The 71421-nt window shown below is 36.1% G+C and overlaps 1 protein-coding gene across 7 annotated transcripts; it reads right to left on the bottom strand.

The window, feature by feature from the left end:
- Positions 1-411: 411 nt before the first annotated feature.
- LOC148673475 (solute carrier organic anion transporter family member 4C1-like) lies at positions 412-24610 on the bottom strand. Of its 7 annotated transcripts, none has more exons than XM_088629976.1 (14): positions 24245-24380; positions 23508-23572; positions 21475-21738; positions 20705-20899; positions 20028-20124; positions 19581-19702; positions 18326-18441; positions 18041-18185; positions 9364-9559; positions 7176-7329; positions 6008-6189; positions 4975-5039; positions 2193-2330; positions 412-882 (listed from the first exon to the last, which is right to left on the bottom strand). In XM_088629976.1, the coding sequence occupies exons 3-14, from the start codon at positions 21569-21571 to the stop codon at positions 770-772; spliced, it is 1620 nt and encodes a 539-aa protein (XP_088486102.1). In that variant the 5' UTR covers positions 21572-21738; positions 23508-23572; positions 24245-24380; the 3' UTR covers positions 412-769. The 7 variants fall into 7 exon arrangements, with proteins under 7 accessions (XP_088486102.1, XP_088486100.1, XP_088486101.1 ...); XM_088629974.1 differs by lacking the exon at positions 23508-23572 and adding an exon at positions 23050-23112 and having other exon boundaries at positions 24245-24377; XM_088629975.1 differs by having other exon boundaries at positions 23508-23638; positions 24245-24371.
- Positions 24611-71421: the final 46811 nt, after the last annotated feature.

The raw sequence follows: 71421 nt of genomic DNA on the forward strand, positions 1-71421 counted from the left end.
TTTTTTAACTAATTTTAACGAAAGAATCAGTACCAGCAATTAATTTGCTCATAACAAAGACCATTAAACACAAAAAATATATTTTAATTTAGTAGCTCATTTTATATTAATATCCTGTTAAGTGATATTTATATTAATATTAAAAGATATCATGTCAAATGGACTGGTAAACTACATTGTGTGAATGAGTAATTCAACAGAACCTTAGGAAAGCTGTGCTTTGAGAGAAAGCAAGACAATTAAGAAGTTAAACATTTCAGTGTCATTGCTCGATAGGGATACTGATCACTGTAGTTTTGCTGAAAAGCTCATTTGCCTATTTAAAAGGCATAATTATATTCTTAACATAATATGGTGCAAAATATAATTCTGTACAATACAGTATTCCATGAAATCAGGTGGAAGGAGACATCCAGTATAATATTTTTTTTTCTGAGTCACTAGAATTAAAATGCTTAAAACACTGTACAGTATATACTGCAGTTTCATTTGTTGAATGGTGAATTTGTACTGTATATTCAGAACGCTTTATATGTTTATATTGCAGTATTTAATAATAATGTGCAGTCAGTCTATGAATTTTACATACCTTAGTTGTTTGGAATATTTCCTTGAAAGTGTCCTTTACATTCATAGTCTTCATAAAAAGATTCAATCAACATCAGTCTTATCATATTTCTGGATAGAAATACTGATGCCTAGAACTAGATAGCATACTTTGCATCGCTGACTACGTTGCTTATTTACATCTAGCCAGACCAGTTGTAAGTCAAGATAAAGCCGTCTCCTCCATTTGTGTTAAAGCAACTTTTTCCTTTGGAGGCTTGTAGAGGTATAATGCCACTGAGTTAAAAATAATAGTCATCGACTTGCACACTGCACCTAGAAAAGAAAAGAAACTTCATTAGAATCACTACTAGGGGGCAGTATATTTACATGTTATTCCTTTTGAATAATGACCACATAAATTAAAATTAACCATAGATGTCTAAAACGTTTACAGCATTTCACAATATGTACTGATATGGACTCAAGTATGTATTGAAATAACATATTTAGGAGGTCTCTTTTTGCATTGAAGAGCGAAGAAACAGGTAGCGATTGCAAGTACAATTTTTTAAATGCAGCAGACCAATATCATTCCTTTGCACCCACCAGACCTTTGGCACCACTTTCTAATTCTTCGTGGCCCAGATGATCAGGCGACACTCTCTGCCATCCTGACTATCTCTACACTGTTTGTCCCTTGAGCCAGAAGAATCCAGAAGGAAACCTAATACCATATGTAAAAGCACACAAACCTTTTCAAGAAGTTATTCCATGACTTGTGAGAAGCATATCTACAATAACTCCAGTCACAGTGGGCAACAGGAGGACTTATGGCTTGATGTCCCACTAAGTGACCATTTAATTAAATGGTCAAAGTTATTTTGGAAAAATAAATCCAACCCTGAAATGGTTATATCTCTTGTTCATTGAGTGTGTCTTTCCAATGGCTAACTTTAAAAGACCTTGAAGCAACTCAAATAATACGTGAACCAACAGCCCACTGGTTATGTGTGCAGAAAAATATCTACAGAATGTTAATATGGAATAAACCCAGAAAACTGATGGCCCTTTAAGAACTGTGCTCGACATCTTATAATATACCCTTGTTTTTCATAGCTATTACTGTATAAACTACAGTATGAAGTGCAGGGTCCTTGAGTCTATCAGATATGTGAAGTTACTTTAACCTTATGAGCTATTTTTTTTTTGCCAAAGACATGGGTTCATTTAGTGTGGGGAGTGTATAAACAATTTCTTTGTTATTGGTTAAATTACAAGTACCACATTGTATCAAGCTATTCAGCCATCCATCAATTTTTTGACCACTTTATCCACTGAAAGGTCGCAGGGGACCTGGAGCCGATCCCGGCAAACAAGGGGTACAAGGTAGTATACACCTTGGATGAGACATCAGTCCATCACAGGGCACCAGGGCCACTTAACTCAAGGATACCCACGCGATCATGGGGAGGATATACAAAGTCCATGCATATACTGTAGGACTATACTACTCAGTGTAATAATGCTATATAGTGTGGTAATACTATAATCAAATACAGTACTACACAGGCAAGTACAAGTCTAACATTCTCTTCAGTGAAATGCTATTATTATTTTTGAGGAATTACATAGAAACTACTCACACATTAATGTAAAGGAATAAGCTATTTTGCTGTTGTCATAGATCCAGCATGCACCTTTAGTTCCACAAGAGTTTACATCCCATTGGGTACAAGAATAGTCCATGGCAGCACCTAAAATCACAGGTCCGGGGATTGTACCTACAGTATGGCATGATAAGAACATGTTATCAATCAAAAAAACAAAACACTAAATGACTAATTGCTGTTATTATTTTAAACAGTAATTATTTAAATGTGGCTGATAAATGGCTTCATAATCCCTTCATAACTACTTCACAAGACATTATAATCACATGCATAATGCTTTACTGTATAGGGACATGTACAAATGACATAATGTGTGCATCAGAGATAATGACATTTTAGCAGAATTTATAGCAGTTGGTATCTTATGATAGGGTTAAATAGGGTTTATTACAAAAATATAGTGCATGAATATGATTATTGCAGAAATATGTTTTCAATAATTCTTTATCAAAAGCAGAATGCAATGTATACAGCAGATTTGCTTGAGTACATCAGTGTGATGATTTACAGTCGAAATGCTTTGAAAATTTGAATGAAAGAAATGAAATGTGCTGGACACAACATTTTCTTCCTCCCAAAAATCAAACTTTGAAATGGGCAGTACTTCTTTCACGATGATCCTTTTTTATCATTTCATATGTCAGAAGAATTTTGAAAAAGTTGCAAAACTCAATGCATCTCAGAAACAGCGGCTTTCCACTTCCTGAGGCGTCACATACAATATTTACACAATAATCAGAACATCAGTAAACACCACATTTTTATCATTTATAAATGTAATCTACTGGGAGGTAAAAAAACTCCACTTGTTAATGAAACTATTTTATGACCCCATGAACTTCATATTTTAAATTTATGTGCTTGGTTCTACCTGGCAAGCAGAGCAAATGCCCAGAATTTTAAATGGTATTATTTACTCAGTGATGCAATAGCTGTTGTGAAACATGAAGGGGTCATTGTTGCCTAGTAACAGGTGTGACCATCTTGTGAGAGAAAGAGGTCAATTTGTTTTACAGCAGCAGACAATACAGTATAAAGGAAATCTACAAACAATACACATACAGTATACATGGACAAAAGACTGATAAAACGTGATAAACAACAGGTTATCAACCTTAAAATGTTTAAGCTTCCATAAGAAAACAGATTCTGTTGCCTGAGTCAATGTTTACCTCAAAATGTAACTTGCAGTCCAAAATAGTCACCAAATACTTGTCTATCTACCATCTACACTGATTGACCCCTGAAGAGTGGGGTTGTGAGGGTTCTTCCTGAAATCAATTGCCATGTCTTTAGTCTCAGACACTTTCAACTTCAAAACCTTTTGTTCCCACCAAGTGGCAAACTTATCTACAACTGGTCCATAGCTCCACTCATGTTTTTGCAACAGCCTAATAACAGAACCATCTGCAAATGTAATAATGTGTCTTTAGTAGTGATGTCTGACAATCATTCGTGTACAGAACGAACAAAAAGCAACAGTGACAACCCTGGAGGGAACCTGTGGAAGAACACAGACAAAGCATTGCTGACTTTCACCCTCTGAGTCCTATCTGTAAGTAAGCTCATGCCTGACGATTATGAGGAACCAACCAACAAAGACACCTCACATATAGTTGTGAGAGATCTGTACAGTGAGGCTGTATGGATTGCAACAATTGTGGTTATGTTTTAGGGTGTTGATATGGTTTGTTAATTTAGATTGATATAATCATATTATAGATTCTCCATTCAAAATCAATTAAATACTGGGATTTCTGTCTGTAGAGTATGACCACTGTTTGTTAGTTTCCTTAGATGACAAAATATGATGCATTTACTTCTGCATTTCAGACTCATAAAGGGACAGGATCTCTGGGCAAGAGCAAGAAAGGTAGCTATTATGAAAAAAAATCATACATTACTAAGAAATTGGAGTGGCTACTCTACAAACATGGGCACCAGCTACTAATGACATGACAGAGGAAGTCTATGAATTAAAGAAAGAATTAGTGCCAGACTCACAATCCTAGATACTCTCCAGCAATTGTCCTGGAGTGCCCCAATCCATTTATTTTCAAAGGTCATCCTTAATCAAATTTGTATAATTTAGGAAATTCTTTAAAAAATTGACCAATTAAGCACGTCAAGCAAAAATTATTTTAGTGCATAATTTAGTATTATCTAATTCTGGAGGTTCCACAGTGACATGGTTCCACAGTGGTTAGCATTGCCACCTTACGCTCCTGAGGTGCTGTCTGGGTTGACTTTGTATTGTCTCCCCGTGTTTGTGTGGGTTTCCTCTCACAGTCTAAAGACATTCTGGTAGGTTAATGACTTTCTGGGAGAGCTGGCTCTGATGTACAGTAAGTGTGTGCTTGTCTGTGTCTGTGTGTGTCCTGTGATGAACTGGCATCCCATTGAGGGTGTATCCTGCCTTGCACCTGTTGTTTGCCAGGAAAAGCTCCAGCTCCCCTACAACATTGTATTGGAACTATTTTTGCAAATGGATGAATTGTTATGTTGATTTAAGTTGTGTTTTTTCTGTACTTTTCACTCTTGTTTTTGTGCATTACATGGACGCTACTGATGCTATTGCACAGCACTTTGAGTTTCTTGAAAAGTACCCATGAACATGAAAATTTCAGTTATTATTTGTAGTGAACAGTACATACACTTACTGTATATGATAATTGAGGGAATTACAAAATTCCTGTAGAAATCTTTAGGTTACTTTTGAATTTTAATTTTAAAAACTAACATGTGTTGTACTCACCACATATCCTCAAAAGGACTGACTGAATTCCCAGAGCAAAAGGACGCTGTGTTGGTGGCACACATCTAAATGTTCAAAATCAAACATTTTTTTATCTTTTTTTATTACAAATTTTGATTTTATTACACATAATTTGACATTAACACTTTACAGACAGCTCAACAGAATTGATAATGTATCCATTTAAAAGGGAATGTGTTTGAATTAGCAATACAGTGTTAATTTATGTATATAACAATTATTTGATTGTTGATTTATTGAAATTAATTTTGAATCTTGATGAGTTACCATTGAAGTGTCACCAAGAGGAACTATTTCTTTTAAAATTATTAATTATAAATTGATGATAAAATTTAGGTGTATTAATACTCCTTTTTAGAACATTTTCTTTATTTCATTTTACTTAGATGGCACAGTGGTCAGCATTGCTGCCTTGCAGCACCGGAGGCCTGTGTTCAATTCCAGACCTGGGGTGTTATCTGTGTGGAATTTGTATGTTCTCCCCAAAGACATGCTGGAAGGTCTTCTGGGAAAATTGGGATGTATGTGTGTGTCTGCCCTATGATGGGTTGGCATTCCAATCTAGGGTGTATCCCGCCTTGTGTTTGCTGCTTTACAACTCAGAATTGAACGAAGCAGCTAAAAACTGGATGGACAGATTTTTCTTGGGCTAAATGACAAAAGTTTCACAAGGGAATTTATTTAATGTCTATATTTAGTAATACTGTATAATACTGCATTGTAGATACCATATGTATATATGTATGTATAATCTACCATAGGATATTGTACAAATCCCTGGTATTAGAGTCACTCTTCAAGTACATAGTAAAGCATTCCTTCTTATTTGCTTAAAAAACAAGTGTTGTACCACTGTTTGCTCTATTTGTATCTGAATGTTATGTATTAGTACTTTCAAAGCAAGTTACATTTAGAGCCCCAGAAGACATGCAAAGCAAATAGAACAAAAACAAGACAATTAAGTAAATAACACAGTATTTATATTTAACATTAAGCAGGTGATAGACCATACCTCAAGGTAGCTGTAGTAATGGGAGTTGATCCAAAGAAGGTGAAAATAGCAAAAAGCAGGCTTAGTCCAATAAAAACAGGCTTGGAGCTGCACTTTGTTTCACACTTCCCTCCATATGCTTTGGCATAATTTCCAGAGATGGAAGTATTTGTAAATCCAATGCAAGTGCAGTTATAATAAACCTTATGGGAAGAGAAAAAAAACATTGTAATTATGTTAATGGCTTTTCTGATAAATAGCTGAAGAACAGGGGAAGGAAATTATTCTGTGTTGGATGAATTATGAATTTTTAATTTAATACCAAATATATTTAGTCTAATACTGAGCATTAGCTTATTTGGTCTGTTTATATACTATACAGTCTGTACATGCCAAAATCATGGTATAATAGCATTAATATCTCTAAAATGTACAGAGGTCAGAAGGTTTTATTATTTTAGCATGTATTTACCAGCGATGAGAGATGAGAAAAATCATGCACTCTAAATAAGAATTGAAATTCATTCACAACTGATACTCATACACAGGTGAAATTCCTTTCTGTATACAACAAGATAAATTACCAAGTTAAGACTGTCAATGAGATGTTGTCTCTAAGGTAGTGCTGCTCAGACGTATTGTGTGTCCCAAAATGTGTACCCTATGATGTATTTTAGACACATTTGACAATGTATCAAATGTGAAGTAGTTGCATATAACCACTTCTGAAGTGTATTGTCCATACATTTAAAATTGAATACCCAGATTACATACTGTATGTTAAATATACTTGTTATTTCTGTGAGGGCAAAGAGGGGACAGTACATGGTTTAGATAAGGTGTTAAAAGACTACCGGACATTGTTGATCTGAAAGGCATGGATTCTATTAAAAAATAATTTTGAATAATTAGTTATTTTCAGTTTGTACTCTGCCCTTTTAATTTGGACTCAACAATTGCGTATTTACAGTACTTCTTGTCACAATGACTAATCCTGCACAGGGAGAAATAATAAAGGCTCAAGGGCTCTTCCATCCCACACATCCATCCATTTTCTAACTGCTTCTTCCAATACAGGGGAGCCACAGGTGCAGGGCAGGACACACCCTGGATGGGTCACCAGTCTCTACAGGGCACGTAGTTCATACGTAGTTCAGAAGATTAACGTTTTATTAGACTGACAGAGTACCTTGGAACTCCCTTGAAGAATTTCATCCTTACATCCTGCAAAGCATGCAGAGAAAAACTGCACCCCATTTTCTCCACAGACTGGACTGTAGTTAGAGTTCTCACATCCGCAGAGTGCATTACAAGAGGCTGTCAGGTTTCCTGTCTTTCCAGTGCTGAATAAGAATTGAAAGACATAAAAATAATTAATAATTATTTATTAACTTAATAAAGCAAACTCAATGATTTTTTTTATCTTAAGTGGAAATAATGGTGTCTGACTGCTGCTGAAATTTTTGTATGGTGTGTATCCAAGGAAACACATTTAAAACCACTGGGTTCTTCTCAGTTTGTTGTGCAGATCTTTTTTTTCATATTTTTTCCTTTATTTTTGTTGATCCTACTTTATTACATTATGATAAAATAGAAGACATTATTAAGAATATTGTGAGGTTTGTCATTTCTTTGTTGCTTCATACATTTTTAAAGGAATGAAATAGGTATTTCTCAAACACAGTAAGGAGGTGTAAGGGGACAGTGGTGACTGCTCAAGGGTATTGTTTAACACAAAGACCTCTACACACAGGTTTTGCTGCAGGGCTTGGCAGATAAGAAGACTGGCACTGCTCTCAGAAATGCAAATTAAGTTATGCTAGGGGAAGCCGACATAGTAGAAGTTATCTAGAGCAGGAACTTTTTAATGGCACAAAAGGAACAAAGTGACAGCCTTTTCAGTACATTTTGATACTGGCAAAAGACATGCCAGGAACATTTTCCAAGGTCTTAATGCATGTTATATATTTTTTTTCAGGGTTTAAGTTTGGCCTATTTTATCAACTTTTGACAATGATCAATATTGCTGTGTCAATCAGCATTTCAAGTGCTCACCTATCTTTTTGCATGGATACAGATATTTTCTCTTACACTGAGCTGTTATATATTAATGTCATGTAAACCACCTCAGATTTTAAACAATGGAAAATTACAATGGAATGAGAGACTGAGGACAGCTTTTAAGGGCTCGGATACTTGTAGCATTTAACATTCATTTAAAAACACAATTGATTAACAAATGTGAGGACAACACATTTCCATCTTGTTTGTCTGCAAATAATGTATTTATCCAAGAACACTACCCAGGGTTTGTTCAGGAAACATAGTATTCTTTGGTGGTGTCTCAAGGGGAATGTTAGCACTTATTGAATCCTTTTATGACACAGCACTTTCATAAAGATGGAGAAGAATAAAACATTGCATGAGTTTTAGGATGGAATATCTAGAAATATATGTTTATATGTAATAGGCATTAGTATCAGTATGTAATGTAAAACTTTTATATTGTAGCTGATCATTTTGCACAGCTCAAAAAGATTAGATGAGGTCTCAAACATTGTAGTTGTAATTATTATTATTCAAATTAATTAATAATTATTTTATATGTATTATTATTAGAAAACTTTTAAGAGATCTTTTCTGTGTCTAACAGGAATGAGGATTTAGGTAGGGTAGTATGTCAGTCTATTCACTCACAGTTCAAGGCATGAAATCTAATTGGACATTTAATAGAAAATGTTGCATACTGGTCTGTAGCACTTTGTGTGGTGAATGCACATCGAGTTTTATTCTCAAGGATTTTAATTAACCAACAATGTTTGATATTTTGTTTCAGAGAACCACAAATGCTTGTTTTACAAAGGGTTGTGGGAGTTTGGAACAAGCTATGTAGCCATTTTGTTGAGAATATTTGTTTCGAAACATATTTGGATAAGAACCTTATGTCAATTAGCTACTAGCAACCAAAACAAAAACTATTATTATTATTATTATTATTATTATTATTGACCTTATTATTACACTCTTTGTGTAAAAAAGTGCTTCCTATCTTGAAAAAGACTCCTTTATTTACAGTGTGTCATTAAAATCTGTGAAATACTTACACGTTGTTGTTAGACATTCTATTTCAAGTTTAAATTGGAAGTGATTCCTTTGTCTATACTAATTACCATGACCGTGACAGTGCGTATACTGAAACCGAAAGAGAAAAAGATTTCTGTGTTTTAACATTTTTACTTTCAAACTCTCAGTTTCCAATAGTATTCCCTGTTTTACTTCTCTGTCTCATCACTCTACACAAATGACATCAAACCCTTTCATGAAGATTCTGAAGATTTCCTTACCACTTTCACTATTCCTTCTGTCTAGGTACTTACTCATTATAACCAACTGAAATGCCACCAAACGCAGTGTTTGGGCATTCAGTGCTTATGAAAAGCACTGTCAGCAAGAGTGAAGCAATGGATGTGGCGACTGCAATGCGGATCATGCTTTTGCATTTCAGTTTGAAATGAGAAACCACCAGACCTCCCAGCAGTTGACCAACTGCAGCTCCAGGAATTAGCACACTTCCTGCAAAAGTTTTAAAAAAAGTATATTAATGAAGGAAGAAAGGACTGTCTTTTTTCTGAAGATCATATTTGAGCAAAATCTCTTATTCATTCATGAGGAGGGTCTAGCCTGAGCAGTGTTGTATGATTAGAGATCACTCTTCTCTCAGTGCGGTTATTATGTATAAAGTATTCATTAGAGGATTCAGGGTATGATGCTGGGTGGAAGGTCTCTCCATGAATGTGTGAATGTGAGTGGAATATCTGAAGAAATTCAGTATATTTTTGTGTATATCCTTGCTGAAAGCAGGTTTGGCCAGTAGATTTGATTCATGCCAAGAAAATCTCTTTCCCATACCAGAAAGGGAAAAATCCTCTGGGCTCCTACCAAAATGCCACGACAGAAGTCATTTCAATTTCCCAAAGAAAGCTTTTAATTTTTGGTAGTTTATACCAAAGTCTAATTAATACACAGAGGCAGCTTTAAAGTCTCCTTGGAGAATTAAAAGTTGAAAAACTGGCATTGTTACTACAAAATAGTTATTGGGACATTTAGAAAAATACCTGCAGGATTTAAAATGCTTACGGCCGTTATGTTCTTGATTTCAAGGCAAATGTTTATTTCTTGGCTTAGTTTTCAGGGGTTAAAGAAATCAAAAAAAGTTCAATGGATGCTTTAAGTGCCCATCTTCTGCCTTTTAGTACCATACTGCAGTTGTAAGAATGTGGTCCTCCAAATGAACCCTTTTTACTGAGCCGGCATCTATGAAGTAAAAGTCTGCCAAGTAAAAGATTATTTTTTGCCTACATTTCTAATTACTTGAAACTAGAAGAAAAGCAATGAGGCCTTCAAAGTCTTTCCCCCAAGAGCTGTCTGCGCAGTATCAGGATGAAAGTAGTGGTGTTGCAGAGCTTACATAAGTAATTACACTGTAGGGACAAGTGTAGTTTCTGTTATGGAAATCAGAGCAAGCCTCCTGATGTGCCACACATGTGCACGATACCATTTCAATGTTTTTGAAGCTGTCACTAGCAAATGCAAGAGTTGTAATAACTTGCATAAGCAGAGGGAGACTTAAAGTTCCTTCTCCTGCACTACTGTATTTCTTTTGAAAAAAAAAACCAAAAGAAACTGAGCATACTAAGGAGTATGGAGAGAGATGTATCTTCCAAATACACTGTCTGGAAGGTTAATTATGAGTGCATTTACTTAAGACACAATTATTGAGTCTGGTTAGCTGAAATTTGTTAAAACCTGCAGTACATGAACAATTCTAGCAGAAATCAAAATCTGTTTTCTGGTACTGAATATTTTCGTTGAGGTAATTAACAATAATATATTTAATTGAAAAAAGAGGGCATTTTATATCTTCTATTATTCATCAGTTACCTATTGATTGATGTTCTACAGATATTAATAAAACATATATACAGATGCAGCCATTCAAAATGCGCGGGCGATACCGCATTATTTTGCGGTACGCTGTACGCAGTCTACCGCAAGCTACCGGTAAATATAGGAATTCTCCTATAATACGACAAGCAAAATAATAGTATCCGGAATTTCCGCAAGGTGGAGCTAATAAAGCTCAACCTCTCATGTTTGAGCTGTGGCCATCAAAGTCTTTAACGAAGATATTACTAATAGTATTAATAATGAATGACCTTGGACAAGCTGTAAGTGTAAACTCAAAGTATTGCCCTGGTCAACATTCTTTTTTTCATTGACCGTCTTTGTAAAAGTAACACCACAGCATTTCGCAATCACACATTTGTTTCCAATCATGCAAAGTACAGTAATTTTTGAGAATCGATTCACCATGCCTTTCACATGCTCATAAAAGAGATTGATTTAGGAACATAAACATATTACCGTATGAAAACTGTACTGTATACAGTATGTATATGTATATTTAATGTCTTAACTGTGCCCGTTTAAGTATTGAATATTCATATCTAATTTTACCACTGAAGGGAAATCTTAGTAGCTGAGCATAAAAAGAATAGGAGCATACTGCAACGTGTGTGAAGGCCATAAACGATATTAATTTTGGAACATAAACATGCAGTATATGACTGGTCTCGGTACTTTAAAGAAAACACACACGAAACATGGTTTCATTATGACCAGAATCAGTCTTGAGATATTTTTAACTTGATTTACAGTATTTGAGAGGTATGTCTTAACACCGATACTACAGTGCGTAAATACTGCTCACGTATATGTTTCTAGGTTTATATTATGCATTTCATACGGTCAAATTACTTTTGAGCAACTAATAAGAAGCGCGAAACGGTATGCGTTTTAGTTTTGTTTTGTGCTGGGACTCTGCTTTTAACAATGTGGCCGTGGATTGATTAGAGATATCAAGTACACACAAGTCATTTTTTAAATGTTGTAGTTCGTCTTGTAAAAATGTTACGAGTACATCATCTATCAACAATTACACAGGTTCTGTTTCCATATTGCGGATTTTGGTTACGTAATATTATTTTCTAGATTTCACGTTGTGAATATATGATTTGGGCAAACAGAGCCGCAAAGAAGTACATTATGGGTTGTTGTTTTGTTTTTTTTGCAGTTTTATCTAGAACAAGCGATGCTTAAACCTTTGTCTGATTCTTGTGAAACTATCCACACGACAGTTACAGTACCTAGGAGTTGACTTCAATTATGTTTATATGGTTGTTTTTGTTGGTTGGTTGTTATTATGGTTATTAATAATACGATCTATAGTTGAAATCTGAGCCTAAATAAAAAGAAAAAGCAAGTGATTAGGTTTATGAGCAATCTAATTACTTATTAGTTTAAAACGCTATATAAAATAAAGTTTATTATTAATTTGCTAGACAGAGCGGTGAACATTATTATGCATAAGACAAAGATAACGAAATCTGTGTACGCCGTAAGGTTTTTATTTCTTAAACTTTTAAAATACACGTTTCGAAGAGAAAGAAATCCTTTTCCTGGTACAGTACTGTATGTATAGCAAACCAGCACGTCTTTTTTCTCCAATCAGAGGGGTGTCAGATGGTATCAGCCAATCACCATTCTTAAGCCCTACCATAATCTCTGGTATGGGGAGACCCCAGAATTCTGTCCCATAGTTTAGACAGATGATAGATACTTTTATTGATCCCGTGAGGGAAATAAAGTAAATCATTTTCATTTTAGGAAATTATTAAACGCTCAGTTAAAAGCAAAGGAGATTGTCTGTTATAGTGGACATAAAAACAAGAGTTCGCTGGCATTATATCCTAGAAGACACAGACCAGGAGAAAAAGAAAATGCCAGATGAACTGGGCGTTTGCCCAGCGTAGTTATAGTGGACATAAAAACAAGAGTTCGCTGGCATTATATAATTATACGAATTACACGAATATAATTATATCTTATTAATTTCTTGAGATACGCGATTCTTTTAATACAGTCTTTGCTGTGCTCTAGAGGATCCTTGTGATATTTCGAGCTCTTGGTGAATGATAAGTGTCGCAGTTTTAATCATTTTCGTAGTTAGAAATTATGGAACGCTCTGTTAAAAGCAAGGGAGTTTTTATGTCCGTTGCAGTTCTTTTGAAACTGAACTTGTTTGAATTGACTGAGCTCCGTGCTGTACCACACAATGTCTGTTTTTTTTTTTGTGCTGTCCTACTGTACTTCCTACATTGAAAATACCCGTGAAACCGGTTTAATTCGTCACAGCCAGCCCTCCCGCAGAGAAGGGGGTTGTACTCGTTAATGTCTTAGCACAAAGCAGAAACTTCTTGGAAAGATTACAGATTTTAATCGTCTTTTTTCTGAACCAGGGAAAATCTGATCATGTTTCTCTATAACAATAATAAAAAACTTTATTTTACATATCACCTTTAAAAGTGACATCTCAAAACAATACAGTAGATGTAAACCACAGATTACAAAGTAAATACCCAGACAAAAGCAAACGCGTTTTTAATAAGATGCTTTTATTTGTTCATAATCCGACGATCTCAGGAAGACTAATGGGGGTCTGGCTTTTTTTCTGGAAAACCATAACTCTGGTCTTGTCCTTATTATTGTTATAGAGAAACATGATCAGATTTTCCCCGGTTCAGAAAAAAAGATCTGAAGTACTGTATCGTATACTAGTTTGTCACTCTTCTCATCCCCTCTTTGCTAAATGGCTTTTGAATCGAGTCACATGAAGACAGAGGTGAAACAGCCCTACACAGCCCTGTCGCAGTACACGAATATAATTATATCTTATTAATTTCTTGAGATACGCGATTCTTTTAATACAGTCTTTGCTGTGCTCTAGAGGATTCTTGTGATATTTCGAGCTCTTGGTGAATGATAAGTGTCGCAGTTTAAATCATTTTCGTAGTTAGAAATTATGGAACGCTCTGTTAAAAGCAAGAGAGTTTTTATGTCCGTTGCAGTTCTTTTGCAACATGAATATAATTATATCGTTATTAATTTCTTGAGATACGCGATTCCATATTATATTCCCTTTTAATCAAATTCTAAAAGTATGCTTGTTGACTCCGGTATCACGTTAGTTAAAGACTTCGATGCTTAAAATGTTTAGGGAGAAATGGAATACTGGTGTGTATGTTTTCTTTAAAGTACCGAGACCAGCCATATACTGTATGTTTAAGTTCCAAAATTAATATCGTTTATGGACTTCACACGCGTTGCAGTATGCTCCTATTCTTTTTTCAGAGGTAAAATTCCATATAAATATTAAATACTACAATGGACACAGTAAAGACATTTACTGTAAATCTTTCTACGACAGACCAACGGACCACAAGTGCCCCTGTCGGTCAACCAATCATGTACCCTGCTTCATCTTGCGTCACGATGCGCGACGCCGTAGCCAATTACCTCCGGTACGTGTCTGTACCGCGCACTTTGAATGGCTGCATCTGTAGATGCTGTGGTCACACTATATACTGTATAGTTGTGCTCATACTAACCCTAGGACTATACCAACCCATTTTATATAACTGCTGAATATCAATGGATAACTTATTAACATTAGCTAATGTTTCGCAATGTTTTTATTTTAATAATCAGACTTCAGCAACTTTGGATTAAACACCTTTATTTAGAAAAACATAAGTGTGTTCATACATACTGTATATGAAATTGCCCATTCATATACAGTATGTATGAACACACTTATGTTTTTCTAAATAAAGGTGTTTAATATTAATATTGTTTCTATTGTTAAGATGGATTATTAGTCATTATAAGTGGGGCCTAGTGCACCAAAATGTGCTCCAGCTTGGAAGCTAACATTTCATTTGATATGCAAATGTAGTCAAAAATTTAAAACAAATATAAGCATACAAAACACACTTTATCCAGTAGGAGGATTCCTCTCACAGCAGAAGAATTTATTAAATCACATTTGTAAAACTTTATTTTCCAACAATACAGGCAGTGTACAACTGCACTATGTAGCCCTTCTTAATTTGACGGTGAGGAGCTTTCAATGAAGATCTAAGGGCAACCATTTTTCTCTGTGCTTTCATGCAGCAATTACTTATTTGATTGAGGGCACTGACCTTATCATTAGAGCTTTGGCACGAGGTTATGATCTCTATATAAAAAAGGCCTAGTTCCATTGCTGCAGTGTGTATGTGAGTTTGCTCAATATATACCCCTCCACATAAAAAAAGTAATGCGGTTGGAATGTTTTATTTCAACTACTGTTCGCAGATTTATATGCCATACCACAGTTTGAAAAAATAATATTTCTATTGCTTTATCAAAAAAAAACAACCCAAATGTAACTTTCTCTGAGATCAGTCTGGTAAGCTCAAATAGAATGAAATGATTGTGACATCTGATTGAAGCAATATATATGTTGTGCCCTTTCAGCAGATGAATACTGTGATCTGATCTCTTTGTGATTGCAAAGACGCATAAACGGTCTGGTAGTACCAAAACAAGTACAATTTCACTACTGGCTTAAGCACTGAAGAACGATGGAAAAACTAAGCAAGATTTGAAAACACAAAAAATATTTTTCAGGTAACAAGTATCGAATAGTTACTGCTTTTACTCCTTTTTTTCATTACAGAACCTAATGATAGTACAGTACTTCATTGAAAGCCTAATTGTAGATTATTCCCTGTTGCTGGAAAGCATTTCTTGTTGGGAAAGATATTTTAAAAGCACCAAGTTTGTCTTATCAGCTTCTCGGAATTCTTTGATCTCTCACCTTATCTCGATAGATTGACAGTGTTTATTACACATCCTGGTTTTTCCACATGGCATAAGAGAGATGAGGCCATGTCAGTGGAATCCTTATTCACAAGTTTAGAGAACTGCACTATTGGTTGGCCCTTGTGCTACAGTTTTTATTCTGTTACTCCTGAACCATCTCTGTTTTCCATGGTCTTACAATTAATTTGCAATCAATCTTGAATTGAATCTCCTTTTCAAATTTAGCTTCTCTCACCATCAGCTCAATCAAATGGTTCTGATTCCGTTTGGTTAATTCAGCTGAGTTTAGCCTAGAGCTGGGTTCCATGTAATGCTGAAGGAGGATGATTAACAGCAAGTTGGATTAGCTCAGGGAGATGTCATTGGCCTTTCTTCAGTCCTCATATTTCCCCTTTTCTGCTTCAAGTTAAACTTGTCCGTCTTGCCAATTCTAAAGGTAAGCCCTGATTACCCAGATGTCAACACCTGTCAAAGTTTTTTTTTAAGTGAGTGGCCCTGTCCAATGCAAAAACGTATCATAAGAATCGACTAAATGACACAATAAGTGTGGGCCAAGTAAAAGTGTGTTTTTACTATTCATTAGGAAGAAAAAAATCTTAGTGCGCACTGCACATTTTATAAGAGCATCTACTGTAGACACCACATAAGCTAGCAAAAGCATGTCCCTTCCAATCTAACTCCTTCACTACTGAGACTCTCAAAACAGCATTGTCTGAAATCGAACCATGAAGAAAGAAAGGTGCAATATATAACTAAAAACAATCATACATACTATAGTACTGTCCTCTCAGTTATGAATGTTTTACATCACTGTAAATTGTCTATAAACAATCCAAGCCAAGTATTCTAAAAGTCTAAAAATCACATAAATCTAACACTAAATGCCATGCCGCATATAGTGCATACATTACCCTAGTATCATTGTGTAACTTCCCATCATAAGTATCCTTTTAGAATGTTTTCTCTCACTATTTCCATATCAGCTTTCTCTTAGAAATAGCTCCAGAATAATTCCAATTGATCCATTTAGGTAACACAGCATTCAAGATTTAATATGAGTACAAGCCTCTTATTATATATTCTAAAAATAATAATCCACTTTATTCTTCCTTGTTGCTACAGTATGTGATGCCTCCATTGTGAATCATCTAAACAGGTTATAAAAAAGACACAGCTTTGCACCAATTCAACACATTCTTTTCTTGTCATGTACAGTATAGTAAGCTAAATACAAATAAAATTCTATCTCAGGCATAAATAAATTTCTTGGGGGTGGCTGTTCATTACATTACGTGAGGTAGAACAAAACTACATGCATATCTATGGAATGACTGTCACCAATGGAATTATGGAAAGCAATGAAAATTAAAACAAAGTTTGACTACAAAAATAGGTTTGATCTTCCTCTAATCTATTCTATTACCTTTTAGAAAGTTATTTCAGAAACATTAATTGGAATAACAATTAAGAACCTAGATCCATTAATTGTTACTAACAGTCTGGACGGGTAGAAGCTTCTATTCACTTATCAAATAATATTGTAACCCAAAATTGATTTCTTTCATGGTAAAACTAATCCATTACATTTATCTTTTATTCTGGGCATGGGTAATTCCAGGGGGATCACTGCAATTTTCAGGAAAGGTGCAATGGGAATCCAAATAACACATTCACTGTTACAGCATATTAGGTGTAAAAATAACTGGTAAATTAAACTTTGAAAACAGATCTTTTGCACAGAATTGTTCATTGAACCATGTCTGTAGCATGCAATTTTATCAATGCCATATTGTACCTTTACAAACCGGCAAGAGCTCTGGGAGTTCACATCTTGACACGCAAAGTGTAACAATAGTGACTCAGTCAGGTGATTCAAAGTAACTAGGCTAGTGCAGGTGCTGTCTGGAGCATTTAGTGTCGTTCGACTTTCAGCCTTCAGGTCTGGGTCCAGACTGAATGAAAGCTTTTCTCTTGATTTTAGTGTAGACCTCAATGAGCATTAGATTATTACATATGCAATATGCATAATTTGCATAATTTGACACTATTGGGGGCAGATTGTAAGAAAAGAAGGAAAGGTCTGATGATAATTAAGATTAATGTATCTTTTTAAGTCCCCATTTTCAACCTACAGTACAGGTGGGTCATGCTAGATTAGTCATTTAGAAACCATATGATGTGATATCTGTTAATACTGTATGTGGTGCTGTACAATATTTTGTGTGGAATTTCACTTTCAGTTCTATAGATGTTTTTGTGAGCAGTAACAAAATGCATATGATACTTTACCTCCAAGCATAGCTGCAGAGCTTGATGTTGTTCCATACTGATTCTCAATATATTTAGGCATAAATGTTGCCAGTCCAGTCATAAGAAACCCCTCCATACTGATCGTAATACTTAAACACATGAACACAGGATTCTTCAACAGGAGCTAAAACAAATAGAAACGAAAATAGCATGATTCAACAAACGTTTATAATATACCAGGTGCGTTTACATGCACAGAATTCTTACATACACATTCTTACATGTTGACGTAGAGCAGAATAATGTTGGTCTTTTGACGCTTACCCCTAATGCCAAAGGAAAATCTTTGAATGTTTTGCCAAGATTCTTTTTTACGGCTATGTTCTCACTCCCATCCTGATGAGCCTGAGAAACCTTCTCTCTCTGAATTCTTGCAGTTCCTATCCAAACACAAATAATGCTTATAAATAACCACAGTGTATAAATTAACAACAATTCATTGTAAAACTACTAAGAGAGTATCCATACCACCCACACAGATTATGGCATAACTGGGGGCAATATGCCATAATGGGATCTTAAAAATGTAAGTCTTATTTACAGTACAGGGAAAATGATAGTCAAAACTATAAACAAAAAACAAGCTCTTTTTTTTACTCTGAATGCACTTCTTCTAACCCTCTCCTAAAACAAGAAATATCCCCCAAACTCTCTTCTAATGATTCAGTCAGTGTGCCTGGGCTCATAGGTTGTTGGCTTTCTTCTTTTCTTCATTCTCCATTGGTACAGGCATATAAAAAGGATCTGCTTTCTTTCTCAGAGATCATGGCCCACCCGGAAGCTCCCACTTTCCGTTTTTAACCGTTACCTGACCAGCTGCCTTCCTCTTATTGGTCAGAAGACTGAGGATGGCGGGTCATCTTGTTTCCACCTACTGAACTGCCCTCTTCCAAAACCATAAATAGTTCTAGGTCCTATTGTTAAACAATTCGCTTACAAACACATCAGATTAAGTAAAGGAATAGCAAGCAAAGGATGGTGGAGACAAGATCATGGTTCCGGTATAAATTCATTCCCCAAAAAGCTGTGAGGAATGCCATCCTCAGTCACCTGAGCAATGAGAGGAAGACAGTCTGTAAGTATATTACTGTGTATAGATACAGTATATCTCTATAGGCTCTCTTCTTCTCAATTTCCTACAAGGAAGTATTTACAATATGTGTGCAGGAAGCCCAGTTATCATAAATTACTTTTACAGTTTATAAAAAAACAAGTAGGACTGATCTCCGGCTGGTACTACAGTACTTCCATTAATATCTGAGAATTGGAAATTGTTAATTTTGGAAAATGAAATACTAGGATAGTTTATTTATCTTGTCATAAAATAAACTTTGGTTAGAAAAAAAAATGCTTTAATGCTAAACCTTAAAAATACACTATATATGTTCTTTGCCTCACCTGCAATTAAAAACATTCAGGTGGCTGGAAAATTTAAATTAACTGTGACATCTTTCTTTCTTATATTTTAAACATCTCAAACATAGATTTATACAAATACATAGGAATAGAATGATTTTACCTGGTAGATGTTTAGGAAATCCCAAAAAAGGAAAAACTAGGAGCCAGGATATAGGCCAGGATAGCAAAAATGGAATCCACCAAGCACCTAGCCAGCGGGGATCTTCAGGGGTAAGGTCAACACTAAAAATATGTATAGGCTAAAGCTTACACAATCTTATTTTTATACATATTCTAGTGTCAAATAATGACTGTTTTATTTTTCCACAATGTTCAACTTGGCAGTTTATTCAATATCTGTAGTTAATTACTGATCAAATATTCATTAACATATGATTCATAATTTAGTTAACTTCACTGCTGATATTAAAAAGTCCTTCAAGATCAAGACAGAAGGAACTTTAAAAATGAGTTTAATTCTTCAATAGAGAAGTGAGATGAAACATCATTTTACCAAAGAGAAAAGAGAAATGATTGATGGGTAGAAACGCTTTACACGATAACTTACTTTTGTATTTTATTCACATCAATGTAGATATTCAGGAACTGACCTCCTATAATATAGCCTATAGCAGGACCCAGGACCGCAGTGCCATAGGCTATCCCTTAAAGGGAAATAACAATCAAACATTAACTGAGCATTTTACATTCCCAATTAAAGCAAATTAAATATTTACTTTAAACATAAATCATTTAGAAGGTCCTCTAAGGACCATCAAGGTTTATACAGTATGTGGAATCTAGTACAATAGTAGTAGCAGCAGTATAATAGTAGAAGTACAGAAATAATTCACATTAAACATGTTAGTGACAAAAACTGTAGATATTGTAGAAATATATACATGTAACTCAGGAGCATGTTATGACAGAGGTCCCTCTCTTTTTTAAGGGTAAAATTCCGATGGCAAGGCCAATTCACTTCTCAAAGGTAGGCACAGTATTCTGGTTTTATTTCTAAATTATTGCCTCAAATGCACATATTTAATATTTTTCAAGACAAAAGACACTTTTTTTATTTTACTATACATTAACTATGACATGTTATTGAGTATAGCGATACATTACACCATTATTGAAGGCAAGGCTTGTAGATCCTACAGGGATCTGCATTTTATGTCTGTGCCATAGAATTTGTATACTGTATGAGCCCTGTTTTGTTTTCAACTCAAAATATTGGTTAGTTACCAATGTAAAGTGAGGACTTTTCTGACGGAACACTGTCATCAATGTAAGCAGTTCCCAGTGTGTATATAGCCGTTCCTCCAATGCCCATAAGCAGCTGACCCAATAGAAAGACATACAGATAGTTGTAGAGTGGTGACAGTTCAGAGGTAGTACAGCCCTTCTCGCTGCTGTTGCTTACAGGGTCTGGACATGTATCTTAAAAAAATAAAACAATGAATCCGCTGTTGGTTAAAAGTTTAATCTGATGATTTCACAGTCAAGTTACATAAAAAAGGTTTTGTTAAAACTATTATTCCCACTGTACATCGAAAAATGCAGATAATACTCTTAACAAACAACTTTCTAATGGACCAGTTTCCATGTACTAAAACACAAAATGTCATGATTTCAATAGAAATTCAGAAATTTAAAGAGAGAAAATTAATGTACTGAGTTTAGGTCTAAGGTCAGAAAAACATAAAATGTCATGAAGTGTAATAGCAGATCATTTTCTTTTATATCTCACTAGTGAAATTGAGTCTATTCCATTTATAAATACATCAATTACAACATTCATGTATCAATAAGACAAAAATATAATAGGTGATCATCCAAGGCAGACATTGCTTAAAATAACCTTCACATGCTTAGTCACTAAAAACAGTACAACCACCAATATAAGGGAACAATAATAACCTTATAAGGGAGAGACAAGAACCTTGTTTGAGATTAAATCACACACAATTTGCAATTTTAAATGGAGGCCATTTTCTTTACAAGGGGAATCTCACCTTTTATTTTGGAACCAAACCTATATAAACCACAATTATAATGTGGCAGGGAAAATACGAATGCTCCAAGTCCCATCATAAAGGCAGAGAAAGCCATCCAATGTGGTTTGTGACCTCTTGCTCCATAAAACGACACAAATAAACATAAAATAGCAAGGGCAATGTCGTAGGTTGAGGCAATTACTCCTGTCAGTGTGCTATTCAACTCATAGCGCTTTTCAATTGTAGATATGCTGATATTTACCAAGCCATTAACCAAAAAACCTGTTGAAACACAGAGAACTTTGTTTAGCTTATTTGTATTTTAAACTGCTTAGACACTTAGATATATTGATAATCACAGATTAAACCGATATATAAGATCACTTTATTGACCATATACAATTTCTTGTATTAGGAATTTGTCTTTTCACATACTGTACCCCAATTTGCTCTCCATGAGACACACAGACACACAGACAGGGAGAGAAGCTTGGGGTCAGAGCGCAGGGTCAGCCATTTATACGGCGCCCCTGGAGCAGTTGGGGTTAAGGGCCTTGCTCAGGGGCCCAAAGGGGTCTGCTGGCCGTGGGATTCGAACCGGCAACCTTCCAGTCATAGGCGCAGATCCTTCATTCCCCACATAAAAAGTGGAATGAAACTGTTCTAAACGGTTCTATAAATATTATGAGCTTGTTGCATGCTGGGTGTTGAAGCATATTCAAAACATATTAATAAGTCATGCAAATACATGTGGGAAAACACGCTATCTAACTTTGCATTTAAAATTATGCACCATATTGTTTGTCCTTCACTATCTCAGCAGTTTTTTGTTTGATTCAAGTATAAAAGTCAGCACCAAACACCAAATCCTTTATTTTCTGTGTATTCACATCCCATTCATGCCATCTGCTTTGTCTGGCAGCCTTACTTCTAATGCGGAAGCATCTCCTTATCAGTACATATACAGTACACCATGAATTTCATTCTTGCATTCCAATGAGGCACCATAATGATGGAAATATCACTTTTCTTTATAACCTTGAACATATCAGTACATTTATAAATAACGTGCATAGCTTTGCAGTAAGTCTTTATGGTTCTAAGCTTCTGTGGTACGGTGATAACGATAAGAACATCATACTGTTGCGAATAGGACATAATTAAATGGTTGTAACACTGGTTGTAAACGTCTGCTACCTTCAAACAAATCACTGAGTCTTCTGTTAAATCTTAGGTACAGAATGTCTAAGTGAAGACATCATGGTATCCTCTGTAAATTTATTTTATTGACACACAGTAATGCAACCAACGGCTATTATATTGTATATGATAGTGTATTTTCTGTGTGTGTTCTATAAAAAAGATATTCTTAAAAAATCTTAAAAAGTCACAATTATAAAAGAAGAATTGTATTTTTTTCTATTTAATTTACTAATTTTAAGCTTCAAGATATAAAGTGTTAATAGCATAGTATTTAACAGATGTTTCGTGTTTTTACACAAAACAGCTATCTCTCAATGTTTTATGTTCTGACTTTCTTCAAATCTAGAAATACTAGCAAAGGTAAAAAAATAATTATAAGGTAATTCTTACATCATAATAACAACAATAAGGCAAGGGGGCTGGTTCAGTATTTGAAGTTTAATATCTTCTGGGCTATGTGAACGAGAGATAAAGATAGTCGTCAGAAAATGGATTACTACAACAATAACACTTAAAAGTCCTAATAGTAAATTAGCATCCAAAATGTATGGGGAAAATGATGTTGTTGCCTTAATGACCCAGATTCCCAAAATCGTGACATTCATAGAACAATCATATTTCTATGCAGATTGACATATATATTATTTATATATAGTGATTGTGAATATACACTATATACTGCAATGTACAGTATTTTATAGAGTTTAAAACAGTTGAGATTCTGTATCACATAAATCATATGGTCTCCATGTTACACCTGGTGGTGACATACAGTAGACGGGGTTGGGTTCTAGTTACAAGCTGGGTTTATTAATAGTACTGGGACTGAATTGATCTGTTCTTAGCACCTTTGGGTGGTCATGTCATCTGGATGTCAGACTCCAGGCTTCAAAAGAAGGCTGTCTTCTCCCAGCTAAGCCAAGGCAATTCCACCAGAGGAGGCCAGAAGAAGCATTTCAAAGATATAGTAAAAGCAAACCTGAAGAAATGCAACAGCTATATCACCCGTTGGAAAATCATGGTCCTCCAACCAGACGGAGAAATAGTATTTGCAAAAAAGACCAGCATTTTAAGTAGATATCAGAAGGAGGAAACAAAGCAACAGCGTCAAAGATGTCCTGCTCACTATTACCAGTGTACACTGTATATAACCTGATATCTCCAGAGAGAATATCTCTTCAACCTGTCAAAGAGTGTGCAGAACCCACATTGGCCTTATCATTCACCTTTGCACTGAATTGTGAGGGATAGCCAATAAATGCTTATTCTACTTGCAATAAAGCACTAGAATGATATGGTATTAAACTTGCATTTCTGATAATTATGGTACAGCTATGGTACACTAAGAAAAATTATGTGAAGATGTTGTATTACATGTAGAGAGCGCTCTTTCAAAGAATGCCCTTAACTCTCCGAAAGCAACTTGGCAAAACTTAAAATGTAGATCAACAGAAGTACTGTGATGAAATAGACAAGCACGATTAATAATAGAAATAAGTGGATTGAACTATCAAGTGCAGTGACAACTGCAGAATGAAACCAAAGTTTCTTCTGTAAACATTAGCTATCAGTGAAATATTCTTACCTTGAACAACTGCTAACAGACAATAAAAGACTAGGAATCCTTTGGGGTTGTTGCAGCACTGTAAATAATGTGGAGTAAAGCCACCCCACGAACAAGGACCTTCTATAGGCTCCTCTTCAAAGTCTTCCCTCGGCTCTTCTGGTTTGTGCAGCTCTTCACTGTTGATAAAGGTTGGATTTTCTATACCTTTGCTCATTTTTATAATAGCTCAATGTTCCAGAAAATGCTGCCCTCTCACACAAGTTAACACATATACACCTTTTGGTGCCTTTCTTCTGAAATACTGCTTTACAAAGTGAAAATAAATGTCGTCCCTAGGGTGGAAGCTGGTGTATTGTGGTACAATACTTCTGCAAACCATAGATTTGCATGTGTAACCTGCCTCCTGACTGTTTAGAGCTAAGCTCCTCCTTCTAAAATAGTTTGCCATTCTCTGTCTTCACAGTAGGCTTGGACTGCTTGTGCAATGTACAGTACTGCAGTTTGCAGTTCCATAGTTTCTGAGCTCAGTTTCACATTTCTTTAATCTCCAGCTGGACTGTGCAGCAACTATCGAGACAGGGCACCTAAATGGGGACCTGAAACTGAATCTGTACTATGTCATGAAAAGATACCATTGTACACCACCCACACCATTGTTTAATAACTTCCCTGAGAGCAATGTATTCTTGTACTACAAACATTTCAGTCACCAGCTACGATTCTAAAAACGTAAAACAATTACTTTTTACACCTGCACAAATGCCCTCTATGGGCATATCATGGGTCAGATTTCATACAAAACTTTCTTTCTTTAGTAAAAAATAAAAATCAGAAATACTCTAAGAACTATAGATGCAAAGGAATCAATATTGTAGAAAACTCATATATCTAAGTCAGTTTCATAAGGTCTACTACTGTGCCTGATGCATTTCAAAGGGTTTGTTTTTCAAAGCACATTTGAAATACAAATTGATGGATGAATTGAAATTTACAAATTAAACAGGGCAGTCTCTGAAGCTGCTTGTACCTGCTTTTAATAGCAATTTTCACAAATTTAGACTTAATAATACTAATAATAATACCAATACTATCAATAGCCTAATTTAAATAACTGTAACTAATTCAATACCATGCTTGATAGATTAAACTCTGGTAGAGATTTTGAAATCGCTTTTAAAGTATATAGTATACAGTGCAAATTTGCTTGGTTTGCTCATGATAAATCACATCCCACAAATTCCTGACTTGGCAAATAAGGGATAGGCTTATTGAACTGTATTACTCCTTGTGTCACACTGTCATGACTAGAGACAAAACAGTTCAAGGTTTATTTATCTGGACTCCTTAAGGCATTCTGTTATATTTAAAGATAAGCTTTAGGCTAAGCCCTTTTTTTTTTTTGTTTGGAACTGAACAGTTTTCTCTCCTGAATGCAGATATGCAGAACAAACTATAAGAAGCTGCCAGTGAGAGGTTGTGGGCATGTGACTTGGAGTTGGTCCACAGCTCCTTCTCAAAACTTACTGTAAGTCAGCATGCCTTTCACAAAGGCTGGCACTTGTTCAGCTATAGAGAAAACTGTATTCAGTACAGGATGGTACTGAATGGTTTAAACTTGGCTTGAAAGAAGACAAAACAGCTTCATATTGCACCCACTATTCATTTTGCTGTTGGATTTTTAATTGCTCTGTTTCCAAATGATTAAATGTTATATTATTTTACTTCATTCATCTATTTTCCATCTGCTTTTTTCTGTTCAGGGTCACAAGGCAGGCTACAACCTGGATCGGATACCAGTCCATCACAAGGTAGACAGATGCAAACACAGACAGACAAATGCTCACAGAAACCAGTTAACTTACTAGCATATCTTTGGACTGTTGAAGGAAACTGGAAACATTAAAAATTAAATGATACCACATAGAAACATTTTTTTAAAATATATTTTTAAAACATACATAGTGTGAATGAAATTATATTGAAGTCAATACACCCTCAGTCCAAGTTTAATTTGTTTTTATTATCCTAGTGAAATAAAATGAATGATAGATGTCCTCTTAAACAGTTCTGGCTTTTCAAAAGTCATAGTACTATAAACCAAGTTAAAAAAATTGAAGTATAAAATTGTCTTACTTTGGCAACTTATACTTCTTATTGGTTGTGGCAGGTTTTGAAATTATTGTTTCAAAATTTGATCAGAGTACACTTGAGAATACATACTAAAGGAAGAATAGTGATAACAGAAGATTTAGTTTAGCCTCAGTAATACCATAAAAGAGTGAAGCTATCAATTCAGCATGACAGTTCTTCTGCCTTTTTTGATAACATTGTAGTGGGAATATTGTCCATCCTCAAGCTGGACCATCAGCAGAGCCACCTTCCAGACAAGAAAACTGCCCTTAAGAAAATATGCTGTAGGATTCCTTCAGAAAATCCCTAATACAGGTATTTTGAAGGAGTCCTCCAGGAATTATAATACTCTCGCGTGGGTTCTATACAATACCTGCACACATTGTTTTGACACAATTGTATTCTAGCACTCTATTCAGAGTGGAAAGTAAAGCTTCCACAGGAAATAAACTTAACACACCCTCAGGAACTGGGTCCTAGGAGTCCAGCAGGAATAGAAGCCCTGAAGTCCCACAGGAATGGAAACTCTGCACTCATGCAAGAGTTCCACATGGATTGAAACTCAATAGATCTCTTGGATCTGTTTTCTCTTAATGTGAATCTTGGGATTCTTGATGCTGCAAGATATTTTAGAAAAAATAATCATAGTAAATGTTTGTAAGGGCATGTGTATAAATGGACAAGAAAATGAAACATACCTTTCTCTTACAAACAAGGTACACTACCGAAATGTTATATGAGTCAAGTGGCATGGTTTGGGGGCAAAATATCTATATTTAGTTTTTTATCAATGTATAAATTCATAAAGGCAGCACTGTGCCACAGTGTTTAGCACTGCTGCCTCACAGCTCTGGGGAACTTGTTCAATTCCTCGGGTACTGTCTGTGTGAAGTTTGTTTTTTCTATGAGTGTTTGTATGGGCTTCCTCCCACAGTCAAGCTGGTTAACTGATGTCTGTAAAAACTGGCCCAGGTGCGAGTGTGTGCATGTTTGTGCTGTGTTTGTTTTATGTGACATACTGGCATCCCTTCCAGGATGTATCCCACCTTGCAGCCAATGCATCATGGAATAGACTCCAGGCCACCTTGTCCCTGACATTGAAGTTGATGTGATGATGGTGTGAGAATATTGTATATTATATACAGAATGATCTTGTAAGCATTTGGTTTTTCAATGCTTGTTGCAATTTCCCCTTCTATAAAAGCTACATTATTCAGTTCCTGATGCCTTACACATTAAATTATAACTTTTTTCATAGCACACATGATTGCTACAGTATGAACATGATTATTGACAATGAAAATGGTTATATGGTTGAAGTACTTGGGGAACTCACCAGTGGTGAACAGTTGTGGCTTCCTAGCTTTTCCAAAGAACCACTAAGGCAAAGACTGAGTACATAATGTTAGATTACTCAAGCAAGCCTACTTCACTGAAAGAAAAGAGAAGGCACCAACCACAGGGGTTGCTCCCTGCTCCCAAGGATAAGGACTAAGCATTAAATTACTGCTCCCAATAGGCCAGTCACGAGTGTGATGTCCTATGCTGCCCCTAATCTAGAGCCAATACAAGCTTTCCTCACCTCTTGCACAAGAGCAGCCAAGCAATCCAAGGTTTGTTTGCTGGTGTTTTCTTTCATGTTACCAGGGTTATATAAGTAACCTAGCATTCCCATTCACTCAAGAGTAACCACAAACCAATGGGATGGTATGTTAACTTTCTCAGTTGGTTGGGCTGAAAGATAATATTGAGGTGACTCGGATGATAGAATATCAGGGTTAGAATGCCATGCAGTTCACAGTTCACAATCAAATTTGGGTGGTATAAACTCTAAAAGATGTGCATAGTAGAACATCTAACAACTGCACATCTATGGCTACTGCTACTGATGTCACTGTGAGTCATGACAAAAAAAATGTCAAGTCCAAATTAGATAGGTTACAATGAAAAATATGATTATTGTAAAAAAAACCAAACTCTTTCTTTTGCATGTTATTGTTGTTGTTTTCTAGATCCACACACTATAATACATCATCACTACTGACGTTCTCACTCTCTTCCTTGCAGGGTATTCCTCTCACAATCCTCTCCGCGATTGTCGTTCTTCCCCCCCCTCACAGGGTTTACTGTAGCGGCTAGTCAGCCTTTGTTCACTCTTACACAGTGGCATGTTTTTCTTACATGGCCCTGACTAGTAGCATCTCACACCTGCTACTGTCAGGCTTCAGCCTGGCTCTCTCACAGCAGAGCCTCCAAATTCGGTAGAGCTAGTCTCCCATGTCCCCTCACCACTGGAGCCACAGCAAGACTAAAATCCTGTTGCAACTTTCCCCTTCCAGGAATTATTCAGGCTGGTTTTAAACCACTCCCACACCTGCTGTTCATTCCACATATTCACATCAAGCTCCCCCTCCAGCACACCAAACACTCCCTGCATTACACCACAATGTGAAAAATATATATTTTACTTTACCAAGTTCAACATTTACAACTAAGGAAGTGCATTGCTGCCACCAAGGAAAAAACATCTCTTTATTATGAGCTATTAATTCTCGCGTACTTTATGTGATCACGAGATTGCACAATTGTCATATAATACCTACTGCATATCGATACTTGTGGACTTAAAATTTCAAGCAGTGGAACTGCTGTTCATAACGGAACCATCATTGCTTTGATCTCTAAATCCCACGAAAGTGGTCCTTATGCTTATAATGATTCTGTTCGTATTTGCTAAAAATTGCAAGATTTCATTATGACTAAACCCTAGGTGAAAGTTAATCAGTTCAAGTTCTGCAGCACTGGACATTGACAAGAATCATTAAACGATCATTAACTGAAAGTGCCAGCCAAGTTCATGGTAGCTTCTAGATGCGTTCAGTGCACAACGTAACAGGTTGTACATAAACTGAAGTAATCATTGCTATCTCGTAAATACAAAATACTTTTCTCATAATTACGAGATAAAGGGGGCAGGGTTTTTTTCCTTGGTGGCAGCAATGCACTTCCCTATACAACTGCTTTTCCAGCTACTGTAGGTCATGAGCAAGATCTCTACTGCTCTGTAATGTTTCTAAACATTATCAATTTAAAAAAACTCTTGTTTCCAGCTGAAACATTAGTCAGGCTGCAATTTTTTTGCATGGAGTGCTTTAATTTTCTGTTCTCTTATTACATAATTCTTTTTCAGATGTGTGGAACAAGTGTGGTCACAGCATTCACCAAATACCACATACCATATCCCATGTACCACATGGAACATCCCATTACATACACCTTTAATCTGTGCTTGAAAGGTCTGTTATACAATTTGTTAACATGTCACATGCCAACATGAATCAGAGACGTGAGTGGTGGGAAAACACTACTACAGATTTTGTAATACCTACTATATAGCCAATTTTTGTGATCTTATTTCTTGCAATGTACTAGCTGTAGTGGTGCTTCTACAAAATATAGCTGTTATGTATTAATTTGGGATACATTAAGTTGATTAGTCAACTGGAAGTCTGTTATCATTGTTATCATTGTTATCTTTATATCTTATATTAAAATTCTCTCACAAAACATTTAATTTCAAATTAAATTAAATGAAAATGAATAAATACATAATGTAAGACCTTTTTCAGATGAAGGATTCTAACGAGCCTGAAAATAAATTTTATTTGACAGCAGGCTACATTGCTTTTTAGACCCTTCCAGATGAGTCTTATCACCAGCATTATAAAGTCCAAGCCCCAAGTTTCTAAATCTTCCAGATGGGCATACAAACTCATATAATCAGCACTGTCAGTTTCAAACCCAAAGGCTTCAGGCTTGTCTAAGCAGATGTTGTTGAGAACATAGCAGGTCATGACTGAAGTTCTTGCATGTCATTTTTCAATTAATGTGCAAATCTTTCAGCCTATGTAAAGAAAAGACAAAAACACTGTCTATAATTGTCATAGGTTGTGATTATAAGGATCTATGTAATGACAGCCTCAAGAGTGAATTATTGGTGAGTTGAGAGTGAGTAGTTTGTGTCACTGGTGTTATGCAGATCACATAGATCAAAAGAGCATATGTGTGTTTCTCGGGGGATATGGCTACATCTGTCATCCAAAACACATGGGCACAGTGCCAGCTCTCAGGATGACCAGCATTAAAATTACCCTTGGTAGAGAAATGTCAAGTTACAGCCTGAAATTTAGCTAAGTACAGTGACACATTTTCCAGAAAAAAATAACTAAATGTTTTTGAAATATGTTTTAAAATCCATCCTTTGGGTTAGAGATGGGCAAAGAAGCATTCATGGTACTGTATATAACTATGCCTGTGACTCTGCAAGCATGCTTTTTATCAGAGGTTGAGCTTATGTCATGTTGTCAGAGATCTTATTGAGCTGATTAAATTTGACAGACAAATCAACAAAAGCAAAGCAAGTGCAGCATACATTTCATTAAACTGGTTTTGTACCTTACATAACCCATTTAAAAGAAATACAATGTGTAGAAACCATGTGAAATAAAAACCAAGGAATGTTATTACATTTGAAGACTGTATTCACTGCATCATAAATTAAAGCACACCCCACGCATGTATTAATATGGCAGAAAAAATACACTTTAAAAAGCTTAATGGACTGTCTGTATATTAGGCATGAAAACATATTTTAACATTATTGAATTATGTTTTAAGATAGAAATTAATCGGTAGAACGCTATGATTTTCAATGGTTCTGTGTAAAATTAAAAATGGTCTTTTTAAAAACAAAGCTTACTTATGCTTTTTAACTTTTTAAATTAAGCATTGTCTTTTGTCGCTTTACACAGGGGAGGGGTTTTGTGGATTTTATTTTAAACATAGTCCGAAGTAAATTCAGTGGACAATTCCTGGTGGAAAAATAATTTAATGCAAGCATATTTTCTGTGATTCCTCTGAGACACAGTCACATTGTTAGAATTTCTGAAGTTTCCACCCTTAATCAATTAATCTAATATTACCACAGTCATTAATTTTTTATCCCAACCACCTGCTTAAATCGAAAATTCCCTTTGTTGTCATTAAACTATACCTAGTAGGAGATAAGAATTGAGATTTTGCACAAATTTATGGTACGGCCAATGTGTTTGTTTTGAAAATTATTTTTACAAATCTCATCCTTAAATTCACATGTTTTAAAGCTGCCACATCTAAAATGCTGCACAGGAGGTTCTTGAGTGACTTAACCACTAAAGTCATTTGCTCAGAGCACATTGAGCTCTACAGCCCTATGTCACCAGCTGACTCTGTCTTTTATTCCTCAAGTTTGGACTGGGTGGGTTCGAAATGCACAGGATGTCCTTGACAGCTTGAGTAACTCTTATGATTTGCTGGAAACCAGTAAGCTTTGTCCATGAGAGAACCTCTCTCCTCCTATTGATGCTACACCTAATGTAAGGGACTGTGGGGTTCACAAAATGTAAAAAAAGCAAAGAAAAAATGTTTATATAATCAGCTAGACTCTGGTATTTTATGCTTATTTTTCATTTAACAAATGCCTTATAGAAGCAGCATATTTTATGTACTTTCTATGGATTATATGAATTTAATGAATTCTTTAACTTAGGGGAAAAATCAACTCAAACCTAACAAGCTTCTGCATCTATTAAAAACTACTACTCAAGGTGCAGTTGCTGCCTAAATTAAATGTCTCTCTTACTTTTTAAAATTACTGTCAGCCAGATTTCCTACCCTAAAGATGTTGTCATTCCTCTTTAAAAAGTTATTAACTGTTTTGTTCATTCTGCAATTACTAATTTCCGCACTAAGAAACTGAACGCACACAATGTTAATTATTACAGTTAGCTGTCAGGTTACCCGAACAACTACAAAGGTTACGTTACTCATTTCCAGGGAGAAGCATATATTCTGATATATTTCAATTGTCAAATAGTAATGATAAAAACCTTATTATTTACAGGTTTACGTGATGAAGTAAATGTTTTGAGTTACCTGAATTTTAATGTTTAAATGGATTCCTGGTACTTTGTGTTTTGCAAAATACTGTAGATGCTTAATATATACCTGTATTACGGGGTTATCAGGGTCTGGCAAAGAATGCTGTATTACTCTATTAGCTAACTTAAATTATGTAGGCTAAGATGGATGCTCTTAAAATAAAAGGCTTTTCTTCCACGATGGAAGTCAGTCCCAGTGGAAACCTAGTATTAAACCCTGAGGCCTTCATTATTCTCTAACCAACTACAGCATATTGCTTTTGTTTCTGAAACTCATCCAGTGGCACATACTGTAGGTGAAGAATACAAACAAAACACAAGATATTTCTCTTTTTTAAGGTGAACTGAATTACTCTCCTGAAATATACAACTAAATGTTCAGAGGACAGTGATTCATCAGTTGGGGAGGCTAGTGCATAATTTGGAATGATAAAAAAGCACAACTTTTTATATGCCTAGCTCTGAGACAGACTCCCTGAACCTTTTAAATTAAGGATAAGAATTACCTATTTACTATTTACTTCAATAAACTTCATGCTCCATTTGACATTTTTTTAGTGTAAGCAGTATAAAATGGAACAATGATAGTGTTGCTTTTCTTTGTGTCACTCTTACAAGCTAAGGCAATACGCAAAAACATTCGACTTTGTTTTTTTCTGCAAAATATTATTTTGCTTCTAACCACAAATCACAGTTCTACTGACATCCCACATCTCCTTTAAAGATATTTACTAATTTAGTCATCACAACGTACAGTTCCTTCAACTGTATCTAAGAGACACAAATATCTCTTCTATAGGTGTTGAACTATTGCATTAAAAAGGGAAGTTAAGATTTCTAGTGAATTATCTAAGTTAAGGCAATTGTCACTTCTAAAACTCTGCAGACGTTTGCAGTTTCAGGAGCCACATCAATCCAAATTAACATACTTCATGAATATACAGTATGCGAGTTAAATTAATAATGTAACACCAATAAAAGCCTGCTTTACTCTCGACTGGCATTAAAACAAAGTAAATAACTGTAAGGCACCATATTTAAGTGAGCTTATGTGAATTTTTCTTTTAATATCTAATATAAAGTCTTTATATATTGGAAGGAAAAGCGTAATAGAGCTGAACTACCAATGTTCCTACTCATCCTACCATTTAATAAAGTGTGTTCATCCATTTTCTTACTGTTTTATCCAATACATAAGTGTCACAAGAGAGCCAGAGTCTATCAGGCACAAAAGAGGGTACACCCTGGACAGGACATCAGTCCATCACAGGCCACACACAGACACACAAAGATACAAACACACATGCTAACATCAGGGACAATTTTCCTGCTTAATCTCTATGGAAGGAATAGAACCCTGGTAATACTTTTACCAATCAAGAAAGGAAAGGATAAAAAAGCTTTTATGTCACGAACTGCACGCAGGCATCCAAGCGCCCCCACATTTTCACAAACTCAACTCTCCCTAAACGCCCGATTAACACCACACTACTTAAACCCTCACTTGTCTTCCTTTATTCGCTCACTATTTCAGGTTTATAACATCACTTTATTAACCCTATGCAATTTCTTGCATTAGGAATTTGTCTTTTTGCATACCCCAGCTTGCTTTCCATGAGACACACAGATAGGGAGAGAGCCTGGGGTCAGAGCGCAGGGTCAGCCATTGTACAGCGCCCCTGGAGCAGTTGGGGTTAAGGGCCTTATTCAGGGGTCCAACAGAGTAGGATTCCTCTGCCGGCTGCGGGATTTGAAGCAACAACCTTCCAGCCACAGGTGCAGATCCTTAGCCACAGAGCCACCGTTCCGCCCATTTCCTCCCTGAGCTCAGTACTTGTACAGTACTTTCCCAGCCTTGTTTCCTAAAGATTACTACTCTCCCGGCATTCGACTCTTAGCTCTTGTCCTCGACTACCACTTCGCCTCCCATTTCGGTACTTCACCTCCTCGGAACCTTACTGGCTTTTGATCTCCTAGCTTTCGTCCAAGACCACGACTTCATCCCTCGATTTGGCATCGAACCACAAGGGATTACCAGTATAGCCACGCACAGGGTCCTACCTTCCGTTGCCTGGTGCTATGTGTCATAGATAGAGTGATAAAAGACTGTTATAGACGTCCCTCAATTTCTGAACGTAATTCCATTCCACTCCATACAAAAATGTTTGTAAGGTGAAAATTCATAAATCGAAAATTAATTCCCATAAGATTATATGTCAATCGGTCCCTGAATCAATCAAATCATTTTCTAACTTGGTTTTGTGTAATGCAGAATTCAGGAACTTTTTCAGCAAAGAAATTTAAAAAAATGTAAAACTTAAATAAATTTAAAAAATAAATTAGGGGCATTGTTAAGTGTTAAAATTAAGGTTTTATTAAAGAAAGTTTAAACTCACCAGAATATAGACATCAGTAAACAAGAGAAGTTGTGATGGAAGGAATTGTGCTTTATGGCAAAAATAGGTTTGCATTTCATTAAATAGGTGTAAATGTTCATGCTTCTATGTAGCAAAATTCATTATATGAACATAGTGGATGATGCAGAATGCTTTGACCTTTTCTTTGCACTGAAGTGTATTGCTCTTACAACAGTAGTATGCAAATCAATGAAGGGATTTTGTTTGTTATACAGAAAATGTTCATTTAAAAAAAATAAGTATAATTTTGTGTGCTTTATTGTAGCAGAAAATGTAATTTTATTTGTAAATACAGGGATAGTTTTTATTTAGTAATTATTTCTTATTTTTACATTGAAAATCAGAGCACACAGTACACATTTTTCAGAGTTTTGCTTTACCAGTACTCCTAGAATTTAAATTAATTCCAGACCTACAGTATATTGTCATGCTGAATACTTAACAACTACTGTACATCTACTGTTGAAATTTGAATGATATCAAGTGATACAGTATCCTTTCACTTGAGTGAACAAGATAAAAGCTGTTATTCCATGAATACACAGACTGAAGTAAAAAATGTTACTTAAACATAGTTTTATTTCATTCCAGAGCCCCCTCAAGCAAGCAACTTAGAGCATCTTAATTATGTTAATTCCATTTTTTTCCATATGCTGTCATATAAAAAGCTCTGCAAACACTTAATTACAGAGAAAACCTAGCCTGTTACATTAAATATTGCCTGAAGTATATTCTACAGATATCAGCTATTCTGAATTAAAATAGTGCAGGAGTGAAAAAGTGTACATCCACAATTTTTTTTCTATTGTTAGAAAGAAACTCAGTTAAAGAAACTCATACACAGACTTAAAGATATACATACCAAATTTGTAAACTTTTATTAAACACTCCTAATCTAACTCATGTGAAATTCATTTTACTCTTTATTGTGCTAAATGAAAGTTTGTCTTTACTGTGATGTCAGCATTTATAATAATCACACTCTGTTCTGTGTTTACAAATTGTTTATCCATTAACAATAGATGTTGAAAATATTACCATTTATGAGGCAAGATGTTGAAATGAATGGCTATCTATTTAAAGTAGAAAATCTTGACAACAGCAAATTATGGCAGGAGTAAAGTATTTTAATGCTAAACTGGCTTTTTGCTGATGATCAACTACAGTACAGCAGGTGCTACAGACTAAGTGTAGACTTTCTGTTCAGCAAAAATTACAGGACACTGGTTTAACAGGAGCATGAACAGATTACAGAGACAGCAGGTGCACTAATTTTGCACTTAGAGCACTTCTATTTGTGCACTCTGAAGTGGGTGGTGTAATGATGACATGCAGGTTTCCACTTCAGCAGGCCCAAATCAGATTCCTGCAGTAGACCTCTGCATACATCTGCCATTGAGAACTGAAGGGTGTAGGAATACCAAGTATTGTTTCCATTTGGATTGAAGACTGGTAAACGAATAGGAAATACAGAGTCATCTACAAAGAAGTAACCTTCTAATGGACCAATGTACAGTAAACAGTGGAGTACCACATACACAACAGACTACCTTGCAAGATGTCTGAATATAGACTAACAATAATATATGTATGGGTCATTCTGAGCTGCAGAGCGCTACACTTCAAAAAAGGATCTGTGTATTTGTGTAGGTTTTTCTTTCTTTATCAAGACAATAAGGTTAAGCAATAAAACAAAACAGAATGTTTGGGTGTATAGTCCTCTACTCCTTATTTACCCATGACTGTGTCACCAGGCATAACTCAAACTCCATCATCAAGTGTGCGGACGATACAACAGTCATTGGCCTGATCACAGATGGTGAGGAGTCTGCATAGAGGGAGGAGGTTGAAACCCTGGCAGTATTGTGCCAGGAGAACAACCTCTCTCTGAACATCAGTAAGACTAAGGAGATGATTGTGGACTATAGGAAACATCAGGGTGGAGACCACACACCTATTCACATCAATGGGACTGCAGTGGAGAGGGTCAGCAGCTTTAAGTTCCTGGGAGTTAACATCTCAGAGGATTTAAGCTGGACCCACCACACCAACATTGTGGTCAAGACAGCGCAGCAGTGCCTATTCTTTCTCCACAAGCTAAAGAGGTTCGGCATGCCATCACATATCCAGGCCAACTTCTACAGGTGCACTATTGAGAGCATCCTGACTGGTTGCATCACTGCCTGGTATGGGAGCTGCTCCGCACGGGATCGCAAAGTATTGCAGAGGGTGGTGAAGTCAGCACAGCTTATCACCAGCTGTGAGCTACCAAGCATCCAGGAGATCTACTCAGCTAGATGTCTGAAGAAGGCCAGGTCCATTCTCAAGGACCCCAGTCATCCCAGTCACAAACTGTTTTCCCTCCTACCGTCCGGTAAACGGTACCAAAGCATTCGGTCCAAGTCCAACAGACTACGGAACAGCTTCTACCTCCAGGCAATAAGACTGTTAAATAGCCAACCTGTAGCTCCTTAGCAAATCACCTGTAACGGCTACATGGACACACAATTCTCACTATATTCAGCATAACTGCACTACATGTATATATTGCATACACCATGGACACATAACAGCTCTACTCACATTGAGTTTTATTCCATTTCAAAAATGTAACCTCAATTTTGTGATTTTTGTGATTCTTGTAATTTTTGTGAGCTCACAGAAAAAGACATTTCATTGCCAGCAACTATTGCTGCACGCCGTATTACTGTGCATTTGATAAATAAACTTTGATTTGATTTGATTTGATTTGATAGCAAAAATTATAGTGGAAAATTGAATGTACTGTCATGAATCAGTCCTGAAAGGAGTTAACCAGGCTAATACACCCATTTCTTCTTAGTCTTGAATAGAGAAGTTAACAAGAGAATATCTGACAATAACAGTGAAACACACATTTAAGTTTCAGAACAGGAAGAACTTTTTACACAGTGGACTGTGAGCTACAAAGTCAGTGTTGTTGTTGTTATCGAAGATCATGCCCTGGTTTCTTTCACAAATGGCCGGATCTGATATTTATCAGTTACAACTGTAGCTTTATAGGCTAAATTACTTCAAAAGGATCTTCAGTCCCCTGGACTGAAAGGCTAGTACAGTATTTGTCAAGTAAGTAAAATGACCTTTCATTTCTAACCTGTCTTGTATTGTAATTTGTGTCTACATTATTACAATAAATGGTTAATTATATAATTGGGAGGATTTAATGCTTCATATACAGTACCAGTAAATTAAGATCACCCTTGGTGTATTGGTGACATCTAATGACATGACAACCAATGAACTGCTTTGCAATCCTGGACAAAACAAAAGCACTCAGAGGGGTAAATCCATCCTCAAATATATTGTCTGAAGAGAAAAAGTAATATCTGATGATTTCCTGATATACAGTACTGTGTAGCTTTGCCATAATACACTCTCTCTGCTATATCTGCATAGTCATGGTAACTACAGCGATGTCAAAGCAACCTTCCTTACGATGCGTGGTTGTGTTTTTGGTTCCTCTTTTTATTCATGAAGATAGCCACTAAATTTTAGCATCTCATTGTCCACTATTGACAAACATCTTGCCTTGACTTCACTTCTGCTTAGCTTTGCACAATGCTGTAAGGACTTATAAACAATTTAATAAGCCAATAAAAACTTTTTCTCTCCTACTAATCTTGATATTACCTCAGTTTAAAATGCTAAAACTGCTATATTTTTAAACACTTGATTCTGATTGACCCTTAACCATCAATTTACAAAAACAAGTCATCTCTATTACTCTGTAGAAAATATGGACAAAGTTATACATTCAACAGATTTAAATAAATATATGTTCTGCAACCATATTATAATCCTGTCGCCTTTTTTACAGCAGCTCACAATCACCTGTCAGGTATACAAATGGTGCCTTTCCAGAGATAAAGAGGAATGGGTTGTTAATTACATTTTCAAGTATATTTCAAAGTATCACAAAAGCACACATCGACAGTTCAAATTATTTGGCAATCATTTTTTTTGTTATTTCAGGAATTTATATGTATTCAATCCATACTATATTCATTTTGAAAAATGATTTTTTTCCAGGTCACTACTGTTGTAACAGAAGAAATAAGGTTCTTGATCCCGAGATGAAGTAAAACAGATGAGTTTATTGCATGCAAGGAACAATAAAGCCGAAGTCTTGTTTCCCGCAAGAAACAACAAAACCGAAGTATTGTTCCACGTACTGTTACAAACTTTTGGGTTATATAGTGTTTTCTTCTCCGTTTCTGACGTCACTCGGTCTGATGGTAAAGAGGGGGGTTCATGGTATTTGGCCAGTTTACGATGTTCTGGGCAAATGGTCAGTTTAACATTACACCCAGGGGGGTTCCTAGCTTGCATCTGCAATCCTTATCAGTTAACCCCCTTTCCTGCCATAAACCCCAGCTTGTGACTTAGAAGTCTAAACCCCCTACAGAAAGGATTAAATTCAAACCCCCGTCTTCACATCTTTCTTCATTCCCCCCTTATAAAATATGGCATACGTCAGTGTAGCCTATTTTTATACATACAATGTCAGGGCAGATCTTTCCTTTCTTGGCGAACAGGTATGTATTGCCATGTCATTGTACGTTCCACGGTTATAGCAAGATGTGATACATGTTTTTGTGAATGTGATGATTACAATTATACATATAAACAATACTACTCCTACAGATAAACACTATAAAAAGGTTCCACCCCAGGCCCCAAACACAGACTTTACCCAAGACCCAATTCCCCAATTTTCAGTATAATAGTCCTGATATTTCTGTCCCTCATTGTAAATGTGTTGGGCCAGATCTGAGATGTGCTCAGAATTATCAGGAATATATGTGCAGCATTCAGTGCCAATTACTGCACAAGTTCCTCCTTGGGCCACCAGTACATAATCTAAAGCTAGTCGGTTCTGCATGGCCACTGTTCTGAGGGCTACCATCTCATCATTAACAGCCTTCAGACTACATGAGGTAGAATTTGCTAATTCTTCTAAAGTCGAGGCCATTTGAATTAACTCTCGACTCAGAAAGTTCATGCCGGCTTGTGGAAATATTATACCTAAATAATATTCCCAATCAGCCAATTTTCTTTGTGGTCTGTGGTTAGGTCCGAAGGGGCTGTGGATTTGAACACGGATATGAGGAACCACATATCCTAAATAACATGAGCCAGACCACTGGGCTGGCAACCATGGGTAGGCTCGTTTTCCACAAATGAAAGATGTTCCGTTTGGCGCTCCCCATGCCTCTGAAAATAAGAAGCTTATACCGAATTGTGGGGTGTGCCGATCCCATCCTGGAATTTGGAAGGTAGAGGTGGATATATTTGCAGCGATGGTAAGGTTGCAACGACTCCATCCAACGAAGTGCAGACCAATTAGTGTGCTGAAAACATATGTTTCCCTCACGTTCCTTATTGAGAGTCAGGTATGGTGGTGTATGGCTTCTGTTATATTTAGGAGCGTAAGAGCCTGTGAAACTCGTGGGCTCTAAGCCTCGCTCCTGTAGATATTGTAATGTTGTGCAGGTTAAAGTCGTGTTATGGCAACCCCCCATAGTTTGTCATATTAAAATCTCCTAAATTATCCCTCCAAATGATCATGCCTATGACTTCCTCGAGACGCCAAGGAATGGCTCCCATAGGAAGTCCTCCCTGTACATATTTGGGTAATGCGGCACACACCCAGCAGGCACTTTGGTTGGTTTTCTTAGCTGTCAGATAGGAGAGGCCTAAAAAGGAATTAATTCCATGTTCTCCTTTGTGGGAGAGATGATCATTAATTCCTGCGGAACATAGTCCTACAGCAACAATTATTGTTATAAACAGAAATGATTTCATTCTGAGTCTGTAAATGGGGATGAGGCTCGTCGGCAGTGTGGCGCGTGGATCCAGCGATCTTTTCCTTCCACTCGAACCGCAGACTCGGTTGTCAACAGGATCTGGTAGGGTCCGTCCCACCTGGGCTGGAGAACCTGTGAAGGAAATTTCCTGATCCACACCCACACTCCTGGGATGAGGTTGTGCCCTCCTTCAGGTGGTGGTCCCCACGCCTCCAGGACCTGCTCGCGGGCTCCTTGGGTGGCCTCTGTCAGCTACTTGCAATAATACAAAGGAATGGTTGATCCATCTGAGGAAACCCCAGTCTCAGCACCTGTAAGAGAACTTGTTTCAAATTATTACAGGCGGCTTTTGCTGCGGGAACCAAGGCAATCTTGTCCTTGTACTGCACTCCCCCCTTAAGCAGATCTGTTAAGAGTTGTGCTCACCCTGTAAAAAACATTGCACCCAGGCCCTGTTAAAATTTCACAATGCTAGACACAAAAGGGCCTTATCATAACTGCTTCTATTAGACACTCTAAAGCTGAAGCAACTCAGACTTGTGGGTTTCCTCGTCAGGGGAAGCACTCAGAATACCATCAACATACTGAGTGATCACAGCCAGTTGAAGCCACGTGATACCCTGTTCTGGATAGTCATTCTTTGTAATACATAATATTCCACCCAATAGATCTGGGATAAAACCACCGATTAAAATCTGGTACTCAGCAAGTAAAACTTGCTGCCCCAATACTCCTGTGGCCTCCTACCATCTTCCTATATGCATTACTCTATAGCACACTGTTGAACAGAGGAGTGAAACAAGCATGACAGTAGTGCTCCAGTATCCCCTAACAGAGAAACCACCACTCCATTAACAGAACATTTTTAACCACTGGACTGGGACAGACTTAGGGAGGCTACAAGGGATTTACAGGATCTAATCGTTAGGTAAACAGATTTTCTCACAAGACGTTATTCTCCCCAGTCTCGATTCTAAACCTACAGCGTTTCAGCATGTCTGGTTTCGAGACATTCGAATAAAACCAAATTGTTTCCACTATTGCAACTAATTGTATAAATTACAATTTATAATAATTTATAATAATACAAAAACTGTTTAACTACTTTTACGTCCACCTGTACTGTACTTATACATTTCAGACGCTCTTATATTTTCCAATCTCCTTAAGTTGATTTTCGTCAAGTCTCTTTAGTTACGTCTCTAGCCAGTCCCGCTGGCTAAACACACTCACACCGTCATTTAGTATACCAAAACTCACAGTTACACACATACATGCCGGCACACAAATTCATAAAACACACATACACATCGAGAATATATTTTTCTCTTCGTAATACAATGTGCTGTATTCTTGTTTTACTTCTACATGAATCCTTTTAATTCCTGAAGCGCACTCCAGGTTCGCTGCATTTCTAATTTCGGGTGCGGTGCTTTAACCCACCGGTCAATATCTTCCGGTTTTGGATTTGATCGTATGGGGGAATCAGGGAAGGTAGGTGCGAGTGCAGACCCCCTCGACGGGGTGCGAGACAGTGTTAGAGTGGCGCTGTCATCAACGGCGCCAGCCCCTGCTACATCAAGTCCTTTCCCACTTCGAGTGAGAGTACAGATCTGCGGGCGCCCTCCCTCTAACAGGGGAGACCCTGATCCGTCTTTATCACACTCATACCAAGTGTTATCCCAATCAGACCCCCCTTCTCCATATGGCCACTGTGGGAATTGACCCCAATTATTTTTGTTTCCTGCCTGTTTGTTCCCCTGTGGGAGAGCAGGATATAACTTAGTCGCCGGCTGTAGCACATTAACCAGTGCAGCGTGACCAGGAGTTAATTCCTTCTTTAGTTTCTCATTCTCCTGTACTGCCTCTTTTAGCTTTTTTTTCTATACTCTTTCGTAGCGAGTAAAGTATCTTTTCTTCCGGGTTTTTGTTTTCCCCGTAAACACACTTTTAAATCACATCCCAATTTCTTTTTTTTTTTCTCATGTATCTGCCACCACTGGTGCCGGCCGTGCACCAGTGTGGGAGCTACATGCTTGTGCTTTTGCCAATCAATACTCATATGCTTTCTTTACAGGCGTCTTCGCCCCAAATTCCCTCTGACAAACTCAGCTTTTTCCATATTTTTCTCCTTCTTTTCCGTCAACTTACACTTTTCCGATATATAAACGGACCCTTCCACCACTTTCTCAAACCATCAGTTAGCACACATGTTCGGTCTCTTTTACTTTTGTCGTGTGTGAGGTAACAGCTCATACAGTAAGGGGATGCTTTCACTTGAAAAACCTGTGCATTCCTGCACTCATTCAGCCAAGGGCGTCTGTTACCTCCGGATCTAAATACCTCTCAGAGACTTTAGAGAGGATTTACACCGCACTGTTCACAGGTAAGAAACGAGACCTCGAAAACCCCCTTTCTTGATCAGTAATTCACCATCCCCAGAACGCCAGCATCGCTGCTTTTGCCCCGGGGTGGACTTACGCACTGAGCTCAATCAGGGCGATTCTCGGGTCTCAACGTCCTTTAAATCCTGCTACTTAATGCTTTGCTCTTTTATTATGAGGTGTGTTTATGTTAGTGTCGTGCATGTGTATATGTATTTCACAAACAAGGAAAACACCAAAAACATACATACATATATCTCTTCTACTCCTGTTTCCTTTAAAACAAAAAAAACCACGCCACGCCAATCTGTGCACGATCAAGGCGTAGCTAATCTCAGGACCCCGGGCGCAATTAAGGCCCACACCAATCCTGGATTATACGTGCATTTAATGCACCACTTGCTCTAGAACCCCGGGCGCAATTAAGGCCCACACCGATTCTGAGCCTCAGAACTCCGGGCGCAATTAAGGCCCAAACCAGTTCTGACCTTCAGAACTCCGGGCGCAATTAAGGCCCACACCAGTCCTGAACTTCACGGTAAGGGTCCAAAACCCGTTCAAAACTCCACGCGCAATTAAGGCATACACCAGCTTCGAACGCCTGTACACAATACCGCGGAACCCCTGCCAGACCAAATTCTGGGCTTACAGCAAACAACCCATTACATACACCGGTGCCTTCCCCGGGCCAGAGGAATTCAGAAACTCACGTTTACTCCGTCATCTCGGGCGATTCCCGCAGGGAGCAGAGATTTCCCAATCGGTCAGAGAGAGTCGGGACTTTTAAATAAAAGAGGAGTCCTTACCTCTTAGTTATGTGCGCGCTGACCGTCTCTCCTGCCGATGGGAAGTTCTGCGCCTTCTGGAGCATCCGCCGACTACGCCAAATTTGTTGTAACAGAAGAAATAAGGTTCTTGATCCCGAGATGAAGTAAAACAGATGAGTTTATTGCATGCAAGGAACAATAAAGCCGAAGTCTTGTTTCCCGCAAGAAACAACAAAACCGAAGTATTGTTCCACGTACTGTTACAAACTTTTGGGTTATATAGTGTTTTCTTCTCCGTTTCTGACGTCACTCGGTCTGATGGTAAAGAGGGGGGTTCATGGTATTTGGCCAGTTTACGATGTTCTGGGCAAATGGTCAGTTTAACATTACACCCAGGGGGGTTCCTAGCTTGCATCTGCAATCCTTATCAGTTAACCCCCTTTCCTGCCATAAACCCCAGCTTGTGACTTAGAAGTCTAAACCCCCTACAGAAAGGATTAAATTCAAACCCCCGTCTTCACATCTTTCTTCACTACCAACAGATCTTCCATGCTTCTACTATAGGATATTATATTACTACAATACCTTTACTATAGTTCTCCTTATGGTAACTTTATGAAATGTTTATCATGTTGTCCATGTTAATAAAAAAAATACATGTACCTGTATGCAATATTGCAAATCTGTGATGAAGTTCATCATGGAAAATGGTGCAGTCCAGATTTACAGTGCTTACTGTAAATACATCAAGCTACATACAGTATATAGGGTACTGGTTTTCCATTACTGTGATAACAATCTTATCAATAAATGTCTACAATCTGGACATTACATTCCCTTGCCACCACCAAAAAACGTTTTTGATGAAAACAAAATCCAATATATACTTCTCCAAGTTTCAGATTGCTTTTGATGTACAGTACTGTTTAGGTGCACTTCAATTTGTATGTGACATTCAGTCTTCTGGCACAGACTTTAAAAGACAGACTGCTGTGAATAAAAGCCGTTTATCTTTGCCTTCTAAAGAACATTTACAGTATTTGAAAAACAAGGTTAGGGTGACAGAAGAAAAAGGATGCGAAAACCCTTAGAGCAGCGTGCAATGAGTGAGAAAGACTTTTCTAACAGTTCTTGCTAAAGCCTTCAGTTGGTCCTGATATATATCAGCATTATGGTTTCAAACATTGTGTTTGGCCTGCCTAGATAACAGGTCTACAAAATAAATGGATTGTCATGTTCTAAACTGGGCGATAGTGTGGCAGAGTATTTATTATTGCTGCTTCAAAAAGCTGGGGCCCTGGGTTCAATTCTAGAGTGTGTATGTTCTCCCTGTGTTTGTGTGGGTTTCCTCCAGGTACTCCAGATTCCTCACACAGTCCAAATACATACAGTTAGTTGTGTTTGTCTCTATGTCTGTTCCATGACCCTGAATTCGATAAAGTGGTTATAAAATGGATGGATGTCTCACACTTTTTAACCCCTTTTTATTTAAAATTGTACAGGAGAGATTTGCTTATTACTAGACTAAAGTCAACTTTATATGTAAAATAAATGTAGCATTTTCACCTATGTAATGTTTTCTATAGCAATGGCAAGGAAATTCTGCTGGTGAAAAGGTAAATGAACCAGTCCCTCATATTATGAACAGGGGCCAGTTCTAGAAATTGAGTATAATATATTGTTAGCACAAGTAAAAAAGGAAAAACCAAGAGAAATGGAAATATTATAGCGTAAATAAATAATAAAAGGCTTTTTATATCATAAAAGGAAAAGAAAAGTAAGGGAGGAAGCAAGCTGTCTCGGAGATAATAAAGTGGAAAATGTGAATGATATGAGGGAAATGACAAATATATTGAATGAATATTTCACTCAGGTGTTTACCTTGACAGTGTGCCTCAGGCCAAGGAAAGACAGACTTAAATCTTAAATAGAATTAGCTTAGAGGAGACAGAATTTATTGTTACAGGAACTAGAAGCACTTATAGAAATCACTCTACCATATTAACTTATGGCAATCTTAGACCAATAAGTCTTATTTATATTAAATGTAATGCTATGGAAACAATATTTCTAACTAAACTAGTGATGGACTGTATGGCAATAGGATTATATGGAATATCCTAACTGAATTTATATGTATATATGCAGGGATGATTGAAAACTAACTTCAAATATATATTTTTTTCAAAAGTAACAGTAAAACACTAAATACAAACAGAGCATATGACATTTAGATTAAGTCATAAAAAGTCTTAAAGTACAAGCAGTATACATTAAAGATAATGCATTATATGCATTTAAATTATTATTAATAATTTGTGTTTGCTTAAACAGAAATTTGGGAGGAAGTCAAATTCTAGTCTCACATTTCCCCAAGCTTACTGACTACAGACAGCTCTGCTACAGTGGTAGATCCCTCTATGCTGTGTGGTTCCACATCATTTACTATTTCCTTGGTTGGTGTCCAACTAGTGCAGTACCAGCCCTCGATTCTTTCCTCTTCCAAAGCCAGCTGCATATGTAGCTGAGATTTCTTCTTCTTTTGAGCGTTCCACTGATGTCTGACATGCACTCATTTTCGCAGCCAGTCAAGTTAAAGCCAATTATTAATTGCACTATCCCTTCATATTTTACATCTGATTTCATCATTAGCAGCCAGCTAGTGATGGAAGAGGTGTTAGTGTGGCTAGTAGGGGGGAGCTTACCCTGCGGTCTAGGTGGGTTCTAATGCCCAAGCATAGTGATGGGGACACTAGACTGTAAAAAGATGCTGTCCTTCGGGTGAGACATAAAACCGAGGTCCTGACTCTCTGTGGTCATTAAAAATCCCAGGATGTGTAACCCTGGCATTCTGGCCAAATTTCTCATTGGCCTTTACCAATCATGGCCTCCTAATTATCCCCTTCTATGAATTGGCTTCTTCACTCTGTTCTCCTCCCCACCGATAGCTGATGTGTGGCGAGCATACTGGCGCACTATGGCTGCCGTCGCATCATCCAGGTGGATGCTGCACATTGGTGGTGGTCCCCATTACCTGTAAAGTGCTTTGAGTGGAGTGTCCAGAGCAATTATTGTTAGTGTAAGCAATTGTTATTATATTATTATAATTACCATTTTTAACAAGACTGATATCTCAGGTTTAAAACACATTTCCCTCTACGATCTAGCAGCACTACAAGTAATAAACAATGACTCTGAAATATGTCCATTCAACCTGCCGTTGCATCATCCAGGTGGATGCTGCACATTGGTGTTGGTGGAGGAGAGTCACCATTATCTGTAAAGTGCTTTGAGTGGAGTGTCCAGAAAAGCGCTATATAAGTGTATGCAATTATTATTATTAAAATTTGATTGAACTACTGTTTTGTTTAAACAAAAGTCTGGGAGGACTTAAGTGCCTATACAGTAGCAGTCATGGTGAATTATTAAAATGTAGTAAAGGGAACTGTTAATGGTGTATGGAACTGGGCTGTACAAAATTAATTTTATGAGATCTGATTAATCTGATATTGCTTGCAGTCAAAAGTTTTATGAGTCAAAATTTAAAATAAATATTATTCTATATTAATAATAAGAATAAGATTCTTTAATGTTCTCAGCAATGCAATATGATAAAACAATAAAAAAGGAAACAAATTGCTTTGATATCAATAAAAAAGAAAGCAGAATGCTTTAGTACTGTATATAGCAAAAATGCAGAAGTTAAGGGAAGTGATGATCAAGGTTTACAACAAACTGTAATTCTGAGTAAGTGTTTATTCAGAATACTTTGTTCAATTGTGGTCAATATGTTACAGAAAGAATATTATAGGTTTAGAAACAGTTCAAAGAAGAACAAGAATAGTGATTCCTGATCTCAGGGGATTGACTTATATAGACAGATTAAGAGAAATCTCTTCAGTCTAGAACAAAGGAGGCTCAGAGAAGATTTGATCCAAGTATATAAAATTCTAATGTGTATAGATAGTTTCAGTCCAGGAGTCCATTTCAAATACACAAAAAAGTTTTTGTATTTCAGATTGCTAAAATATTATATGCTGATTATCAGTGGTATTTAATAAATGTTTAGAATAAACCTTATCTTGTGATAAACCAGTTTCAACAAACAACATTACAGTTTTAGTGATATTTTACCAGCAACCACATTTTGATCATATAAAGAAAATCTATCAGATTCAGACAGAACAGTATGGTGTCCCATTACTAAACCCTGTCTTGTAGGCATTCCACAAAAATGGCACTGGCTTGGTCAATCCACCTCTGTTTTACCAACATTATATTTTAGGAGCCTTCTTAATACTATACATGCTCTTCAACAGCAACTGGTGTACTGAAGGTACTACAGAAACATCATTGAATTCCAAAGAAAGAAAAAAATGTGGTTCACTAAAAAAATAATAAGAATTCCATTCATAGATGGGGATTATTAGGAGGCCATGAATGGTCAAGACCAATGGGAAATTTGGCCAGGACACCAGGGTAACACCCCTACTCTTTTTGAGAAATGCCCTGGGATTTTTAATGACCACAGAGAGTCAGGGCCTCGCTTTTATATCTCATCCAAAGGATGGCGCCTTTTTACAGTAAAGTGTCCCTGTCACTATACTGGGGCATTAGGCCCCACAGCAGGGTAAGCACCCCCTACTGGCCCCACTAACTCCTCTTCCAGCAGCAACCTTAGTTTTTCTCAGGAGGTCTGTAATCCAGGTATTGGCCAGGCTAACACCTGCTGAGCTTCTGTGGGTTGATATGGCTGGTGGCTTCAAAAAAATGGTAGTGGGGGGAGATTCTGACTCCTTTGAATTTCAGATATCAAATTTAAATTAAAGTCGGGCTTTATGGTTTTAAAGTTGTCCAAAAAACAAAATAAATATCAAAATTGATCTTATTTTACAAATTAATAGTGCCTTAAATATGAAACGTCTAAAACGTCTTTGCTTCATGTACTGTACATGTTAATCCAGCCATGAAACTGATTCTATTTCAAAGTCTTATTTGTTTGTTTGCTGTGGATGCCTTTTGTTTTATTTACTTCGTAACAGCTTATTAAGAGCTAATAAGAAATCACCTTCATTTTTGCTACATGAAAACTTCAAACATTAAATATAAATGAACACTGCAGAAGGAATATTGTGATTCAAAGTAGCAAACCTTCAAATTATCCATTAAATCTGACTGACATACTGTATATTGAAAGACATCTTTGTGAGTCTATGTATTTAATACCTTCAGATCTCAGGTCTGTGTACTTCAAAGTTGCTGGGTTCAACTAAAGAGAAGTTGTACTGTATGTTTTGTAGAATTGCTATTCACTGAATGGCTTGGTTATTATAAGTGACGAAAAAGGGAAAAAGTAATGACATTGCGGGTTAGGTTTTCTTTTCTTTTCATTTAAGTCAGGAAGATATTTTATCTGAATAACATTATTTTATAACTTTTCCTTTTGCTTTTCCAAATGAATGGGAATATGCACTTTTATTCAGCTGCTGTACAACGCATCCACCGTGCGTCTTGGCAGAGGCAACAGCGACTGTGACCTGTTTCTGGACTAAACGCATATACACATCTACTGCTACATCTGTTCTCTTTCTTTTTCTTTTTCTTTTTCCCGTTTACAACCACTTTTGTGCAATATATGCCAGGGACCTGTGCAATACATTTATATTTATATTTATATCTATGGTTACATCTATATTTATATTCATACGTGTGATACGATTTTCTGTGTACTGTTCTGTTCTAGTTTCCTCTTGTGTGTCCGGACTGTGAGTAACTCTTGTATTGTATTGTATTGTATGTATTGTACTATTAGTATATAATTCGTTACACTGTGGCTGTGTTGTGTGTGTTAAGCTGCTGTTGCACTGCAATTTCCCTCACGGGATCAATAAAGTATCTATCTATCTATCATAACATTAGGAACTAAAGAGGAAAAACTAAAAACACAAAAGGTTCAAAAAAGGTATCATGAATATGATCAGAGAATGTCTTTCAAACTGCAAGATAAAAGCTGAGAACACATCAAAGACTCTTTAAACTGCCTTGACAAGGAGCTCTCATTGTAATTATCAACCTTTATGTCTCTCTATGATTCTTTCAGTTTATTAAAAGTTTTCCAACACCAAATATAGCTTATTGAGCTAAAACTGAAAGTCCTCTTTCCTCTTCTAAAGGAAGCCTCAATCCTCCATTTTTGATTTGAAGAAAAAAAGAGGGAATATATACTTAAACTGAATCACTAAATCACTAAAGTTCAATGAATTGTCATTTTTCAGAATTTATTTTTTATTCCTTGAATTTCTTGCTTGATAGTTTGGTGCTTTTCAAAGTAATTGTAAGAATTCATTCAAATGCTCAGTGCACATTATAGGTGATACATTCAAATAAGTGGACTCTTAATACATAAACAACAGCCTGTGATTTTGCACATGCACAACATGATTCATCTACTCTTTGTTAGAGGGCAAAAAAGCTATTTCATGGGTGTTTCCATGAAAGTCTCACAAGATGAAACAAAACAGAAAAAAAATGCTTATCATGACCATTGTTACAATAAGGGGGTGTTATAAAAGTATAAAATAAGGAGTTTATTAAATCTATATAAAATCAGGTTTTGACATTACATCAATAATGTCATGCCCTAAGATCAAGGAATACCTACTGTTAGTGGAATAATGGTGTTCTTACAGTTTCTGACACAGCAACAGAGTATTAATCAACCTCACACTACACACACTAATTCAAGAAAAAAGATTTATTAACAATAAATATCACTACTATACAATTGTTACACTACACATAGATAATAATTCAGAGTCCTACGTTAGACAAAAAAATCAGCATACACTAAATACAAAATAAAACCTGCATCCTAATAAAAATGGATTTGGCCCAGGATTTATAGTAATCTTGCTGTCTAAAAATGGAATGCCCACAACATAGGGATTTAGATTCCTTACTAAATCCCATTGATAAAATAGGATAGATGTTTTTAGCCTGAGGATTCCACAATATAAATAACAAGAATTTCTTTAAAAACTGGCAAGCTCTCTTATTATAATACGCAGAGTCCAGTACTTTTTATAGTGATCAGATTACCTGGACAGAATTTGGTTCCAGGAATAATTGAAAAGAAGAGATCTCCCAAATCACAGTTGTCGACGAAGATTGGAGGGTGTGTTTGATGATGATCTTTCTTTTCTCCCTGCTCTCACCTTTCCGCTCTTCATTCTGTAGCTGTATTAATGTTATGGTACATTAAGATGGAAGCTATTTGAATAATCCCAATATGGGATAATCCCAATATGAATTAAAGTTCTTAAATTAAATGTTCTTCCATGTTTGCTTGCCTCCTGTCCCAAGACCAGCTACATAAATAACGCCAAACCATACCAATTGTTCTAAAGCTTTCTGAACAAGGCATCAAGCTGGGAAGCATAGACATTTCAACCTTCCGTGAAACTCAGCTGCCCCCTTCATGCCAGGCACAATACAGTACCTCTGTCACTTGTGAAAGGTTTTGATTCACTAAACCAGGTTAATGAACATTATATATTAAGTTATCTTACCCACTTCCATTAACACTTTAAGATTACATTGCTAACACAAATTCATATAAATAAAAAATCATTGGTGCATCCCAATATTGTGTTGCTGTTATTTTAAATAGATATAATGCTAATTTATAATAGCACGAATAAGTACAGTAGGTAACAGAAAAGGGAAAATTGGCAAAATTATTTTTAACATTAAGAACTCAGCTCATGGAGAAGACCAGTCTAAAAGCTACTTACAGCTCCTGTGTTGATTACGACTTGCAAGAAGCATCTAAACCAATTAATTATCTTTTAACCCAATGAACAGAAAAAAATGATTGAACACATTATCAGATAATTGGATGTAGAACTGCAGTACCCTAAACAGCTTTCCTATTCTATTTGAAAAGGTACTTCATTTTACAATTTGAGGCTGGAAGGAGGATTATGGAAAAAAAAAGCTTTTTTTAATCAGAAAAATGTATTTTAAAACTCTAAGCCTACAAAATGTCCAGAGAAAGCACAGCAACAGTATTCATTAAGCAAGTCCATCTGTCCATTTCCCTGGACAGTTGATAAGCTTTGCAGATAATAAAATCTTCACAAATGTAAAAGTCTTTCATTTCCCTTAAGCACCAGATATGGCCAGAACTACTTCTAAGAGAATTACAACAGACTCTCAACAACCTTTAAAAATGGGATATACTGATTTTAAAATTCCACTCAAACTCTACTCTGACAAATCCTCTAGCATGTGACTTGGCATATTATGTGGAAGTTCTGAAACAAAGTTCAGGAGGGATAATTACAGATAAGCCAGTCTCACCCAGCTGTTTTAAATCTCGATCTTTACTTACTCTAACTATACTGTATATATATACTGTAACTTGCACACACCTCTTCTCAGATTTGTTGTCTCATTTATCCTGCATCCACCGCCTCCATGTTTGCAGATAACCCTTGGTTAGCTTCTGTCTCTGAATGGGGGTGTCCGGGAGGCTGCCCCTAACCAAGCAGGTTAAGCAAAAATGTATTGGTACAGCTTTGGGTGACTGAGAAGTGTCTCTGAGACACTGGGAAGAGTAAACACTTCTAACTTCAAAGCAGAGAGGGTGTTTACTCAGGTCTGGGGGGGGGGTCAGGAGAGCAGAAACAATAGTAAACTTTATCTTGGTACAGTATGCCTAGGCAGGTTGTTGATTAATGATTGCAGAGGAGCAGGGCAGAAAGACTCAGGATAAATTCACCTTAAGAGGAGAGGAGAAGGAGATCCAGGGTACAGAGAGAGGAGAAGCAGGAGGAAAAAACAAGGAGAAGCAGAGAGAAGACAGAGGAGTCCAGAGGAGTTGGGACTTGAAGCTTCTGCCAGACGAGAGCTCCTACGTCTTGATCATCCAAATCAAACCGGACTGTAGCGAAGTATTTAAACCTTGTTAGAGAGAGCATGCTTTTTTGTGTTTTTAGGAAACTTTAGGGAACTGGTACCTCAGTTAGAAACGTCTTTCCTGATTAGGGTGCATTTTATGGATAGGGATATAAACTTCCATTTATTTTGTGGCATCCAGGGTGCAGAGAGAGAGATTTAACTGCAGGTTACTTTTTATTTAGTTAGAAGGCAGCTCATCTCTTGTGTGGCCTCTGTAAGCATATTAAGAGTTTAATGCTTGATAGCTGTCTGGGGTTTTCTGGGTGACCAGAATGTTAGGCCTCTGAAACACCTTGTCTGTTATACTGTACAGTATACAGTATAAGTAACAGAATTCACGTGCCTCTAATTATACCAGACGCTCGGGTATAGAAATCCCTTACAAGTTGGGGGTTATGAATAATCATTTCACTGATTGACTAAGCCGCTTGGTCAATTCCTGATTTTCACCCATTTTTTAACCCCACATTTCTAACAGTATTAAACTTGAAAACTCAATAAACATGTACAAAGTATCTGATTCTTGGATCTTGTTATTACTTGTGAAAACAAATATATAGAACTTTTTACCTTTTTTTTCACTTGATTGTTTACGTGATTTATGTCAGAAATGCAGGAAGTGTACTGTATTATAGAAAATGTATTTTCTATTAGGTAGGTTTCTAATTTTTGTATGGAGGGATCATTCATGCAGTTTAGAAGTTACCACATGCATACATGGTTGATGTCCAGGAGAGCAAAGATTAAACCAATGTTCTTCCTGTCAGTATGTAATAAAGGCAGATTGAGAATGAGAAGTCATATCAGAGTGTATCTCAAGAAATTCACAGTCACAAATTACTCATTGAACTGTTGTTTACTTATTACTTTATATGACCAAGAACAGTCTCTATAAATGGCAATAGGATCACAGCATGATTATTGAATTAAAAAATGTTGTCATCTGAGACAGTAAGATGATTTAAGTCACTGATTCATCTAGAAAAAATGATCCTTTAGAGTTTTTATCGATCTATCTGCATCTGATCTTTCAGGGTTGCATTTTATATATTATTTTATACTTAAATAACAATGTATCTTTATTTTAGTACTATTACATTTTTATAATTTCCTAGTATCCAGGACTATTCAAATGGTTTGTAAAAAAAGATTATTTCAAGTGCAGAATCAGTTGCATTATACAAAACAGTTAAGAAGAAGTGAGTAACATATTACTGTGAGCAATGATTACATTATATTCTTATAAAAAATATCAGCAATATATTATAATAAATAAGGATACAAGCAGTTTGCAAACAAGAACAAATGTCTGCATTTTAGAGTTTGAGAAAATCCAATTAAAATCGAGGCCACAACAAATTATATATCAAGAAATTGTAACTGCAGTATTTTAGCACAACACATCAGTAAAAATACTGTAGACAAGGACTTAGGGGGTTTTTCAAAGGTATATCGCGGAAATCTATCTGCAAGAGAAATCTGAAGAGGTCAAATTAGAGCAGGTGACAGAAGGTGAGAGATGGTACTGTCCTGATCCGAACATATGTACTGTAGCTGAAGAGAAGGAGCAGGTGTGAAAAGACAGCAGAGGGAGGGGGAGGACATTCAAACACCAAAGCAAGATTGAAGGCTTATGAGAGACTGTTGAGAGAGATACAGGTACAAGAGATATAAAAGTAGGTCAGTAGCCACTGTCACTATTATCAGCATTATTCTCTGGAAGAATCATTTTGATCTCTGTATTTCCCATTATATTATTAGATTTCATCAGGAAAGTAGACTCTTGTCTGGTCCTTCCAAAGAACTCAGGCTTTCTCTAAAAACGTTACAGTATGTTCAGAATCTGATAGCTACTGTACATGCAATCTTGACTGTACAAGAGTCAGACAAGTGGAATGCCCACAATTTAAGGATTTAGTTTCCTAACTAAATCCCATCACTAAAATAGGAGAGATGTTTTTAGCCTGAGGTACAAGCTGTCAAGACAAGTGATTCCATCACTCTTTTCTTGGAGTCCTTGCACAAGTGCCTTGTCAGGTTTTGAGTTTTCAATTTACAAATGCTTTTGCCCACTTTTAAGACTGTACTGTACAGTACATACAGTAGTTATTGCTCCCCAATATCTAGCCATATTGGACCCTGTCACGTGACATTCGCTCATCTGAGTCTGGTTTCCTGTGGGTTCCCACAGTTAGTCTTCACTTCTATGGTCTCTTGTTGCCATTCCTCAAAGCTCTGGAATACCATTCAAAAGAAATCAGGGACTTACTCATATTGGGGATTTTTAATACTTTCCTAAAAACATATTTTTTAGAATGGCTATTTTGTAATTGTTTTCTGTATAGATAATTTCAGATTTTCCATTTTAATTTCTTGATCAATTTTAATCAAGTTAGAGACGTATTTCAGTTCTAATTTACTAAAGTCAAAGTATTTAAAACAGTTAAATTTATTTTACTATTCAACATATAAATGTACAAGAGATATAGTTTTAAAAGAGGATTTAGTGTATTTTTTTCCTTTTAAAAGTATGACCAGATATTTAATTATGACAAAATTCTAAATTTGTTTATGCAAGAACAGTTATTACAAACCTTAATTCATATAGTTATGCAAAAGAATTACCTCAGTTTTTGAATGAACCTGCTTGACTGTTTTTGACAAACTAACATTTGTGGTCAGAAGCCCACTTGAGGAAGTATGATAAATGTTAAGAACTGATATAAAGAACAGTTTACAAGAAGCTTTTATTTAAAAACTGCATAAATCACCGCTTTATGGGTTAATTTAAACACAATGACCAACACTGTATCCCTTAAAATATACAGGTGTAACTTACTTTATTTTTTACAATATTATTTCATATTAAAAACAAAAATCTCAGTTTTTTTTGCAAAAATGAAGACAAGCTTAGTTACAGAAGTACTTGTTCCGTGTGTCTGCATTCCATGTGTTTTATGTCTTTCATATTAATCTGAGTCTAAAAAAAGGTCAATAAGGGCAATAAGAGACACCACAATTCATTATTTCTATTTTTTTGTCATAGTTATTCATAATTTGGAAAATAGGTGGTTGTTACGTCCCCGTGTGTGTCAGTACAGTATGTTTTGTTTTTTTTCCACTTCCTGTATTCAGCTACCTCTCCCCCCCCATTGGTCCATCACTTCACTATCTTTGCCATTGTGACATCAACTTTAATCAACTCTCGACCAATCAGAACTCAACTTCTTCAGTATTTAACTTGGAGGTTATCAGAATGAAGGGGCCTTTCGCTTGACTTCAGTTCTGCTCGGCTCGGCTCAGCTTCAGCTTCGATTTTGCTTCATTTTGCCTTCTCCTCTCTTCTTTTTAGTTCATTTTGCTTCATGTGTGTTTCCGTATAGCTTCGGCTATACATTGTGCACATGTAGTAGGTCTTTGTATTAGAAACACTAGTTTAGGACAGGTGAGTGCCTATTATCTTGGATGGTTTTGGGTAGTCAGTGAAGGTTAAGCTAAGGCATTAGAAGACGCCGAAGACCGAGTGTTTCGGGTTTTGTTTTTGTAGTTATGTCAGCTTCCTCTCACTTTGTTAGCCAGCTCCATTTTGTTTGTTATTTTCTTTCCTTTAGCACTGCTCAAGCTTCTTTTCCCTGTGTGTTTATTGTGTCCTAATTACGTACCAGTCACTTATTCACAAGTCCCTCACCAGAAACCAACCTGGACTTGACACAGACACTTTTTACAATGGTTTAATAAAAAAGAACTTAAAGTATGGTCAGTCCTGGGATGCTAGCACAAAACATTTCAAATTACATTTACACCATGAGTTAATTAGTCAGTACATCAACAACTGCATCACTGTTGACTGTTTGATGCTCTCAAATACCTCAGCTCCTTTTGGAATAAATAACAAGTATATTTGGCTGTTTATTTCTTATATCAATGGCTTCAGATCTGAGGCACCTCTCAATACATAACCCTGCAAACATAACCCTTATGTATTAAGTTGTTTCATTTGAGTTATAGTGAGAGCTTTTTGGGTGCTCTTCTTACAGTACTTTAAGCATGAGAGTAGAGATTACAATCGACATAGATTGGACAATAAACAGGCTGAACAGGCTGAACTGGTCCTAGAACAGTGAGACAGAGAGGAAGCACAAGAGTAACTATACACCTAACAGCAAACACCACACTTTGGAAGGGCCTTTCCATGTGATCACCAGAACATTCCCACCCCTGATTCCTGGCCAGGGCTGGGCTGATAGAGATTTTGCACTTCTGGACACAGGAGAGAACTTGTGTGAGAGTCCCTTGGGGATACTCTTTTGTGTTTTTCTAAGTTGTAGATGGTGAAATATTGTAATTCCTTGAGGAATAAAAAAAGGCTTGTGCTAGTCCATGGTAGAACTATTATAATAATAATAAACTTAAGTTTAAACTTGCTAGTTTGTACAGTCAGCTACAGTACCTACATTAGGTCGCTAGCATGAATTAGTATTCCAAATGTGATTTTTTGTGTTTTTTCTGTGTTCCCCTCAGTTTGCTGAATAGGAACTGTCAACATTTACTAATTGCTGAACCCCTGAACACTCACCAGTTCTGCTTTAGTAATTGAAAATCTTTTAAATTTAAAACATAGTTAGGTTTTATGTTCTAACATAAAAATAACATGATAAGTGACCAACAGGAGATGCTGAATTCAGAAATTGCAAAGGTAGGATATACCACAAGGTTATTCACTAATTATTTCGTGACTTATTTATTTTCAAGGCTATTCTGAGCTGCTCGTGTCTTGCCTATTCATCTGATACCAAACGAGCATAGTATAGTTTTTCCTTGAATAATTATGGTGGTATAAAATTGTATTTTAATTAAAGATTTTGAGTTTACCCTTTTGAAAGGGACTGAAGTATGTGATATGTTGATGTGCAATCTTTTACCAATAAAGAATGAAGGAAGCTATTTTACTGTATCTAAATTCTGATTTGCTATACAAACAATGGGAGGTGTCATACCTCATTTTGCCACTTGAGAAGTCACTTTGTTTTCTAAACCTGGTTCTCAAGATTCTCAATCCATGTGGTTTGCATTCCAAATAATTGGTTCTTTAAATTCTAAATTCTAAGTTGTGTCTGTTGCAATCAGAAGTTTGTTTCACCTGTTTTATTATAAATAGCTCTTTAATTTAAAAACTATGTTATCTATGAGCATTCCTGAATTTTATTTTACTTGTTTCTTAAAATGTAACACAAATGGTTATATTCGTTTATGTGAAACCATGTGATTACCTCATTTAATATCAATGGAATGGTAAAACACAGTGTTCATGGTTCACATGGTATTTATGGCTGACTTCAAGGTATGTCTGTCTGCTCGGTTTCTTTAAACTGAACCTAAACAAAAGGATCTATACCTTTCAGTGTGGCTGTCTTGCATGGCATATCAATTTTCTGACACCAATTTCATAATCTTGTCTCTGGAGCAGACGGGTCTCTTCTGAGGTTTTATGATGGGGTCTGTGCAACTCTTATTTTTCCCTTAGAGGGCGATTCAGTTCCTATCACTTTGAGGAGCCACAGGGAGTACAGTTCCATCATTATTCAAAGATGTCCCCTAAGTGGGGGCGGCATGCAGACGTGTTCCTAGCAAGCAATGAGCACCATACCCCAATATCAACTGGTATGACTTACAGGTGGACACTACTTTAGAAAAACTTTGTTTAAAAACTTACAACAATAGGCATGTTTCTACATAATGGATTGTGTGGGCTGGAACAGACTACTGCACCAACAAAAAGCAGCTGTTGTCAATTGTCAATAAGCAGTTGTCAAAGATGATTACCTATCTTCTTTCAAGAAACAGCTGGATGAGATCCTCACTTTTACTATTTTACTATTAACTATTAATTACCAATCAGCCTAGATGGATAGAATGGCCTTCTCTCATTTCTTGTGTTCTTCTTAATCTATATTTTAAACGGAAAATGGATATGCAGTAGCCACACTGCAAAAATGTCATATTTGAGAGAATTTATACTGAATGGTTTGCCAATATGCAAATAAGTCTCTCAGCAGACATCCTTTGAAACCTGCACAGTATAGTTGAGAGAGTAAAAGCTTAAAAGTTTCAAACGTTATCTTTTGCAAATCTGATCTCTATTTTTGTGTGTTGTCTCAGACCTCAACTTCTACATGATGTCTTCTGTAGAGGGGAGCCCTAAATCACAGAGCAAGTTAAATATTAAACATGATAAGCCTAAGGCACAATGTTCACTAAGGATTTTTTTATAGAGTGTAGATGTAAAAGTTTAACTACTGTACCTTACACCGCGTTTCATACTTTCAGAGTTTCTGTTTGTAAGTCGTCTGGCTGATCTAGATTTTTTAATATCTTCTGCTAAACTAATGAAATATTGATATCTTGACTGAAAACAGTGCAGTGTTTTTGAGTAACTTTAGTATTTGAGTAACTTTAGTATTTCAGTGGTAGTACAAACATTAACTAATGAAATGGATACAATGAATATATGACTACCTTGTACTTGAATTCAACTTTTACCTTCTTCACTATCACCTTTGTACTGAAAGTAAAATGTATGATCCCAATAAAACATGAAAAACAATAGTTTCTTATTTTACATTTTTCAATTTTTTCAACTTTAACTTTTAATTAAGACTTTTAACATGACAAATACATGATTACATTTCAACAGCAATAAAGATTTCTAAGTAGGTGAACCTTCATACTGTGAAGAATTGTCTATATACAGTACAGTAGAAAGCATGAAAAAGTACACGACAAAAATGCAAGTTAAATAAAAATATCTGCTTACAATACTTCATCTACAATCTACAATTGTTCATCTACAATACAAAGTTAACAAACAATATTTTTAAATGTATTACACAAGCATCTCCACAACCGCATTGGACAATTTAAATACACACACAAGTGCACAATTCATAGGACAACAGAGCTCACCTAAATGGGATTAATGAGTTAGGACTTTTCATTGAATTCAAAAATAAAAAATTAACCTTTATTTTTATAGTTATGCATAGTTATGTTTTTCTTCTGTGAAGAGAAGTCAAGAACCATGGTTTCATACTGTAAGATCTGTCACCAATAAAGCAGGAAATGAAACAGTGGGGCATTTTGTGGTTTACAAAGCCGCCAGCATCATGGGAGGGTGCCCTAATTGCTATATGTGTGCAGTTAATGGCACCACATACAGTGTTTTAGGAAAGCTAGCAGTGAATTCTGTATTTTCTGTTGTTCCTGAGCAGTCAGGGGAGTGTTATCAAAGTTCTTCGCTCTCTTGACCATCTGACAGACAGCCCTGGTGATGGTAGACTGGCTGAATCCTAGACGGTGACCACTCATTCTTTGAAAAGATCCATTGCTGTGAAAGAAGATCATCGGCTGTGGTCTCATCGAGATTAAACAGCTCTATGTGGACTGCTGCTGTGGTAGAATTCTGGCCATCACAGAGGGCAATCACCACCCCGGGCATGAGCTCTTCACCCCACTGCCCTCAGGCAAGAGATACTAGGGCATACGGACACTTTCCACTAGATTCCTCAATAGTTTCTATCCATATGCAGTGCGATTGGCGAACACATTTAGCCATGCCCCTCGGACCACACCTGCACCATCTACCTCATTATGATATTTATTAATTACACATCTCCAGTCATTGTTTACACATCTGCATTGTTTAAATTCAAACTGTTTAGTTGTTTACTTGTACATTGTCTACTGTTTGTTTGTATATTGTCTTGATGCATTGTCTGCACTTTGTGTTTTTACACTTGTTTTAACAATCAAGAGACTTTCTCTAAGTAAGAATTCCATTGTACCAGTACATGTACCGGTTACATATGGCAATAAAGTTAAAGTTCAACTTCAAGACCAAGGGCCCCAACAGTTTTAAATTGGACAGCACGACCTCGGCTGATTCGGCTCTTCAGATCTCTCTTCAGCATTTCACCCAGCTCCAGGATGGCTGCCTTGCCACAGTCGTCTGAGAATTTCCTGGTCTGGCATACTGTAGAAGACAGTGGGTGTCTCTGGGATGTACAGTTCCAGTGTCCTGTACAAGCGGTCTCAGTGGTTCCTTCTCCTGTTCCTGCTCTTGCTCTTCCAATGACCTGGTGTTTTGTTCTGCTACCAGCTGAGGTTGTACTGCAGGACAGGTCATTGTAAAGCACTAACCATCTGTGAACCAGCAGAAGGTCCTGTATTTTCAGTATAGTAATAGAACCCTCTAATATTTAATTTTACTGTAAGTGTATAACTTATTATAACTTGTTATGGAAATACACTCTGTGTAGTCAGTGTGATTTCAATCTGGTTCAAGAAAGGCATATCAGATTTTCTAATCCTTGTTAAACCTTATAGTCTGAAAAGGGCCATTTGAGCTCTTATAGACCTTACTTTTGGTCATACTGTACGTAACAAATGAAAACACCATTCTCTAGCAGTATGGAGCATGAAATACAATTTTGTACACGTTTGGGGTATCAAACAAACCAAACACTGTATCACATTTATTGCTAGGATAAGCTGATTTAAATCCGTGCCTGTAATTAATAATGAGGTTACATCTGCAGGATAAATGGAAATGTGACTGTTTATTGAAAATGCTTTACTGTGAAATATTTTAAAGTAAATATTAAGATACAAATTGCTAAACGTAAATTTTCTTTATTCCAGTTATGATATGTGTGCTTACTGTATGTTATGTGTGTTATATAATAATATTGGTCCATGAATTTAAACCTGCACACTGTTGATATCCACAGATCATTATGATCTCTGGAGTGTCATCAAAAGACTAATTGTCTAGGTTTCATCCCTGTTATTAACCTGCTGTAATCACAAAGCTCGATCCCAATACTATTATTTGTTCTGAAATCAAATATCTAAGTTGTCATCATATTTGATGCATATTTGAAAAAAAAAGGCTTTTATAAAGGCTTTCACATCACACGATTATTTTATCTTTTTTAATTTATGCACCAAATTGTTTTTACCGATTTCTGTCGTTAAACTGGTCAAATATATCATCATTATTAATATACTAACCATGCTGCCATGTTTAAAAACCATTTAAATCCATTAAACAACAAAGAGAAGATTTACAAACTATTTTTTAAACGTTGACTTTCTCAAACCCTCCTGAAGCTGCAAACCAGCCATCAAAATTCAAAGTTGCATTATTCAAATTTGCCACAAGATGGGGATAGCATCCATAAAAGTCTAAAAAGTCTAAAAAGCAGGCAATCCAGTTACAGAACTGGAATAAATTTGTTTTAGTCTTTTTGCTGGAATTGCGGTATGTACAATATAACTGTAAAACTAAAAACATTCTTTGTAAACCTAATATATTTACAGTGCTTTGCAAACATACATACTCTCTTCAAAGCGTGAATGCACAAAACTGTTTATTATGTGTGAAAAAAGTTCAATATCAGAAAATAAGTAATGTCAAAACTAAAACACGTAGGTTGAAGTAAGTACCATTGCTAGAGCAAACCTAAATTAGTTTGGGTGCTCCAACTTACTTTGACAAGTGATGCAATTAGTTGAATGGCCTCTATGTGCAATAATAGTGGCTCATGTAATTTGAAATTAATTACGCTTGCCTCTGTAAAGTCCCTCATTGAAGGTAAAACAGTGATTCAATCATGTCGAACAAGAAGCTTTCAAAACAAATAAGGGAAAGGCACTGATCAGGAGAAGGGTATCACAAAATGACAAGACACTGAATATCTTCTGGACACTGCAGTGATACCGTGGTTAGCATTGCTGCTGGGGCCCTGGGTTCAATTTCTGGGGTGCTATCTGCATGGAGTTTGAATGCTCTCTGTGTTATTGGGGGGGTTTTCTCTGGGTGCTCTGGTGTGAGTGTGCGCCTGTGTGTGCCCCGCAACGGACTGACGTCCCATCCAGAGTGAATCCTGCCATGTGCCCATTGCTTGGGATAGGTTTCATCACCCCCCATGATCCTGTATTACTGTAGATAAGTGGTTGGATAAAGATTTCTGCCCTTTTTCTCTTTCGATTGAATCCACTTTTTAGGGGACAAGGAAGATGGAACCCCTTACAATAAACCCAAGGGGTTCTTGCGTTGGCATGAGAGTGCCAGGGAAGGGCAAAAAATGGGGTTTGACTAGCTCAGAAATGTGTCTTATGAACCCTGTTACCGTACATGATCAAAATTGTGATAATACTGAAAGTCTTTACAATGCCGTCGTATTGAAGAGAGTTCATATTGAGTAAACCAATCAATTGCTTGCTGTACATGACAATTTTTACAAATCAAAATCTGACAATTTTGTTATTATGTTGAGGTTTATTGTGGCTTTCATTTTTTATTTATACAATCATTAGGAAATTAAGGTATTCCTAGGCTACTGAATAAAACTTTATTTAGAGCTATGCTATTAACTAATTCTTTAAAAGGGTAATTATTTTTTTAAAACATTATTTTGTGCCGTGGATCAGTAATTGAAATCTGCAGTGATTTTCATTATCTGCTTCTTTGCTCAGAGGATTGACATTGTGAGACATACTATTCGTTTCTTGACAATAAATCTGTCTAAAATCTGCATTACGAAAACAAAAATAATACTAGCCTTCTTTACTATTATAACTTTCTTTTCAATACACACCTTTAGAAAAGCTACTTTAACAACAAAACAAAGCTTTATAGCTTGGTACTGTAAATGGCATGTTCATTTTAAAGCAAAAAATGGCTTTTAAAACAGTTTGGGCTTACCACCATTCAGCTAGACCAAGGGACATTTTTTATGCAAATAGTTCTTTTTGTTATTATGGCATCTGTCCTGTGTGTGGACAATGTTTCAAAGTCTGTCAATGCGTATTTTTCCTGGAACATTGCAAGACTATTATTGGTACTGTAGATCTGCAGGGCTACAGTCCTGTTGAGATATATTCAATCTTTCTGGTCTGCTTTGAGTGAGTCTTTGATGAGACCTGCAGAGAATACTTCAGTCCAGTAATATTCAAAACAAAGCAATCAAGAGAGGTTTTCTCTTGTCTTGGAAAGCTGAAGGTGCAAACATAATAGGAAAAGTACAATGTTTGGTACAAAAACATGTCTTTAGGTTTATTGAGAACAGGGTCTCTACATTTAGATGGAAAGTTGGTCATCACAAAGTTGTAAGGATAATCATATTTTCTTAGAGATTCTTTTCATTGCAGTTTAGCTGTCAAGAAATTGATTAAATCTAAATAGGAAATACTATAACTTCAATTTCCTGTTAACATACTTTTTATTACCTTGCTTTAACATTACATTCTGTCTACTGATTAAATATTTCAAAACCAATAGCCCGAAGGATCAATTTCTATACTGTACTGTCAAATCCTGATAACCCAGTAGACACAACTACAGTACTGTATTTTCAACACAAAATGCAAATGGCGCTTTGTCTTCATTAAAGGAAGAGTGGTGTCAATGTATTTCTACCTCAAGTCAGCCTTCCAATAGTTTGTTTTCTGTTATCTGATACCACAGAAAATATTGGGTTGCTTTTTAAGCATGTGTGGTGATGGATGTCCCTAATCTCTGCTTACCTCAATATTATTTATTTGCATCGGATACACACCAAAAATAGTTCAATTGTATTGTCTGCTGTAGCTGTTTTTCATCATTAAGATTGGTCATATTATTTCTGAATTTGTTCTCTTTGGCTCCAGCCTAACATGGCCGGAAACCATTCCCATCACATAACAAATGGGTTCAAATGAAGGAGGTCATAAGACAGTAATATGAGAACAGGTGTCCATTAAATATCTCTGTCACTGTAAATGGATGATTCTACTGATTGTGTCAGAAAGGTCAAGGACTAAAGATTTTAGCTGGAGCCACAGTGCCCTCACCATCCCTACAGAGACGAAGAAAGAATTCTAGAGTCACACAATTACCACCATCCACGGTCTCCTCTATATATTGTAATTGTGTTTTATCTTGTGTATTCTTCTTATTTATTGTTGTATTCTTCTTATTTATTGTTATTGTCATCCTGTAAAGCGCTTTGAGAAATCACCTTATTATTATTATTATTATTATTATTATTACTACTACTACTACTATTATAAACTGCTCTTTTCTTCTTAAATGAAGTTAGAGCTGGATTCCCATCACATTTTTCTATTTTTTTCACATTTATTTAGAACATTTTTTACATTTTTTGGCGCTAAATCACTTTTATATCACCCAGGTGTTTTCTTCCTAGACGAATGTTTTTCTTTTCTAATGATAAGGCGAATCTTTATAATAAGAAAAATGTCTTGTTTTCTCCTTCCCTTCATGTTGCAGGTTTTATTTTCAATTTTTATTAGGAGTGAGATTTTTGAAGACCATTTCAGATTTCTTAAACATAAATATGACATAAATAGCATGTATTTAGATATCCGTCTATAGGTAATATAATTAAAAAAACATTTGAACTTCCTTTTGTATTTGTATTATTTGATCATCTTTAATCTGATTGTTCAGATACTTAAATGGAACATATAATAATCCCAAACTGCACAGTGGTGTAAGTGACTATCATCAGGGCATGAGCATAAAAGCACTTTGTAAAGGATTTTAATGCTCTGGAGTCTTTATCAAGACTCCAAAACACCGGGATCCTACTCATACACACACAATCATCTACTGGTCAATAGATTATATATTTCATAATCCAAATGTCACAATCAGAGTGGCCAACAAGACAGGAAGCAGAACTGAATAGACAAATCGCAAATATGTAGCAAAACTATTTAGAGCAGAATATAAATAAGCAGTCATACTAGCCATTAGACTTCAATAGTAAAGTCCCAGTGTACACAGTCACCAGCCTTTCCCAGTTCTCCAGCTCACAAGGAACTGTGCAGGCAAACTGCATGACTACATTACAAAAGAGCTATTTCTTAATTGATACATATTCAAGAAGTGTGAGAGCTATTCATTTTACAGTATAACAAAATGCAGACATAAATACAGTACACCTGTATACTTATTTCAAGAAGAACCAGCACTGACACTGAGAGAAGGCTAAACCTACGATTACACTACACCTACACAAGCAGTTTCACAGAACCAGAATAGCACAAACTTTAGTACTGACATACAATAGGACTAATTGAGGTCTGTGAATCCAGTCACTAGAGCTTTAGAATGATATTCTGTTGGTTTTCTTTGTCTTAAATAGGAAAAAAATATTTCTAAATAAGCTTTCTTATATTTTGATAGCTAAATAACTTGATTAAAAGAGAGCCTTAAGGAGGATTTCATTTTGTTACATCTTTTATTTGTTGGTATTTAAACTCAAAACAAGGAAATCTCTTAAAACAGAAGTGAAAAAATAAAGGGTGTTTTGACATTCAGAAATAGCACATTAAAAAAAACATAATATTTTAATGTTTCATGTTGGGAAATATTTTACACATCACTTATGTTAATCATATTCCCTTTTCTATTTTTTTAAATAAAGATACAGCTATAAATCTACAGATAGGAGTATGGTTTAATTGATGTTCTTCCATACTGCAGATGTGCACTGCATTAATCAATTAACTTAATAAGTCACATCATGATTCCACTGCTCAGGGGAGAGACCATATGCTCTCCCCCAAAGCTTGAAAACACCATTTGACTGATATACTAAATCCAATGTAATATACTAAACTTAATAATCTTGCTATCAGTTAATTTATTGTGAATTTACAAGAGCTGTTTTCTCCAGGATATGACATTACTATTTCTGAAAGCACACCAAAGTCACTTGTGTTTTAAACTGAGTGAGACTCAATTTCCAATGTTTATCTACTTCTGTAATTACAGTATTTTCAAATATAAAGAAATCAATACAGAGACTGTTTAATATTTCTAGTCATGCAGGCATGGTCTACTGAATCAATATAAAGACTGTTTTATCTTCACAGTCATGTAGCCTAATGAATTTTATTCCAGTTAAGCACCCGTTAAATTAAAGTATATGTGTTTTACCGTACAAAATAGTATCAAAAGGCACCAAGAGAAAAACAATACTTGATATACTTATATTTTGTTTATATATAAAATGTTAGATTTTGCTGAAAGTTTTGATGAAGCCTAAGTGCTTCCAAAGGCATAACAGCTCTCCTATTTTTACTGCTATTTTATTGATAAACCAGTAATACAGTATAACTTGCCAAGAACAATTATACTTCATTTTTTACATTCAAAATTATTTGGGTGTTCTATAAGGACTGAATAATATCCCTATGGGAAAAAGGATAAACGTTTGGCTGAGGAATGCTCTGCAATAAGAGCTTAGTTTGTTAGAATCAAATGCCTCACAGGTCTTGAATTAGAGGTTAAATTCCAGTCACTTTATTGTGTAGAAGTTGCACGTCCTGTTTAAACAGGTTTTCTCTGGGGACTTGAGTTTCCTCCCACCTCCTGAACATGTTATGTATGGTAATTGGCTACTCTTCATTTTCCATTGATCAAGGAATGAAACCATGCAACCACTTCATTAACCTGCCATGTCAGGAGAGGTTCTGATGCCTCTCTGTTGCATACTCAGATTCAGACCTGGGGTATCTTCATATGATTGCTGTATATTATCAGAATATTTGATGTGACATATAAAAAAAAGAATAGGAGGAATGTCAAATCTCCATTACTGTATATTTGATGGACTGAATACTTAGACTTAGAACTACATTTAACTTGAGTAGTACTGCATATCAAAACTGAATTGAAAATACCACACATTTGAACCTTGCCAGTACTATGAAACCTGTACTTTGAAATTTGTTAATTCTTCTTATACTAAAACCATTTAGACAAGAGACCGATAAATCACTATTTATATTGTATAAAAATCTTCAAACAAATTTAGTCTTATTGCATGGTCGTTTTTACATTTCTGAATAGGCTTTCTGGTTTGAGATCTTTTGTGATATTTTTAATTGTATTTGTTTTCACTTACCATCTGGAGTGTTAACCATACGAGCATTTGAGTATAAAAACTGTGAAAAAATGTGTTGTTTTAATTTACAGTTACATTTGAATTCTGTAAATGAGCCACTCCTAGAACTAATAGCCCAGTTTTATCGAACTATTGGATCCTATTGAAGTGAAACAATGCTGGCTTGAAAAATACCATTTATATGTCAGTCCCTTTTCTTGTCAACCTTTTAAAAATATATGTATCTTTCAAAAATCCATGTGGACCTATTAAATGCAAAAGGAAAATCTGTCAGACATAATGTGTATAATGACACTTGGATGTCATTTTACTTTGCCACCTCAAATAAAAACCATTACTGTGCATAAAATCAATAGATCAAAGTCATGAAGCTATGAATCACAGTCTAGAAGATAAACATTCTCCATGACTGGCCATTATGAGATCATATTCTCAATGGCTTAATCAGTGTCTCACTCGTGTCTCTATCGGTCACAAACAGGTCATTTTGTCTTCTGAATGGAGGACATTTACAGGCTTGTATTTTTTTTATCATTCTCTGTATTTTTAAAACTCTATTGTTATATACTGTAAAACAGAATTATCATCAACAATTAAGAGGTCAAAGACCTCTTAAAGTAGATAAAAAATAGTACCTAGGTACGCCTGAAATATTTGTTGTGAAAGTTTTCCACTGTCTTATTCTTTTTCAGTGTAAAGGTCCCCCATTATTATATCAAACATCAATTCTTTTAAAGTTTAACCCTTTAATCATATGTTCTATCAATGTTCCTTAGCAGGAAAAACACAGAAAATAAATGTCTCCCAAAACATGAGGTAAACAGCTTCATAAGACAGCATTTAAATTATAACTAATGTTCCTAGATACTAGTTTCCTAATTTATTAAAACATACAGTAAAATCCAATGTAGAATTCCTATTGGGTTCACGGAACATTCAGAACTCAAACTGTGCAATATGAAATGTATCATTAGGCTCATTGCATTCAAGATATGCAAATAATATTTTAACAAAGGGTCAAATGTTATTAACCAAAATATAACAGATGTAGCGAAGTTCTGAGCATAGTATTGGATGGATAAATAACATCAACAACAGACACGAAACATACAGTACAGTACAGTAACTGGATCTTCTGTAATATTAATATTGCTTTTTAACCACTAGGTGGCAATATTAAAAAAAAACCAAATGCGCTAAAATTGAGTTTCCTTACTACTGCACAATTCTAGGCTCCAAATACAGCAATGTCAACAGAAAAAGGGTTTTGGAACTTTCACTCTATTTGTCCATCCATTTACTTGCTTTTAGACATAGGCATGGCACCCTGAATCTAAAAATAATCACTAATGCATTGAGAGTTATTACAATTGTTTATGACAACATAATTTTAACTGATACCTCTTCCTAAGATCGAGCTCTCTTTAGTTATAACAAGTGCTATTCAAGGTATTTCAATGAACTAGCTAATTTTGGATACAGAATGGTAATTTTTATTTAATAATATGCAAACAGAGATTGTCAGTAACCAAGCCAGCATACTGTATACTTTCTTTCTTAGAATAGTTTTAAATCTGATCTTAAATAGATGTCAAAGGCCACAAATAACAACATTTTTATAAGAACATACATCTTATATGTGTGTCATTTCACCTAAGATCTATATTAAGTGCTATAAGAATATTTTGCATATGACCTTTAGGAATGGTCAGAGGTTAGAGACAAACTCATTTGTTGTCCCTGCCCTAGTAGGGTTTGTATTAGTGTACTATCATAAACAAGACACGATCTGGACTTGTTTTGGAGTTATAGGCTCATTTTTCATTTGAACAGAAGATCAAGTAAAAGGTCACGTATGCCTCCAAAATTATATGACCAATCAGCTTTATTCAGTTGTGGACAGCCAATTTCCATATTCCTAATACTATACTATACTAATACTATTCCTAATACTGAATAGTCCTAAGTCTGCAATGTTCTAAAGATCTGTAGCAAATATAATAATAACTGTGAACGAGCCGGAGAGCCCTTAAGGGGGAGGGGTTACAATCGTGACACAGACATGGAGGTGTTACCAAACACAAAAGCAACACTAGAGTAGCTTAGCAAGAAAAGTAAATGCTCTTGAGTCACACAGTAAAGGTCCTGATCTGAATGTGATAGATAATCTGTTGCAGACCAGAAAATTAATGCCTATAAATGATCACCATGCAACTTCATGGAATTTAAGCATGTTTCAAAGAGTGGAGAAAATGTCATTGTCCTAGTGGGCAAAGGTGGTAAAGACTTTTCCAAAAGGTCACACAGTTGTAATTACTGCCGAAGATGCTTCCATTAAATCGATTCAAGGAGTGAATACATTCTGTTTGAAATTTGTAAATTTTAATAAATATTCTGTTAAAGAAATTGTGTATTGTACCTCTTTTGTAATTCAAGAAAATGCGACATCATGGGAAGGGAGTGAATACTTTTGCAAGGCACTGTATTATTTAAAAAAATATAAGCATACAGAACTTCCTGCAGTCTTTCCTTCTTTAAATTGATAAATAAGGATTTGCTCCATTATTTCTGGCTAAAATGGTCTTAATAATAAATCATGTTATGAACAGTTAAGAATGATAATGCAGGAAACACCCCAACAATGAGTGTGTATTTTCTCCTACAGTGAGTCAGATTGGTTCAATTTCAGCTAACACAGTTCTGAAACTCAGAAACTGGTACAGGTTTGCAACCAATTGCAAATCATTTACAAGTTTTTGAGATCTGAAAAAAAAAACTTTATATAACATCAAAAATAGAATATTGAATTTCCTCAGAGGTCTCCCATCTCAGTACTGAACAGGTCTGGTCTTGTTTATCTTACTTGCTTATCTTGCGAGACTACTATACAAAACTGAAATGCTGCATTATCCATACTCCAGTATTCACAATGGATAAAAGACATAATGTGGTCATGTACTACATAATTGCTCACAAGGCAATCATGGCACAGCTTGGGGACCTAGTATATTCTGAAACATAATAGCTTCCTCTGTTTGACCTGTATAAAATATTTAACTAGCAAATGGTATCACACTTGCGTCAACTGCCCAAATAAGTGTTATGTGGAAAGTGTTGCACTGATGCTCATTGTATTCTGCCTGAGCATTATAATTCTGTGGTTGATGTTATGTCCACATAGAATTTGAAAAATGAACTAGATAAATACTGAGTGAACATTTTTCTGAGTCCTTATGAAATATAGTCAAAGTTGCATTATAAAGGAAGGCAAAGTTACATTTCATGCACTGCAACAAACAAAGCTATAGGCTTGAACATTTTACTTTGGAATATAAATAACTGTGATGTGAACCAACTGGAATTGCATTATGCTTTCAAAATCAACAAGAGATTTTAATTTTGGAGAGGAGAATCCATACTGAGATTCATAGATTCCAGCTTGTCTGTGGTTTGGAGTTGTCGTGGCAGGTTGCCCAGGCTAATTGACAGAGATACCAGTTTTGTCCTGGTGTGTTCACTGTGCTACAGCAGGCACTTCAGTAGAGGTCTGGCTGAGATATTAGGAAAAGATGTGAGTTAGTGTTTACCAGCTGGGCTCAGTATGGTCTTGAAAGATGAGTAGCTATTCACAAAAAATCCATTCCAGTGGGAAAGCATGCAAGTGATTTTTTAAATCTTCTCCTCTTAACAATTATGTTTACATTATGCAGTACCTGATTTTATTTCATTTTTAA

Source organism: Lepisosteus platostomus, chromosome 4, assembly GCF_059453375.1.
Source record: "Lepisosteus platostomus isolate fLepPlt1 chromosome 4, fLepPlt1.hap1, whole genome shotgun sequence".
NCBI lineage: Eukaryota > Metazoa > Chordata > Actinopteri > Semionotiformes > Lepisosteidae > Lepisosteus > Lepisosteus platostomus.

Coding starts and splice junctions, on each gene's coding strand:
- LOC148673475 (XM_088629970.1), bottom strand. CDS start 24,440: ATGAGCAAAGGTATAGAAAATCCAACCTTTATCAACAGTGAAGAGCTG. Junction 18,186..18,325: donor ATTTTCCTTTGGCATTAGGG/GTAAGCGTCAAA, acceptor TATTTGTTTTAG/CTCCTGTTGAAGAATCCTGT. Junction 6,190..7,175: donor TTCTTCAAGGGAGTTCCAAG/GTACTCTGTCAG, acceptor TCTTCCCATAAG/GTTTATTATAACTGCACTTG.